The sequence below is a fragment of the Mixophyes fleayi genome, chromosome 3, assembly GCF_038048845.1.
Source record: "Mixophyes fleayi isolate aMixFle1 chromosome 3, aMixFle1.hap1, whole genome shotgun sequence".
NCBI lineage: Eukaryota > Metazoa > Chordata > Amphibia > Anura > Limnodynastidae > Mixophyes > Mixophyes fleayi.
In genome coordinates, this window is record NC_134404.1 from 86,020,379 (window position 1) to 86,092,467 (window position 72,089).

Consider the following 72,089-nt stretch of genomic DNA (forward strand, 5'->3'; position numbering starts at 1 on the left):
GGGCTTGTATTGTGCAGAGGGAGGTGGCATGTATTATGCAGAGGGGGGCATGTATTGTGCAGAGGAGGGCATGTATTGTGCAGAGGGGGGCATGTATTGTGCAGAGGGAGGGTGGCATGTATTGTGCAGAGAGAGGAGGCATGTATTGTGTAGAGGGAGGTGGCATGTATTGTGCAGAGGGGGACATGTATTGGGCAGAGGGGGGCATGTATTGTGTAGAGGGAGGGGGCATGTACTGTGCAGAAGGAGGGCACATGTATTGTGCAGAGGGGGGTATGTATTGTGCAGAGAGAGGGTGGCATGTATTGTGCAGAGGGAGGGTGGCATGTATTGTGCAGAGAGAGGAGGCATGCAATGTGCAGAGGGGGGCATGTATTGTGCAGAGGGGGACATGTATTGTGCAGAGGGGGGCATGTATTGTGTAGAGGGAGGTGGCATGTATTGTGCAGAGGGGGGCATGTATTGTGCAGAGAGAGGGGGCATGTATTGTGCAGAGGGAGGGTGGCATGTAATGTGCAGAGGGAAGAGCCATGCCAGATTAATTTGTACCGGGCCCCATGGTTTCTGATGGCAGCCCTGATTTAATGTGACGCTCGCCACTTCTTTAGTCATAGCAGGAGGAAGCGCAGTGTGACGCACCAATTACTCGCGCCTCCTCCTGTATTCACTGTATAAAGAGCATGGTAACACATTGAGTGGAGTAGGACAGGACATAGAGAGGCTGTAAATATGGGGATGAGCATATCTCCTAGGCTTTTGCTGCCTGAGATTAAGCTAATAAGAGCCTCACTTTAATATCCAGTGTTGGGAAAGTTGTTGTACCACATGTATTCCAAAGAATAACATATTCTCTGCAGCCAGGATTAAAAGGAGATTAGAAAACACAATAGGTTTATTTACTAAAACTAGAGATGTTCAGTGACCCCCGAGTTCTGGTTTTGGTTTTGGTTTTTATTTTGGATCTGGATTAACTTCGTGTCTTGGTTTTGGTTTTGGCAAAACCGCCCTTGAATGATTTGATTTTGGTTTTGGATCCCGATTGTTTTCTAAAATCCCTATTTTTTTGCTACAATCACATATTTTTGCTTTTTTTTTACCCTACATTATTATTAACCTCAATAACACTAATTTTAGGTCATTTGCAGTAGAGATGAGCGCACTCGTTTTTATTAAATCCGAGCCCACCCGAACGGTGCCGATCCAAGTCGGATCCGGGACAGATCCGGGTATTGGCGCCAAATTCAAATCTGAAACTGAGGCTCTGACTCATAATCCCGTTGTCGGATCTCGCGATACTCGGATCCTATAAATTCCCCGCTAGTCGCCGCCATCTTCACTCGGGCATTGATCGGGGTAGAGGGAGGGTGTGTTAGGTGGTCCTCTGTCCTGCTATATCTCGTGCTGTTCACTTCAGTTCTGTGCTGTGCTGTGCTGTGCTCAGTCCAGTGGTGCTGTGTCCTGTGCTCTGTCCTTCTGAGGTCAGTGGTGCTGCTGGGTCCTGTGCTGTGTCCTGTTCAGTCCAGTGGTGCTGTGTCCTGTGCTCTGTGCTTCTAAGGGCATAGATATTTCCCCAATATTCCCAAGTGTTTAAAAAAATAAAAAAAAGTTATTTAAAAAAATACAAAAAACTAATTTAATTTTTTTTTAATTACAACAAAATTTGCACAACCAATCCTGCAGTATAAGCCCATTGGTACTGCAATATTACCAAATTCACACATTCAGCAGTAAAAGTCCAGTGGTACTGCAATATTACAAAGTTCACACATTCTGCAGTATCAGTCCAGTGTTGCTGTGTCCTGTGCTCTGTCCTGCTGAGTTCAGTAGTGCTGCTGGGTCCTGTGCTGTGTCCTGTTCAGTCCAGTGGTGCTGTGTCCTGTGCTCTGAGCTTCTAAGGGCATAGTTATTTCCCCATTATTCCCCAGTTTGTAAAAAATGAAAAAAAAGTTATAAAAAAAATAAAAATAAAAAATTAAAAATAATAATAATTATAACCAAATTTGAAAAAACAATCCAGCAGTATAAGTCCATTGGTATTGCAATATTACCAAGTTCACACATTCAGCAGTAAAAGTCCAGTGGTACTGCAATATTCCTAAGTACACACATTCTGCAGTATCAGTCCAGTGGTGTTGTGTGCTGTGCTCTGTCAATTTTGAGTTCAGTGGTGCTGCTGGGTCCTGTGCTGTGTCCTGTTCAGTCCAGTGGTGCTGTGTCCTGTGCTCTGTGCTTCTAAGGGCATAGATATTTCCCCAATATTCCCTAGTGTTTAAAAAAATAAAAAAAAGTTATTTAAAAAAATACAAAAAACTAATTTAATTTTTTTTTAATTACAACAAAATTTGCAAAACCAATCCTACAGTATAAGCCCATTGGTACTGCAATATTACCAAGTTCACTGATTCAGCAGTATAAGTCCAGTGGTACTGCTATTACAAAGTTCACTGATTCAGCAGTATAAATCCAGTGGTACTGCTATTACAAAGTTCACTGATTCAGCAGTGTATAAGTCCAGTGGTACTGCTATTACAAAGTTCACTGATTCAGCAGTATAAGTCCAGTGCTACTCTCCTGTGCAGCATATAATTTTTAAAGGCTTTGCCGAGTGTGTGTGGCTTAGGGGTACGCTCTCTTGTGCTACATATAATGGAAAACCAAAATTTGGAGGATAAAGTAGGGAAAGATCAAGACCCACTTCATCCTAATGCTGAAGCTGCTGCCACTAGTCATGACATAGACGATGAAATGCCATCAACGTCGTCTGGCAAGCCCGATGCCCAATCTCCTAGTACAGGGCATGTAAAATCCAAAAAGCCCAAGTTCTCAAAAAATAGCAAAAAGAGAAACTTAAAATCAGCTGAGGAGAAACGTAAAGTTGGCAATATGCCATTTACGACACATAGTGGCAAGGAACGGCTTAGGCCCTGGCCCGTGTTCATGACAAGTGGTCCAGCTTCACCCAAGGATCTAAGCCCTCCTCCTCCCCCCCTACAAAAAATTTAAGAGAGTTATGCTGTCAGCAACAACAACAAAACAGCAAAGAACTCTGCCTTCTAAACAGATGACATCACAAATCCCCAAGGCGAGTCCAAGGGTGTTGTTGGTTGTGAACCCTGACCTTCCCATCCCTGTACGGGAAGAGGTGACTCCATCCAGCATTTGCAGCATGCCCTCTGCATATGCTGGAAGGATCACCCACAGTCCAGTTACAGATTTGGCTAATGAAGGTGTGAATGTTGTACACCGGGAGGAAGATATTGATGTAGCTGGCGCTGAGGAGGATGTTGATGATTATGATGCAGACAGATACCAAATTGCCTTTCTCAATTTCTATTTATATTCTAGATTACATAACGGCTGAATAGTTTACTGTTTTACTCCTAGTGGAGAGGGGATCTGATGCAGACAGATACCAAACTGCCTTTGTCCATTTCTTTGTATATTTGAATTTCTAGTTCTACAGTCTATGCAGGCTGCTTTATTTATATTCAACTACAAGTCTAGGGCGGGGGGGGGGGAATAGATAGCCACCAAAGTAACGTGGTCCATTTAATTACACTTTCTAGCTCCAGTCTGTGCAGCCTGCTTTTTTTATCTTCAAAGTATTTATATTTACAAGCCTTGCAATTTAAATTAACTAGAGGTAGTGACGTGGTAGAACTCCAAAAGGCAGTTTGGAAGCCCCTGTACAAACTGGCTCTATTTTTTAACTGAGTTGTCCGCCCTCCAGTGTGTACTCGGAAAGAGTTTTTAGTGCAGCTGGGAACCTGGTCAGTGAGCGGCGAAGGAGATTGCTTTCCTCACAACGTTGAAAAAATGATGTTTATCAAAATGAAAAATCAATTCCTCAATGAAGTACAGCACTGCCCTCCAGACAGTACAGAGGGACCTGTGGTTGTGGAGTCCAGCGGGGACGAATTGATAATGTGTGAGGAGGAGGAAGTACACACTGTAGGAGGAGAGGAATCAGAGGTTGAGGATGAGGATGACATCTTTCCTCAGTAGAGCCTGTTTAGTTTGTACAGGGAGAGATGAATTGTTTTATTGGTGTGGGGGCCCAAACAAACCAATCATTTCAGCCAAAGTTGTTTGGTAGGCCCTGTCGCTGAAATGATTGGTTTGTTAAAGTTTGCATGTCCTATTTCAACAACATAAGGGTGGGTGTGAGGGCCCAAGGACAATTCCATCTTGGAACTTTTTTTTTTGACCAATCAACAGTCGTTTGCCATGTTCAAAAAGTAAAACCAAATTTAAACAAATTCAAGAAATCAAACCAAAAGTAAAATGCCCTGTCATAATTTAAAAACAAGAGGTATTGACGTGCTCTAACTACTGTATTGTTGTTTATATTTTATATTTACACTGTCTGTCTTTATAAACACTACACTTGGAAGTTGGAGGAGGTATTGTGGCCCCGGCACCAAATTTACTACCGGGGCCACTCCACTGTGCAGTCCATATTTAGGTGTATCAGATATTAAACAACGGTGACAGTTGATGCCCAATTTTTTAATTATATTGTTGGCGCTGTAAAAAATTGTGTTCCGGGCACACCACACTACGCAGTCCATACCCTTTTTTGGTGGAATTCTGACCCGTGGAGGGATTTTTAATTATATTGTGGCCTCGGTACCAAATTGTGTACCGGGGCCACCACACTACGCAGTCAAGAAAGATAGATGCGTATCATAGATAAAGTACATTCAGTGTTGTGGGGCAAATTGAAAAATATTCAAAATGCACTGACATTATCAAAAACAAGAGGCTTTCACACGCTGAAACTCCAACATGTATATGATGGAGAGGATGGAGGAGCAGCCGTATGTGCAGTGTAATGCAGACCTGTTGAAGGTTTTTTATATATTTTATTGTGGTGGCCAGTGCCCACTACTCTACGCAGTCCAGATACTACTTTTGGGTGTAATTCAGACCTGTTGAAGGTTTTCTATATATTTTTTATTGTGGTGCCCAGTGCCCACTACTCTACGCAGTCCAGATACTATTTTTGGGTGTAATTCAGACCTGTTGAAGGTTTTCTATATATTATATTGTGGTGGCCAGTGGCCAGTCCTCTACGCAGTCCAGATACTATTTTTGGGTGTAATTCAGACCTGTTGAAGGTTTTCTATATATTATATTGTGGTGGCCAGTGGCCAGTCCTCTACGCAGTCCAGATACTATTTTTGGGTGTAATGCAGACCCGTTGAAGGTTTTTTATATATTATATTGTGGTGGCCAGTGGCCAGTCCTCTACGCAGTCCAGATACTATTTTTGGGTGTAATGCAGACCTGTTGAAGGTTTTCTATATATTTTTTAATGTGATGCCCAGTGCCCACTACTCTACGCAGTCCAGATACTATTTTTGGGTGTAATTCAGACCTGTTGAAAGTTTTCTATATATTATATTGTGGTGGCCAGTGGCCAGTCCTCTACGCAGTCCAGATACTATTTTTGGGTGTAATGCAGACCTGTTGAAGGTTTTCTATATATTTTTTATTGTGGTGGCCAGTGGCCAGTCCTCTACGCAGTCCAGATACTATTTTTGGGTGTAATTCAGACCTGTTGAAGGTTTTCTATATATTATATTGTGGTGGCCAGTGGCCAGTCCTCTACGCAGTCCAGATTCTATTTTTGGGTGTAATTCAGACCAGTTGATGGGTTTTTAATTATATTGTGGGGAACACTCCTCTACGCAGTCCAGAAAGATACCTCGTTGCAACGTTTTGTACTAAAAAAAAATAAAAATTGTGAGGTGTTAGGTGTTCAGAATAGCCTTTAAATTAGTGGAAATTATTGTTATTGAATGTTATTGAGGTTAATAATAGCGTAGGAGTGAAAATAAGCCCAAAAACTTGATTTTTACACTTTTTAGTTTTTTTTCAACAAAAATCCGAATCCAAAACCTTAAATCCGAACCAAAACATTTCGGCAGGTGTTTTGCGAAACAAATCCGAACCCAAAACATCGAGAAAATCCGGATCCAAAACACAAAACACGAGACCTCAAAAGTCGCCGGTGCACATCCCTAATTTGCAGTCAATTTTGACCACACTCAGGTCACAATATTAGTTTCATACACTTTCAAACAAAGACTGCATATTTAGAAGACCAAGCCTGCCAGACCTATTATTTGTATTTCAGCACTGACAATTAGCAATGGAGCTCTCCTCTTTGTATGTTGCCTATATAACACAGTACAATGTGACTGCAGAAATAGAAGACCAAGGCTGCCAGCCCTATTATTTCTAATTCAGCAATGACAATTAGCAATGGAACAATGGAGCTCTCCTGAATGTCACTGGAGACTTTGAAGAACACTGCTACCCCTCCTCTTTCTTTTCTACCTATGATGCTGCCCAACTGCACTAGAGACTGCCAAGAAATGTGCTACCCCTTCTGTGTCCTTCTGTGAAATGGCGCTGGATCGCCATGGAGGGCGGTACTTACACAATACAAAGCTCATGAGATCCAAGATTTGACAACGTGACAATGATGTTTTTCCTCATTTTCAATTCCGAGGGCGCGGGAAAGTACTGAGCCGGCTCGGTACTCGGATCTGCTAAATTTGGGTGTGTTCGGTTCTAGGGGAACCGGACCTGAGCATCTCTAACTAAAACAATGAATGTGCATTATGTGTTGCAACTTATAACAATCAGATATTTAACTTTTATTTTTAAAATGGTGTTAGAAAAATGACGACTGTAATCTGAATAAGGTCTGTGCACATTACACCGTGTTATAAAATAATCCCCATTTTTGTGATACCAGGCTTTCCATAGAACGCAGAACGTTTAATATCCTTATTATCATCTACATATTTTTTAGGTATGAAATTGATTTACTGGAAAAGAACAGACACTGGGCCGGGGATTTTAGTTACAGAATATGTTGCTGTGACCCTGCTTGTAAAGAGCAAGGTGATAATGTTATGCAAGTCTGCAAAATGGAACTGTGAAGTGTCACATTTCTCTTTTCCATATTACCAACCAGGGAGAAGTACCTTCCACCTAATTATAGAAGGAAATGTGTTTTACAGGGTGCGTGATATAGAAAGAGGACATCAGCATTGATCACCCCTTGCGCTTTGCCAGAAAATGCAAATGTTCCTCCTTGTGATTTAGATTGTACCCAGTGGCATTATTATTCATGTGTTTTATATCTGCAGATGTCCTAAGTAAGACCTTGGCAGATGGCTATCATTCCATGAAAAGCATTACCAAAACGTAACATTTACCCCAGTCCACAGCTGCTGCACTGACCACATTCATAACAAGGACCTCTACAAGCTAAGCAGACCATTGCTAATCCTATAGAAAGCCCTGTTAAGACTTTATTTATACAAATTTGCCACAGTATCTCCATCACTTACAGCATAGAAAAACCATGTGGGATCCCAATCCCACACTCCTTGGGAGTTTTGAGACAATGTGCAAATTCAAATTTGGACATACACCAAAAGCAAATAGTTCTTTGTTCATTTTGCAATAGGCACACCTGATACCCTGAGCATTGTCATAAAAGGACTATTTAAAAAAAAATGTTTTGCAATTAGCCAATTAAATATATAGTTTATATAGATATGTGCATTGTGACCCATTTTAAAGGCCTCATTTAGCGACGTAAAACTCAGGCCACAAAATTGCACAGTTTCTTGTTTTTTTGTTTAGTTACAAATATCTCATATCTTAAGGTTCATCAACTTGATGTATCGTTAACAGGGGGTTAAGCAACCGCAAGATATACACCTTGAGACAGGTGTATCTGAGATATGGCCTTCTCAGACTGGGTGTCTTCTCTAGGCAGCATACAAAGGCCATAACTAGGGCTGTGCGATGGGGGCGGAAGCCCAAGGCACCACCATGAAGGGGAGCGCAGCAAATTAATATTTTATATTAATTTGGTTAAAATTGAGAGTTTGGGGGATCACATTTCCTTCTTGCCCCAGGTGCAAACATTTTTAGTTTCTGTGCTTGAGTTGCATGTGCACGTCCCTGATCCGCCTCTCTAGGCGTAGTAGGACTGATTCCCTTTCTTTGTAGCTGTTTTATGCAACATTTATAAGGATGTCTCAAATGAATGGCTAGCTGCATAAACACAGGGCAGGCCCTTATTTTATATCTATGTAGAGCTGACATTTTTTTAAAGATATGAAAGAAAGCATTAACATATTTCTATTTTTTGGAACTATATCGACATACCTAGCATAATCAGTGTTGAATTAAAGCGAAAACCTGATTAAAAATGAAAGGTCACATATACATTTGTTAATAACATTAAAGAAGTACAGTACATCAGTGTCTCAGAAATGTGGCAGTGTGTTGTGAGTAACTGAAATAGTTTTTTTGTTTTTGTTTGACAGTATAGTATAATTGTATTCTTTAGTCCACCCTTGTAGACAACATAGTAAATTACTTCTTAAGGTAGTACCATACTCAGGGACCTACGGGACTGGTATCACATTATCAACATTATGTTATGTTTGCCTTCTTGAAGAGCTGATATATTCATGTCTCAAAACAAAACTTAATTTTCCATGTTAGAAATAGACCTTGATTTTGTGCAACCTATGCTCACATATTTTTTCGTGGTAATCCAGCTTTTAGCACATTACTGATCGCCTGCAAAAAATCATTACCATCAGTCAATTTTTGATGCATTGTCTAGAGTTCTGGCAACAAAATCACAGAGGAGAGAACAGGCGTGCCCCTTGAAGTGTGCTGGGGGGCGATCCAATAGCAAGGTGTTGTGAGGCACTGCTGTCATGAAACAACGCAGGACTATGTCAGAGTGGCCCTGACATATAGTTGTCACAGTTCCTGTTGCCAGGGCCGGATTAAGGGAATGGAGGCTCCTGGGCTAAGGGGGCCCCCATTCCCCCGTGAGACCCCCCCCCCTGTTACCCGCGTGATGTCCAACCTGGCAGCCGCCCGACCCCCAAGCGCTTACCTCTTTCTCCTGTCACTGTAGTCCTTCCGCGGCACGCTGTGAGCTCCTTACTGAGGAGATCTCGTGACACTCTCACGAGATCTCCTGTATGGAGATTACTGAGCGCCGCGGAAGGACTACAGTGACAGGCTCAGCAGCATTGATCGGACCGGGTCGCCCCCGCCTCCGCACCGATCAATAATGCTGCTGTGCACTTTCAAGGGCCCCCTGGATGCCCGAGGCCCTTGGGCTGTAGCCCAGTTAGACCTCAGGTTAATCCGGCACTGCCTGCTGCCCACTTCTGGTCTAAAGACTGACTTCTCACTTAAGCATTTTGCAACCCAAAGAGAGAAGCCAGAGGCATATTTATTGTGACAGTGGGGTTGAAAAAAAAAATTGGAAGCTTAGTGGTTCTTTAATAAAATGATGTAGTATATATTAACAAATGCAAATATGCAAATGAATAAGGTTCTCTGCAGACTGACGTCCTAAAAATTCATTTAAAAAAATCTATATTAAAAACATTATTTTTGCTGATAGAAACTATTGGCATGTTCGTTATCATAGATAGCAACTAAAATAATTATTTTGCTGAAGATAATTTTCACAATACAGAAAATGTACGTAAATAAAAAACAAAATGAAGCAGCATGCACGCATTCCTGATACTACAAGCATGTATAGAGTTTTTCAGTACTAATGTATCTGAGTTAAACAAAAATGAGATAAAAAGTCAACCTAATCTTTATTTAATCAATTTAACAGTCACTGGGAGAAATAACTTGGAAAACAAAGTCACAACCTGCAGTTATTTCTCTCTTGAGAAGAGGTAATCAAGGTTTCATCGTTAGCCATATAGTTGAAGATGGAAAACACAAGGTCTGATAAGATTGTAAATGATTGTGTTACTATGGAAAAGAACGCATTCATTTTTAACAGACCACAAAAGAAGTGAACTGTGATTACATTTATGTAGAAAAAACAATTACACTGGCATTGTGTTAAAGATTTGTTAGGCAGGAGGACAGTCCCTTGGTAATAGTCTCTCTACTCAGCGTAAAAACACACTTCTTTACATTTTTGCCTCTAAGGGCAGTAATGTAAAAGCATTCATCACATGGATTGCAAGTGACATTTATGGTATATTCACAGTTTTATTTTATACATATGGTATATAGTGAGTAGAGATGCTCACTGACCCCTGTGTTTTAGTTTTGGTTTTGGTTTTGGATATGGATTACCTTCGGGTTTTGGTTTTGCCAAAATCGCCCTTGCGTGTTTTGGTTTTGGTTTTGGTTTTGGATCTGGATTACCTTCGGGTTTTGGTTTTGCCAAAACCACCCTTGTGTGTTTTGGTTTTGGATCTGTATTTTTTTTTTAAGTAAAATTGCTAAAATATACTGAAATCACATAATTTTGCTGTTTTTTTTTATCCTACATTATTATTAACCTCACTAACACTAATTTCAAGTCATTTGCAGTCAGTTTTGACCACCTCACGGGTCACATTATTATTTACATACACTTTTGGACCAATACTGCAGCGACCTGGCTGGATGGTAAGCGACAGAGCAATGAACAAACACACTGCAGTTCCTAGCATATCTAGGACGCATTGGCACACAGCAGTGGCAGAAAAGAAAAGTGGTGCAAGATGGAACTGTCCTTGGATCATGAAACCAGTTATGGTTCATTTGATCGCTCCACCTGTTTCTTGGATAAGTGAGGTAATTCTACAGCTAATACATGGCAACGGTTGTTCCACCTGTTTCTTGGATAAGTGAGGTAATTCTACAGCTAATACATGGCAGCGATCGCTCCACCTGTTTCTTGGATAAGTGAGGTAATTCTACAGCTAATACATGGCAATGATTGCTTCACCTGTTTCTTGGATAAGTGAGATAATTCTACAGCTAACACATGGCAACGAGCGCTGAATATTCAGGAGACAATCCCTGCACCCGGTACATAATGTTACCTGGGCTGAATGTATAGATAATAATAATAACAATAATGATGATGATAACCAGGAATTGTTTTTCACTTCAGCAGGGGAGGAGGAGTTTCTACTGCGGCTGTCTTCCTGTTATCACTAGCCGCGGCCGCCCAGAGGAGCAGGATGCCGGAGCTTTTCACAGTCACAGGTAAGTGACTCAGTGCGCTCCCAAGCCAGCCAGCCTGTTATTTTTTTAAACAGAAAAGAGCATGGCAGAGTGAGAAGGGGCCGAGGCAGCATGGCAGAGTGAGAAGGGGGGCCAGGTCAGCATGGCAGAGTGTGAAGGAGGGCCAGGTCAGCATGGCAGAGTGTGAAGGAGGGCCAGGTCAGCATGGCAGAGTGTGAAGGGGGGTCAAAGCAGCATGGCACAGCATGAAGGGGGGTCAAAGCAGCATGGCACTGTGTGATGAAAGGGGTGCAATCAGCATGGCACAGTGTGATGAAAGGGGGGCAATCAGCATGGCACAGTGTGATGAAAGGGGGCCAGGAGAAGGGGGGAGCAAAAGCAGCATGGTGGGTGCAGTGTGATCATAAGTAGGCACAGCATGGTGATTAAGGGGCAAAGTAGTGTGTGTGATGGCACAGCGGGCTTGTGGCAATGTAATGTGTGTGTGGTAGGTGGTGGCTAAGTATTAATTGTGGGTCCTATTGATTTAACGCCGGGACTGGTTGGAATTTTCTAAATGCACCCATTATTTTTTTCAAATAGGGCCCCCAACATTCCAGGATCCAGACAAGCCGCAACTAAAGACACCAGCAGCCACAGGTGGCAAAAGTGACAAGAACAGGTAGGATAGTCTGTCAAATGTTCTGAGTCTGGTGCAGGCTTGACTAACCTGTGGCACTCCAGGTGTTGTGAAACTACAAGTCCCAGCATACCCTTCCAGCAATAAGCTGCTATATATTGTCAAAGCATGCTGGAGCTTGTAGTTTCAGAACACCTGGAGTGCCACAGGTTAGCAAAGCCTGGTCTAGTGGGACAATCCTGATTTTTGGTGATTGTTCTGCCCAATCTAAGGGGCAGGTCAAGACTGTGTACTCTTTATACACACACTGCATTCTTTATATACTACACTATAGTGCTAGCTGTCCTTCGTGGGCTGACCACTCCCCCTCTAGTGTCTGGTCATGCCTCTAAGATGGCTGGCCACACCCCCTCTAGTTGGCCCCTAGTGTTGCAGTCCCCCGGTGGGCCCTTCGCGCCCCAGTCCGACACTGGTTTTCATGATATCTGCACAATTGTTATTTTCTTAACCACTTTATTAAATGACAATAATCTTTTCTGTACACACAAATGGAGATAAACGTGGGGATACATTCCCTGAATGGGGGTGCTTCTGGGCACTAGTTATCCAAAAGACTTCTATTTATTGTGAATAAATGTGGGTGAACTGAAAATAAAATTATTTGTAAGTATACCTTATTTTTAGTATTGCATATTAGGTATGAAAGATACTATGCATCTAGCAGAGAAAACAATGGAGATTTGTTCCGTAACTCTTACCATTAAAGAAGTTTAAAGAAAAGAAGTTGTAGGTATGAACTTTGTTTCATATAGAGGCATGTCCGGGAGACTCCCGCATTTTGCGAGAGTCTCCCGGACTCCCGGGCGAGTGTGACAATCTCCCGAATTCTGCCCACTTCACTAGGAAGTGCCCCACTTCCTAGTGAAGTGGGCAGAATTAGATCCCAAACGCCGCGATTCACCAGGAAACGCTGTCAAATGTTTGCGTCATAACATCACAGGGGGCGGGGCCAAAGTGAAGCGATTTTGGTCGTCCCGCCCTCCTCACGCCCCCCTCCACTGGCTGGCTCCCGGAAGGGAGCTGAAGAAAGTCGGCAGGTATGTATAGAGGTGTTTGACATCAGAATAGTAAATGAGGAGCCTCACATCACTACTATGTGCTATTGGGGAACCTGCTCCTCCCATTGTATAGCTGACAGTCCATGACATCTTGCTCCATTCACCTCCCCACATCATGACACTGTTCCTGCCCTCAGGAGTGAACTGGTCACTGCCTCCCACATGATCATTACTCTCATTTCCTGTCACTATAAACATCCTGATGACCTATTTGGCTAATAAACTGGTGAGCAGGAGATTAAGTTTTAATACAGTAAGGTAGCAAGACAAATACATCTTAAACATTAAAAACACCTGTAGACATAATGCATGTATATGAGATGCATCCAGTTTTCAATGGCTTTATATCGTTCAATTAATGTCTAAGAGACAAGTAACAAATAAGATATATGAACCATTCAGATTATTTGTTTTAGGGACCCATTTAGAGTTGGATACAAGTCCATCTGTGGGGCATAAAATTTCCATACTGAACATGTATATCAAAAAGCCATTTATATTGGGGGTATCTGAGACATGTGACCTCTTACGTCTGAAGAGGTGGAATATGCTAGTATAAGTTGAATACAGTAAATGTGTGGACACCTAATTAAACTTACCCTTAAGCAGAAAGACTACCATGTTTTATGTTGCACATAGTTTGAGATACGCATAACATAAAACACACATGTAAGACTGACATTTTGCAATTTTTTATGCGTACAATCAGAACGTAAAAATGCGTCAAACTCTAAATAGGCTCTTTAGTTGATTTTGCCTGTGTCATTTAACAGACAGTGTACTATGTTAATGTGTGTCCTAATGTGCGGAGGGTGTTGTGTGTGTCTATGGATGTACCCAGTACATAGCTCAGTTTACTGTGGTTTTACTTTTTAATTCAAATGACATTTCCACCTTCTGATTTCATTGATTTATTGGCATACCTTAATTATGTGTGTCTGGGGTGTTAATGATGTGTCTGGAGGGACTTATGATGTGTCTGGGGGTGGAGTGATATTGCTGGTGTTTGGTATGATGTGTCTGGGGGTGGAGTGATATTGCTGGTGTTTGGTATGATGTGGCTGGTGCTTGGCGTGATCTGGCTGAGGGGTGGCGCGATGTGGCTGGAGACGGCGTGATAAATCTAATGTTTTATTATAATGTATGTATTATATACTGCGTGATCTGTGCTATGTACTGTGTTCACTTATTGCTCAGTTTTCAATACTTCATGTACCTATACATTTTCCAAACAGGTCCCAACATTCCAGGATGCATGCAAGAATCCAGTGCCTGGTTGTGAAAGCTGCAATAACGGGTAGATGAGAGCAACACTGTTTTAATACATAATGGGGGAGACTCAATTGGCCGGATGTTCTCAGGAACATTGCGGCTGCGCATTTTTACAGGTATTACGGTAAAAGTATCCGCTGATTTTTGCTTGCACCTCTATGGAGCGCAAGCAAAAATCAGCAGATATTTCACTAAAACAATAAGCGTGAATTGTCACCATGTCCGTGCCGGAGACACATTGCACATATTTTTTTCTAATTGAATCTCTCCCAATATGTTATGTTTAAAATAATGCAGCCATGCCCCACGTTGACCATGTCCCAAAGCTATGACCACGCCCCCTTCTCATCTATGGAGAGGGGCCCAAAATAGTTGGTGTACCGATGCCCCAAATTTCTCTTGGCGGCCCTGTGTGTTGTATCCAAGAGCAACCCAGAAAATAACTCTACGTGAAAACTATAAAGATGTGGCTGAAAAACACAAGGAAGTCAGAAAATGTTGCAGGCTGACATTTACACGGGAATATATTAAAGTATTAGGAAAGTAGAATAACTAAATGAATCATGTTGTTTTATTATCCAAACCTGCAGCATGCATGTGAACCAATTGCAGTGCAGCCTTGACACCAGTGCTGTTCCTTCCACGAGGTGCGGTGTAAATCTTATCTCTAAGGGTGTTATGAGCCGTGCTGGCTCACTCTTCTCTGCTGGCCCCGTTCCAGCAATCGTCATGACGACTGGGGCACCACCAGGACAATGGCCATGATGTCTCCTCATTCAGCGCCGCGGTCCAGTATCTGTGGCAGCGAGTTAATATATAATTAATTATGCACCTCCTGTAGGCTAATTATTTTCTGTTGGGAGTCTGACTTCTGATTGGCCACCTTTGTATTTAAGGTAGGGAAGGTTTAGCCTCCCTGCTGTATATAGCGTCTGTGTACTGCACTAGTGCTGACCTGTTATCCTGTGGATACACTGCTTATGACCTGATTCCTGTTGTGACCTTTGGCTTTGACCTTGCCCTGCTTGTATGATGATTGCCTCTGACCTTGCCTGTTTATTGGATTAGCCCTGTCTGCAAGCTGCCATGACCTTTGGTCTGTCTTCTGGTTACCCCGCTTGCTGCTGACCCACGAGTTTTGGTTGTATCTGGTAATTGCTTTCTGTATTATGGTTATTCTGATAAGCTTTTACTACCTTAGAGTTAAGTTTTGGGGGCATCCATTTAACTCTGAACAAGTCCAGTTGTACAGAAAAGGCGGCTGCTAAAGGTGAAGACTTCTAATAGCCTGGTTCTAAAGGCTTACCAAATAGCCGTGGTCCTAACAAAGGGCAAGAAAATTAAGTTTCTCCATTAGCTCCCAGGTTCCAGCCTGCTCTAATGCCCCCTCTACTACTCACTAGTAACAGTACTGCAGAATCATTGTGGAAATAAGAGCAGAGTGACACATGCACCAATCACCTACACTTCTTCCTGAAGTATGTATTAAGCAACACTGTGTGACTGGTACTGGGGAGGTACTAGACATACTCAGATTCCTCATGAATTCATATTGCACCAAGAAAATGTTGTGTTGTGGGACAAGTTCTTTCAATCAGCTTCAAGTGGTGGAGAATGCACATTTAAGTGAGCTATTCCAGGTTAGCAGGTGGCCTTAGACGACTTCATCTTTGCACGTCCTCAGCAGCAGCAGAATTCAGATGTCAGCATATACTCTCAGGGGGATGCCTTTTGCACCTTCCATTTGCACTTTATATGGGAAAGCACATATTTATGTGCACAAATCCCATTGTAATAAAACATTGAAATTTACAAATGTCCCCATGGTAATTTCATGGTAAACATATGTCTTATTAAGCACAAAATAATAAATAAAAGCCCAAATGTCAATCAAAATATTTTTTTGGGCTACTCTTGTGACTTATTTAACAAATAAATCAGGCTTGAAAAACTGCATTATAGGAATAAAAAATGGAAGTTTTAATTAATTAATTAATTAATTAAGCTATTGGAATTAAGCTTAATGAATCTATTTTGAAATGACATATTTTGCTTTTTCCACCATGCAAATTTCCACTTGGGCTTGCAATTCTGCAAATTGTCAGACAGTTTTCATTGAGGCTCTTTCCAACCAATTTGTGAGGGTGTAAACTGTTACGTGTGTGAAGAGTGCCCCTGGTGGCATAAGCTGCATACAAAGGAAGTCCTAGTTGCTTGTAGCTGGTGAGTATGATCAAAGAGTCAAAGAGTACCAGAGGACCCCCCCCCCCCCTCTCTGAATAGCACAGTCATAATGTTTTGTGGAAACTAGTGTGTGCGTGGTGCCGTGCGCATGAAATTTGGGCGCCAGGCCATCTCAGTTCAAACATGAAATACAAACTTTATTTCACAGCTTTTTCCCCTCCCCCCCACACAGAAAGCATAATAATTGCATAATGATACTAATTTTAAAACGCCTTCTCCAGGGCATTCTTAAGCAGATGGTAATGCTTTCTCCTTTCAACACATTCCTGCACAGTACTTAGACAGTAACAACTGTTACTTACCAGCTGCTGCTGGAGCAGTATTTCCGCAGGAACAGACCACAGGCTTCTCCCTGAATCTACCCGATCAAATATATACGACAATCACCTTACAGTTCCTCCAGGAGCTCCGTCCCAATTTTCAAGAACTCTCTCCTTTCATGAGGCACAACATTCCCTTATCCGGGGACTTCTCTGCCATACAGTCTCCTTCTCCCATACAGTCGCACTCATAATTAGCTGCGCTGCAACGTGACCCCCCCCCCCCCCCCCCTCACGGAATGGAGATGTTTCCAAGGGGCCTACCTACTTTTCTTACACCGTGCCTTTTACCCTGTAGTGCAAACACTGTGTCTGCTGTGGTTATGTTACTTCTGGGGTATCCTTGAAGATGGAGAATCCCCTGCTGGCATCTTTGGATGTGGCTCTTCAGTAGCTTCTTCCCATTCTTTAAACTGGCCCCTGTCACATACCCATTTCCAATATGTTGGGGGCACCCCCAACCCACCCCTATTGGGGCTACAATATGTGTCCTGTGGCACTGGCCACATTTCCCTCCTGGGGCTTAATGGGGGGACTAAACTCTATAGCAGAATCACAATTAAATGTTCCATCTAAACTTATTCCCCGCCAGGGGCTCTTCCAACATGTGGCCCTGCGGAATTGGCCGCACAACTGAGGACTTCCTCCTTACTCCCAGGTCCCAGCAACAATATGGCTCCTCTCCTCTGTGAAGGGTAACCAGAGTCTTAAACCGACTATGGTCCCCATGTGGTGTCCCTATCAGCGGTGTTAGAAGCTTCTGCGCCATACACCATGCCCCCCAATCTCACAATGATGTGTTTGTCCACGTCATCGTGTCCATTTCAGTGAGGCCTGCACATCACTCCTACATGCCTGGCATCAGCAGGAGTTACAATGTGCAGACAGACAAATAAGCATGCTTACAGAACTATATGTGCATATTTTGTGGTTAGTAAATGAGCCTTAGTGCCTGGACCGGCAAGGAGTCAGACAGAGGTGTATAGTGAGACAGAAGCAGACAGTAATGTGGGATGTATACATGGAAACCAATTTTAGAACACAGTCAATTAACTCTGCATAAGTCAGCAGATCAATACAGCTGAAATACACAAGCAGCAGCCACATAAACAGGAGGCTGATTCCCTGTAGGACACACACACAAATATATATATAGAGAGAGAGAGAGAGAGAGAGAGAGAGAGAGAGAGAGAGCTAAGAAGTGTAGTTTATTTTGGCATTTCAGAATATAGATATGGATAGATATATACATTACTAAAGTAAATAATGATACAAGAAGAGATAAAGCATGAGCAATTTTCAGATACATTTTCTGATTATCTGCAGATTTACAAGCCGTTACCACTATTTTGATCAAACTGTGTTCTGCAATTAAGCTGCTATCCATTTTCCCCCTAGGCAATACTATGAGCCACACTTCATTAGGAATGTGACCTGCATTCAGCTCCGAAACCTTTAGCACAACAAGACATTCTTCTTTCAGCTAAGAAAAAGGCTGTTGATAATTAATACAAGCTTCAACTGTTTTCCCATATACAGTAGGCAAAGATAAATCTGCTGGCACCCTGAGTAGGGATAATATAATCTATATTACACTACCTCCACACTGACGCTATTTGCGGGAGTGAAGGGAGCATTGGAGCATGAAGGACTGTGAAAATGATGTAAATATAATTTTCACACTCCTACCCTCTACAATTTGCTCCCCAACACTTAAAAAAAGCATCTGTCTGGAACTAGCTTTAGGCCTAAGCAAATTCTGACTCCCAGATTCTAATGAACTACAACTGTCAGCAAGCTATGTCTGCTTTTAGTAGTAGTTTAATAACATCTGGAGAGAAGTAAGATAATTCCCCCTAATATATCATTTTTTTAAAGCCTACATAATGACAATGTTTACTCAAATCTGTTAACAGCTTTATCTTAGTAGTAATACAATTTTTTGGCCTCTCTTGCGAAAAAGGAACCGTAAGTGCAAGATACATGCATCCCAAAATACAGTCACAAATTTGTTTAGTGCAACCAGGGGATGTCTGGCAACCTTTAGCCCAGGGGGAAAGATTTGACTCAGCAGTCTATAAGAAACATTTTAAAGGAACAAAAAAATGCATGTGGCCCAGTGACCCAGCCAAAGGTAGCCTACTATGATGTAGATGCCCCCCAGCTCACCAGCCCAGCCTGCACCTGAGTGCAACAAATACAACTGTGCAAGTCACATTTTTATGTGGCCCAAATGGACTTGCATCCTACTCAAAATAAGCCCCTCTTTTTTTATTAGAACACAACTGCAATCATCCTTATGAAGACACTAAATGATAAAACATGATACAAGTGACTAAGAAAAGGTCGTTAGCTATAAGAAATCTGATTTTACTGGGTGTTATTTCCATTACTGCAGCATATGTTATCATCACTATATAATTCTACATTTAATGGCTTTTACTTTAAAAGTTCCTTATTTATTATTCCCACGGTTGTTATAGCAGAAATTGAGGTCTGAGAAGCATATGGCAAGATAAAAATATTCAAAATTGCTATGCATATCCTATCCAATAAGTAATAACCAAGCTGATCACTCTGACGGCACTATTAAAAGTTTGCAGATCACACTAACACGTTTAATGATGTTCTCTTAAAAACTGATATTCAGCAGATGGTAGGAGGAAATATTCGGAGAATAAAAATTTGTAAATAGTGAAAGTACTTTAATGAAATATAAAGGCTTAGTAATGTATTATATCAATTTTTTGCTACTTTAAAGAGGGAGTTCATGTCTATAACTACTACAGAAATGCACAACTTTTTTTTGTGTAAGGACCACTTTGCTGTACTGTAATCAGAGTAGGACTGGCCCACCGGGATACCAGGGTAATCACTTGCTACCTCAGCGGATGAAGAAGTTGGTGAGGGAAGAGGTGGTGCATGGTGGCAGCAGCATGGAGAAGGAAGGTGGAAGAGTAGTGTATGGTGGCAGCAGCATAGGGAAGGAAAGTGGAGGAGCAGTGTATGGTGGCAGCAGCATGGAAAAGGTAAGTGGTAAACAGTGTATGGTGGGAGCAGCATGGAGAAGGAAGGTGGAGGAGCAGAGTATGGTGGGAGCAGCATGGAGAAGGAAGGTGGAAGAGTGGTGTATGGTGGGAGCAGCATAGGGAAGGAAAGTGGAGGAGCAGAGTATGGTGGGAGCAGCATGGAGAAGGAAGGTGGAAGAGTGGTGTATGGTGGGAGCAGCATAGGGAAGGAAAGTGGAGGAGCAGAGTATGGTGGGAGCAGCATGGAGAAGGAAGGTGGAAGAGTAGTGTATGGTGGGAGCAGCATAGGGAAGGAAAGTGGAGGAGCAGAGTATGGTGGGAGCAGCATGGAAAAGGTTAGTGGTAAACAGTGTATGGTGGGAGCAGCATGGAGAAGGAAAGTGGAGGAGCAGAGTATTGTGGCAACATCATGAAGAAGAAAAGTGGAGGAGCATTGCATTGTGAGAGCAGCATGGAAAAGGTAAGTGAAGGAGCAATGTATAATGGCAGCAGCATGGAAAAGGAAAGTGGAGTGTCACGACCTGAATCCTGCAGCTCCTGTCTGCAGGTACTTTGTTGGACCTTTTGTATATATTGTATCCTGCCTGTAGTACCACTGTCCACCAAAGGGGCCACTGTGGTACTTATACTGCTCTTACCTGCCTCGTTATTGCTGGAAGCTTAAACACCTGCTTCTGGCCTATATAAGCTGCCTGTCCCAAGCAACCTTCGCCAGATCATCTGTTGCATTTACCTGTGTTGCTGTTCATGTTCCCTGGCTGCTGTTCTCTGAGTTCCCAGCGCATCTATCTGCAGATCATCTCAGCCACTGTGTCTACTCCAGTATCCTGTGGTAACGCTCTGAAGATTATTGCTACCTGTTGTCTGATGTTCCCAGCACATCTATCCGCAGATTATCTCACCCACTGTGTCTACTCCACTATCCTGTGGTAACACTTTGCATATTATTGCTACCTGTTCTACTCGTCTCACCACCTTTCCAGAGGTATCCAACCCTGCAACCCGCAGGCTACTCATCTCTCCACCTCCTCCAGAGGTATCCACTCTGCAACCCTCTGACTACTGCATCTCTCCATCGCTTTACAGCATTGCCTATTCCACTGTTAAGAACTGTAGTTATATTACTGCCTTACCAGTTTTGCATCCCGAACCTGTATTACCTGTGTTTCTAATAAACCACTTCATTCACCTACCTTCTCTCAGTGGTCTTACCTTGGGAAGCCTGACATGGAGGACCAGTGTATGGTGGCAGCAGCATGGAGAAGGAAAGTGGAGGAGTAGTGTATGGTGGGAGTAAGATGTAGAATAAAAGAAGAGGAACAGTGCATGGTGGGAACAGGATAGGTATTCAGAGTAAGAATGCATGTTGGAAGTAGGATATGGAAGTGAGGCAGAAAAGTAATGGGGTGGGGGAACCACTTACAACCCCCATCCTTTATTACTATTTAATTTATGACTATATTTATCTTTTGCCAATATAACCCCATTCCCTGCTGTTCTAATCGTCTTATTTTATGTTATCTTGTACCATGTACAGGTGTTAAGAAATCACAGCGGTATGTTGAGGTACAAACTAAATGTGGTTTATTGAAGAGCGCAAATGCAGATAAAAAGACAGAAGACAACAGAAGCAATGCCAGGAAGAAACAAACTGAATAAAGCAACCAGGTTTCAGGTGTCCAGAATGAGCAAAGCCAGAACCAGCAAAACTGAATGGTGCAGTCCAGAAATTGGGATACAATAAATTTTGAAACAGAAACTGGTGCAGGGACCGGAACAGGAACATATAGGTCAGGATACAGGAGCCAAGAGCATGCATGTAAAACGCTATTACTGGCAATGAATGTATGATCAGGAAAGGTTTTTATAGTAAAGTGTATCATGCAAATCACAGGGGAAAGTACACAGACACTGCAGCTCAGAAGTAATTGAAGCAGCAAACAGTTCTTCAGAGAGAAACAGACTGTGTATTTGAAGTGCATGGTAGATCTGAGTGTTCAGAATGTAGGGCAGATTTAACCCTAACAGTAGGACTTATTTTTCCATCTATGACCGTTAATCCACTCATTTTATCTTAAATATAGTTTGCACATTTTTGCAGCCCCATCGTGTATTCTGTATTATCTTGTACCTTGTACAGGTGTTAAGAAATCACAGTGGCATAATTTTCCTACCCTGACATAATTAGCAGATGTTTTGTTTCTGGTTCATCTCATACACAGGTATAGGTGGTTTGTGGAAGTATATTATGCATTGCGTTGTACTGTATGCAAAAATATTTCTAGGCAACGTTCAGATACTGTTAGGATAGTTTTTAATACTGCCATCCAGTGATGCCATCTGTCCCTTTATATACTATATGTATAATATATGTGCTGTTAAGTATCAGTGTCTTATACAATGTGAGAACTGCTGTGTATCTTTGAAGATGTCAGTGAAAGTGTGAAGATAATATATCATTAAGTTTTCAACACAGTGGTTAGTATTGCTGCCTCAGAGTGCTGGGGTCATTGGTTGAATCCCAAGTAGGGCCCTATCTGTGTGGCATTTGTATGTTCTCCCTGTGTTAAGCGCTACGGAATTTGCTGGCGCTATATAAATAAATGTTGATGATGATGATGTGTTTCTTTGGGTTCCCTCTGATTGCCAATGGGGCAGGGGGTGGAGATGAGTGTCTTAGAGATAACCATGTAGGTGTGGAAAATTGTGGGAGGAGCAGGATGGGGAGTGGTGAGGCTGGAGGCTTGGAAAGTAATTTGGATTGAATGAACTTTCAGCCAATGAAGCAAATCAATAATAAAAATACATACTTTAATCTCTTTCCCCATACCTCTGGGGAATAAAAGTGCGTGCGTCACTAGAGGGAGTGTAAGCTTGTCACATAGGAAACATGCTAGGCCCCTCTCCTAAAGTATATTTGCCCCCCTCACCGTTGTAACTCATGTCTTATTTCCACCCCTCCCCTGTAACAGATTTGTCTCCTCACTTTTCCACCCCGTATCTGTAGCAAATATCTGCTGGCAGCCCTCCCCTGCAGGCCTGCTGCCTGCATTATTATCATCACTTTACGTGTAACGAGGGCAATTGGTCCCAGTCAACAACAGCAAATCTTAGTCTGAGACTTTGATCATTTCTTTTTCACTACATTCCTTAGTACAGCGACAGTCTGGCAGTGAATCAGAGTGTAGCTGATTCTTTCTGCTTCCCTGCCAGTCAGAGCCCACTGTCGCAATCCCATCCCCTGCAGCCTCTATGAGACCTGGTGCAATTGTGGTAAAAGATAAATCATACTGTAATATCTGATCTGCTTCCTTTGGACCACAAAAATTACTTTGCATGCCCCATGCTGTTCGCAGGCAGCTGGTTGTACATGTACCATCTACTGTATATACCCTTTTTTTTTTGCAGTATAAGAAAATAAAACTTTATCGTTTACAGACCAAAGAGCCAACAAGTTAACAGTGCAGTACTGTGCAAAATTTGTACTGATTAGGAAATAGGAATTTCTTGAATATTTGATCGAGTAAAAAAACAAGTTACAGTTGTGGCCAAATATATTGGAAGCCTTATTGTATGTCTAAAAATGCACCATTCCTTCCAGAAAATTGTTGAAATTAAATCATATTTTGGTATCTACATATGTATTTCTTTGGTTTGCAAGATTTAATTGGGTCATAGCAATACTGAAATGGGCTGCACAAAAATATTGGCACCTTTTAGAAGTAGTTAGAAATAGTTAAATCGCAAAGAACACTTGTGGAAAGATCAGAAAATAGACATCATCACATCATGCCCGACATTCAGTGAGGAGCGATGCAGAGAGGAGCCTGCAAGCAAGAAGACAGAAGAGAAGAAGAGAAGAAAAGAGATGAAAGAATCCAATAGAAAGGTAAGTAAAGGAACGGAGGCAAGGGGGGAAAGCAGAGTGATGAAGGGGGGGATGAGCAGCATGGCACAGAGTGATGAGGGGGGAGGGTGAGCAGCATGGCACAGAGTGATGAAGGGGGCAGGAAAGCAGCATGGCACAGAGTGATGAAGGGGGCAGGAAAGCAGCATGGCACAGAGTGATGAAGAGGGGGGGGAGCAGCATGGCACAATGTGATGTAGGGAGAGCCAGGTAAAGGGGGGGAAGCAACAAGGAGGGCGCAGTGTGATCATAAGGGAGCACAGCGTGGTGATTATAAGAGGGCACAGTGTGGTGATGATGAAGGGCACAGTAATGTGTGTGTGTGTGTGATGACACAGGGGGCATGTGGAAATGTAATGTGGGTGATGGCATAGGGGGCTTATGGCAATGTAGCGTGAATGTGTGATGACACAGGGCGCTTGTGGCAATGTAGTGTGTGTGATGGCACAGGGGGTTTGTGGCAATGTGATGTGTGGTGTGTGTGTGTGTGTGTGTGTGTGTGTGTGTGTGTGATGGCACAGGGGGCTTGTGGCAATATAATGTGTGGTGTGTGTGTGTATGATGGCACAGAGGGCTTGTGGAAATGTAGTGTGTGATGGCACAGGGGGCTTGTGGCAATGTAGTGTTTGATGGCAAAGGGGCTTGTGGCAATGTAATGTGTGGTGTGTGTGTGATGGCACAGGGGGTTTGTGGCAATGTAATGTGTGGTGTGTGTGTGTGTGATGGCACAGGGTGCTTGTGGCAATGTAGTGTGTGATGGCACAGTGGGCTTATGGCAATGTAATTTGTGTGTGTGTGTGATGACGCAGGAGGTTTGTGACAATGTAATGTGTGGTGTGTCTGAGTGATGGCAGGGGACTTGTGGTAATGTAATGTGGGGTGTATGTGATGTCACAGGGGGCTTGTGGAAATGTAGTGTGTGATGGCACAGGGGGCTTGTGGCAATGTACTGTGTGATGGCACAGGGGGCTTGTGGCAATGTACTGTGTGATCGCACAGGGGGCTTGTGGCAATGTAATGTGTGTGTGTGCGATGACGCAGGGGGCTTGTCTGTGAGAGGGCAGGGGGCTTGTGGCAAAGTAATGTGTGCTTGTGATGATGCAGGGGGCTTGTGGCAATGTAGTGTGTGTGTGAGAGGTAGGTGGTGGCTAATTAATGGGTGCTCTTTTGTTTGTGGGGTGATGGTGGGGCAATTTAATTTAATAATGGGGACTACTAATTTAAGATGGAGTGGTTTGGTGGCTATTAATTGAATGTAGGGATGAATTTGAGGAGAATGAGGTCTATTTATTAAATGTGAATATGAATTAATCAATGGCAGCGATGGTTGCGGGAAATAAGAATATTTATTAAATGGAAATACTATTAATTTATTGCTGGAGCTGTTTGGAGGGAGGGAAATAGGTTTATTTATTAAATGAGAATACTATTATTTTAATGTTGGTGCTGGAGGAAGGCCTAATTATTAACCATGGGTGCTATTGATTTAATGCCAAGGCTGGTTGGCATTTTTTAAATGTACCCATATTTTTTTCCAAATAGAGCTCCCAACATTCCAGGATCCAGACAAGCCGGAACTAAAGAAATCAGCAGCCACAGGTGGTGAAAGTGACAAGATCGGGTAGGAGAGAGCAGGACAGTCTGTCAAATGTTCTGATTCTAATGGGACAATCCTGATTTTTGGTGACTGTTCTGCCCAATCTAAAGGGTAGGCCAAGACGGTGTACTCTTTATATACACACTGCATTCTTTATATATTACACTATGGTGCTAGCTGTCCTTCGTGGGCTTGCCACACCCCCTCTAGTAGTTTGGTTATGCCTTTCTAGTGGTTGGTCACTCCCCCTCTGGTGGGCCTCTTCCATTGTATTCCCTCCTGTGGGCCCTTCATGCCCCAGTCAGACACTGCCTGTCTCTATTTACCATTGTCTCTTCTCATTCCAACCGTACAACACCACTGGTAGCTGCACAAAAATGCAAGTCGCCAATGGCTGCTTTATTATTGGTGTGTGATAATGCTTAAAATGCATAGCGTTGATTCTTCTTTTCATGCACCTAAACCATTTCTTTACATCTTCAAGGCTTATACTTTACCGAATACAAACACGGACACCAAATTATGATTTGGAAGAAGCACACAGTTTATTATAAATTGTTGCTCAAAAGCAGTGGCGGCTAGAGCAGGGCAGTTAGCCAAATATTTGCAAAACCAATAACGGTGGAAAGGTCAGACCATTGTACCATCACCCCAGGATAAACCTTACCTATTGACTGGTGTTAACTTCCGTCAATGGAGTGAATACGCCCCCTCTGGACTCGACATTGGCGCGCCCCTTATCAGCAGTCAATGGGTCCTCCTCTCAAGAGGACGAGGAGTCTGGTGACTTCGAAGGGGGCAGTGACTCGTGAACAATCTTTACCAGCACCATATGCCATCTGACTGCTGACTGCGATTCTCTTCTACCAAAAACTGTGCCTCGACTGCGTGGGAAAAATAAGGTTAGTGCAAAACATAAATTACAATTGCCGGGTGGGAGGGAGGTATCTGGATGTACAAACAGAAGAATAAACTGACAGTGCTGGTGACTTATATAGTGAAAAAACCTTTTGGATGTTATTGGATGTTACACTCTGGAGATTTAACCCCGAATGGTAAGTGCTATGACAGACACACACAGATCATTTTAAATGCGTTTGGTTTATGGCCTCTCGTTATTATCCTTACAGTAGCCACACAAACATTCTCCACCACAAATGGCAATTGTTATTTTTCTATCTTATGTATCAAGTGTTCCCCACATCTTTTACAATGTATGCTCATTTGGACAGGGCTATCTTTACCTTTTGTTTCATGTTAATATGTTATTTATTTGTATAACAATCCCCCTAAATGTACATCGCTCTATAATATGTTGGGGCTTTATTAATAAAGGATAATAATAACATGTCTAGGCAGCACTGGTCTGAATGAACATCAGTTCAGCCGGGCAGAATCTCAGGTTCATGCCTGGTTTTAAATGGATAACGAGGAAGCCACATATAAAAATCACACATGTATATTGTGCAATGAATAGGAGAAATCTAGATCAAAAGTGATTTTTAATCTACAAGCATATTTTAATGAACCATCTTGCAATAGCTAAAGGTCTTCCAGAATAAGGGTTTTACTTAAGTATTGTTACATATTTATATAAACTCCGATTTATGCTTACAACACAAAATGCGTATAATTATAATTAGTAGGGATCTTACACCAGGGGGCAGAAGAGGGATGTCGCCTTTATGTGGGGGCAAGTTTAAGTGAAGAAAAACCCAGCAGAATCATACTGTGGCATGAAGGGCACACTGGGGAAATGCCCTTGTATGTGACAATGAAACACTTTGGGCTAGATTTACTAAGCTGCCGGTTTGAAAAAGTGGGGATGTTGCCTATAGCAACCAATCAGATTCTAGCTTTCATTTATTTAGTACTTTCTACAAAATGACAGCTAGAATCTGATTGTTGCTATAGGCAACATCCCCACTTTATCAAACCCGCAGCTTAGTAAATCTAGCCCTTTGTGTATTTTGTGGTTGGCTGTTTACCAGTGTAACCTTTGACTCTCCAGCTGTTTTGGAACAAGTTCCAGCTAGCCTTCTGGCAGGACATGCTGTGCTTTCTAGTTCCACAACACTGACAAGCCGAAGGTACTGAAAAAGTATCATTGACTTAAGGCCCACTTACCTTGCAGCTTATATTCTGACCTGCCTGCTTCACCACTATAGCTTCCCCAGCGCAGTGCAGGGGAGCGGAGATTATTCATGCAAGAAGCTTGCATTGCAATACAAAGGAACAATGCTATGTAATCACAAGTCTGATATGTTAAGCTCTCATACATTACTAAAAATAAAAGGCACTGTACAAAAATACATTTTAAAAAAAGGATTTATTGATTTCTTTCTGTTGTTATAACAAATTAATTTTGATGCTGTTTTGTCTAAACTAGTGCTATCAAGATAGCCATGGTGCTTGATTACATTTTTTTTATGTTAAAAGCAAGAGTTCCAGTTCAAAGATGTAGAAGCCTTTTTTTTTTATAAATAGACCCTTTTCAAGAAAAAAAAAAATAGATGTATTTTTAAAAAATTTAAAAATATTTCAAAACCTTTATACATTAAAAATGCCTTCTTATTCAAGAAATAAAGCATTTTCTTAGATGATTTTAATCTGTTATCTTTTAACAGAATAGGTATTGTAGTGGTACATAGACCAGCATAATACTAGTGCAGTTCACATGAGGGGGTCTTCCAATGGTGAAAGTTGTCAAATCTTACCACTGACAAGAACAGAGTTATAGGGTAAAAAATATTAAAATCAGAAGACTGAGCTTACCTTCCATCCCTGGGTTGGTCCATGTCACTTCTGATCGGAAGCCAGCAGGGCTCCAACTATGTCAGCAGACGAGGAGGAAGAAATTAAGGGGTGAGAGAGGGTGGGGGTATATGGAAGAAGGTGTAGGGCAAGAGGTAAAGTAAGTTGTGAGGGGCACAAGGGAAAAGTGGGTGGTGGGCGGCATGGTAGAATAAGGTGGGATTGATACAGTAAGAGTGATAAAGGGAGACAGACACAAAATGGGGGAAAGAAAAGGACCAGACACCCACAATACAGAGGCACACAAACAAAAAGAGGGAACAGCAAAGAGAGACAGGTGGGCGAGCAGAGGTGCAGATACAAAATTATAGACAGACACACAAAGAGGAGACAGATGCACATACACACAAAGGGGAAACAGAGGCACACATAGGGGAGATTGGCGCACACACAGAGAGGCAGACACACAGGGGATGAATGAAATAGGGGTAACAAAGATAAACACACTGGGAGGAAACAATGCAGATAGATGAACAATGAGGGAAGCGGGGGTAACAGAAATCCTCAGGAAGTAGATGGAGGAGGAGCAGAGGTCCTCAGGAAGTAGGTGCAGGAGGAGCAGAGGTCCTCATGAAGTAGGTGGAGGAGAAGCAGAGATCCTCAGGAAGTAGATGGAGGAGGAGCAGAGGTCCTCAGGAAGTAGGTGCAGGAGGAGCAGAGGTCCTCATGAAGTAGGTGGAGGAGAAGCAGAGATCCTCAGGAAGTAGGTGCCGGAGGAGCAGAGGTCCTCATGAAGTAGGTGGAGGAGGAGCAGAGGTCCTCAGGAAGTAGGTGGAGGAGGAACAGAGGTCCTCAGTAAGTAGATGCAGGAGGAGCAGAGGTCCTCAGGAAGTAGGTGGAGGAGGTGCAGAGGTCCTCAGGAAGTAGGTGGAGGAGGATCAGAGGTCCTCAGGAAGTAGATGGAGGAGCAGCAGAGGTCCTCAGGATGGTTTTATCATTTGTGGGGTCAATAAATGACCCAGTTTTGTTTGTGCTAAAGGTTCCCCTCACATAAGGTGATTATGTCTCCCCATTCGTGTGATAGGATTTTGCAATTAATATGGGGAAACAAGTAAATACTTCCCCCATTCGCCACCAAAGCTGCAGCATCTTCAACAAGGTGTAAATTAATATACCAATAACATGATGTAGTTATGTGTAGTGTTTATCTTGAAAATCGTTATAGAGTGTATGAGAAATCTAGCCACTAGTAATTTAGTAGCATGTGAGTGTTGTAGTTGGATATGTATATGTAGTAAAACATTAATTGTATAGTTAAAGGGACATTATCTGTTGCATAGCAATAGACGTAGAAGCAGAAGCAATTGCTACTGGGCGCAAGAGACTGGAGGCCTAGATGTCTCCCTGTGACGACAGAAGCACCAGCATTACCTGTATATCAGTTATAACAAACATTGAGGTCTCCCAGAAATGTAGACATTGCTGGTAAAATGACTGCGTTTGGTTATTAGGGGTAGATAAATTAGAGAGGACCAGCTAAAATGTAGCTCTGGGAACCAGGGACTTTTAGCAACACCACTGGGCACTATCATCAAAAGTGTATTATTAAAACTTTTGCATAAATGTAAAGTTTAGAAGCTAATAGCTATTTTGTGTGTTATAAAAAAACAGATCATTAAAAGTAATTACAAAAAATAGCTTTCTTGTCAAAACTTGTGTTTCTTAGGAGTTTCTACCTTGTTGATTGGTCTAATAATGATTAAAGTGATAATATGTGTCTTTTACGGGATACACCAGTGGATGTTAATGTAAGAAATACAAAGGACACTATTTCAGTTTCAGTTGTGCCTTAGGCAGCAGTGTGGTGGAACCCAACAAAGACGACAGCTACACTGTTGTAATAACAACACGAGTCTACAGCATAAACTACGTAAAATCCATTAATCTCAGATTGCATCCCAGGCAGAAGGATCTTGCATGTGTCAGCCTATTGAAAAGTCATATTTGCTTGCAGGGGAAAGATATCTTAATTATTCAAATCAAGATAAAAGATAAGTGATAATGTGAAGTCTCAGCTGACATATCAAAAATCTTACAATGACAAGATGACACCTCCTTAGTGTGCCTGTAGGAGACACTTCATTTGCAAGAATTTCAAAATAACAAAAAAGCATGACAGTGTATAGTAATCTGAAATGTTAGCAGTTTTCTTCAGTACAGTACAAAGTAACGTACTGTCCCATTTACTGTTGTTGCCACTTATTTTTAGAAATTCCATTTTTCTCTGTCAGAATCTGTGACATATTTATTATTGCACCTCAGCAGTATATTCTGAGTATAGACAATTAAACAGAATGCTGAGCAAATGGATTTTGTGTTGGTCTCTTTTCCAGTTTAGAATTATTCTGGCGTTAATGTATTTCTGATAGGGTTTGGACACATATATGTTCATGTTTCCCAAGCAGTATTTCTACATCATCCTTATGCACATTTGTACTTCTAACATATACATAATGCAGAAATACTGCTTTTTTGAGTTGGACATATCTAGAGATAGATTTGGCCCCAATGTTTTATTGGCAAAAACAATACACAATGCTCTCGTAAACAAAAGACTTATTACTATTTAATTCCTGACTTTAGCAGTAATTCAAGACATAGAAATCAAACACTTGGGGGTGCTGGGGCCTCCTTAACAGCCTAACTGTCTTTTTTAATTATTACTACTCATTAAGTCGTGAATCTTTATTTGTATTGAGCCAGAAAGACAGATGCAGAAATCAAAGACACAACAGTCAGTGTTAACTAATGAAACCCTAAAAGTACAAAGAACATTAAAAAAAACTTCCAACTTGCCACAAAGTCTGAAGTAGTTTAGTTAATTGTAACTTAAATGTGAAACATCTCTGGTACTGGTGTTGTGCAGTCACTTCCTTGGGAACCATGTTGTGATGTGGTACCCGATCGCTGTTGCCCTTCTCTTCTGCTCCGGCTGTGGGTGCGGCATCTGCGACTAGAGGGTCCCCTGAATACTCAGGCATTTAAACACAATGAACATAGACTGGACATTAGTTATGTGCTGTGCAAAGTCAAATAAATGCCGTGCGCCAGAACACTTCATATCAAAAATAAACAATTTTTATTTTCCAACACCTTCTCCTCCTGCACATATCATAACTGTTGCAGTGGAAATTAATTCAAATGCCAAACTCCTCCAGCACAGATCATAACGGCTGCAATCACAAATTCTCCAAACACCTCCAGCACATTATTTCAGCAGATATTAGGCTCTCTAATACTCCTTCACTCCACAGGCACATTTCTTGTTTAAAGTTTATTAACTATAATTACACAGCTGTATACACGGTGTTGATGGGTGCAGTAGTTCCACACTTTCTCATAATGCTGGGCTCAGTCTCACAGGTATCAGCACACAATGGACATACTTTGGAGGTTCATGCTTATGCTCCAATAACGATTGACTAAAATCCCACTATACAGGAATTCTCCTTGCCACGGTGCACCCTTATCGCTCACAGGGACCCTCTTACTCCAGCCCTGTTGCTGCTGCTGGCCCACATTGCACTTGCAATTTTTATCTCAATATCCAGTGACCCTTCCATTCTTAGGAACTACACTGCAGGACTGTGCAATTCAGAGAAATTAAATACTCTGGCAGACATTTTAAACATCCCAATCGCCAGGGACTCTGCCTCACTGAATGATACAGTTACTGAACCACAGGACTCAATTTACTTCTCACTGTCCACACTCATCCTGCATCTCGTCACACATGCACTGGTGCCTCCTCTGGGGTACCCCTGAAAGTGCGGATTCCCCTCTGCCACTTCATTGTGGGGCTTTCAATACTGTGGGGTCTGCAAACCCCTCTGTATCAACCCGTCATAGGGTTCTTACTTAAGTGGGGCTATTTACTCTCCGTGAGTCATTAAATTGAGCATCGCCGCATCTGCATACGACCTCCCCTCACCTGGGACCAGAAACCACCCACCTTCTTCCTGTCTCCTGGCCTCTAAAAATGGCTGCCGACCCCTAAACACGGGGTCTTTATAGACTCTGGTCCCCTACGTGATGCTCCTATATCCAGCGCTGGCTCTTTTGTGCTGCACTGATAGCGCCACCTCTTTCTCACAATGACACTGCTTTCCATGTCATCGCATGTATAGACAGGGAGGCCCACCCCTCATCCTCCTACAGCTATTAAAATAAAATAGAAATTCCATGTATAGTGTTGTTCAAGAAGAATTATGAGCATTCTTCAAAATTCAATGCTAAACTATATAATTTTCAGTTGTCCAGAACAGGGATTGACACCCTTTGGTGCTTCTCTTTTTGTTGAACTTCAATACAATAGTGCCCACTCAGTTCTAGTTTAACTGAAAATAATTAGAGGTGTGTCATAGGAACGGCTAGAATGCCAAAGGTTGTCCATCATTGTTTTCATTGACTGATTCATTACTGCTTCAAGTTCTGACCGTGAGTAAAGAAAAGTTTCATTGCCTGCAATATTATTGTATTAGTATGTGAATGGTGCAGGTGCATAGGAATCGAGGTCAATGATCCTGATGATTGACTTAATTTTGTGCACTGGTGCCTCTTCCTGATCATTCAAAAACAGATGTGGTCATCCATTAGTCAGGCCACACAGACGGATCCCATGGGGCTGCATTAGTCCAGTTGGCTTACGTCTGCACACACATAGGAATCACTGACCAGCTGTTGACAAGCACAGCCCTTAAGAGGTGGATGAAGTCCACATGCAACATTTTTGGGCAACATTTTTGGGTTTAAATAGGTCAAATTGGCAGAAGAAACTTGTTTGCACTCTGATTCTAATTTGTATCTGGCCTACTATACCTCTATGCTACCAGAGGTGTACTTGTTTTAGGCTAGGATTCTGATGCTAATTTGTATCTGGCCTGCAGTACCTTTATGCTACCAGAGGTGTTGTTGTTTTGCCATTGGACATTTCCACCTCTCCTGCAGGAGTTAACCTCCATCCCTGATCATCACCAGCACCTGTTCCACTGCCTTATATACCCACCCCAAACATTGCTCCATTCATCAATTGCTTTCTGCTTCTGAGGCCTGTCAGTACTCCTGTGCAGCAGTGTCTGTTGTTCTCCTGATTATCTGGCTTCTGCCTGTTTCATCGTTTTGCACCTTTTTCTATGACCAAAGACCCGGCTTCGTTTAACCTTGCTCCTGCTTACTCCCTGGTATCATTGTGGATCTTACGGATTCTGACCCCGGCCTTGCCTGACCCTCCTTTGCCTGATTCTCCTATGGTTCATCTGGTGCCTCATGACTATGCTGGTAATCAGTCTCTTTTTGCCTGTACCTCATCTGTATAACTGGACACCAGTTTCTGCTAAACCTGGTAACCTCCATCTGCACTTCCCCATTTGTTCCTGACATCCATTGCCTTTGTACCATGACCTAATTCTGGTTGCTCTCTACCTGCTACTGTCAGCTGCCCTCTGCATTCGACTAGTGCCAGACTATTCTACATTAACCCTTGTTTAATTCTGAGTTATGCAATACATCTCACCAGCATTACCTTTTGTGCCTATGGACTTAAGATACCTATATTAACATTGACTGCATTTTGATATTACTTGTTTGACCTGTGTTCAAAATAAAGACACTCCATTTGCAGTAACTACTAATACTTTCCATTGTATTCATACTGGGAGCCTTAACACACAACTATGGTCAACTTTATAATTAATCCTCAAGAAGAGGTCTATGCAAATTCAGATGTAGATTGGCACCCAAAATGCACTTATTCCAAGAAATCAATACAGGAATAATATATTTTCCTGATGTAGTACTTTCGCCTACATGTGGAATAGGAATCTACCATAAAATCTTACTAACACATTGGCCACAAAGGTCAGGTAACACTTCAACATGACAGTTTTTATGACCAGCAATAGAAAGAACTTCTAAAATTAACTGGTGCCTAATACATTTCGATTTTTAACCCTTTGAGACCTTTATCTCAGTGCTTATCTCTGATTTCCATTGCAAGACACAGCAATGATGAATAATTAATCTGTGGCAAGAAAACTGGATAATATACAGCTTTGCTTAAGCATTAACACTCCTCAGATAGAGCTGAACAGCTATGAACTGAATTCATACAGGATGGGATTTGCTCATCATCCCCAGTGCTCATTAAAATTGGGACATTAACAGACTGTGTGGTATAACTGCGCTGAAAACTGTTGCTTCCCACTGCTTGTGTGTTTGTATACAGCAGGTATGAAATTTATTTTCTATATAAATTTTTCTGATTACCAACAATCTCCATTATGGTTTAGCAGACCATGAAATAGACTTTGCAAGATCAAGAAATGTTCAATGCTAAAAGGCTCAGAAAACAGTGTTTGGGTTTCCAGCTTTTAAAATTATGGACAAAACAAAGCCGTCCATCACAGTCTGAAGAATATACTCCATAAACTGTTCAGTACTGAGCATTGCTCACTGCAGCTATTAAGCGCAATGTGCTATATGTTTGCCTAATGCATTATTATGATTGTATTGTATTGTGCTTATCACACTGTAGAAAACTGTCCAGCTATGTTTTAGAAGTAAAATACAGACCATCAGGTTTCCATTTAGTCCAATTAACAATCACCTTTTTATCTGCTTGTTTTACAGAAATGCTGCATAAAGTTTAGATTTAGCTGTTTTTGTGTCAAGTGATACAACTGACCTAATTTTTCCAGTCCAGAGTCCTTCCCCTTCATCAGCCATTTTGAAATAGTCCCTTAGGGAGGCCCGTTAATGGATTCAAACAAGACATTGTTGAGTATGTTCATTGCTGACAATAGCATAATAGCTGTTAAGGAGCGTTTCAATTCATGTGAAGTGCAGCTCGGCTGTCAATCTAAACATCAAGTTCTGACTTTCCCATTGCAAATTGTGTCAGCGGGGCTGTTTGTCTCAGCATTATTTAAATGAAAGGCACTGATAACAAATCACAGGAATCAGCTATAGCAAAAAAAGAAGGTGTACACTGAATGATTTATTTTGTTCTTCATTTGAATGGGTTCATCTTTTTTTTTTTTTGCTATACTATTAAATTAAAATGTTATTTAGTGACCAGTGCTGATTGATGACATGACACACCTACTTTTTTGTTGTGTGGATTGGGGGCATTATTTAGTGAGAAGGAATTAGAGTATAGATGGGCTCAGGGGCTGGCTGGGCTGGGGGGCAGGGGGGCATCACCCCGGGCCGATCCCATAGTGGGCTACCTTGGGCTGGGTCACTAGGCCATCTGGATTTTTTTTTTAAAAAAAAATGTTCCTAATAGGCTGCTGAGTCGATACTTGTACCACTAGGCTAAAACTTGCCAGCCCCCCCCTGGCTGGGCTCCAATCATGGAGCGTGGAAATTACAAAAATGTTCAACATTTGTGACATTTGAGAGCAGTGCAACCTCATTTTGCTATTTGTAACATATGACAGAACACAGATGTGAAAGCTGCAGTTTATGACTGCAGATCTCTGCTAGTATGAGTTCTAAATAAATGTTAAAGAAGAGTGTTAACATACTTTTAAGTAGGTTATTTTTTTTTTAACTTGTTAAGTAACACATATGAGTGTATATCTACATTTACTTGCAGCGCAAAAAGGGGCATAAATTGTTCACATATGGAGATGAAACTGTGATGTACCCTCAGGGCCTAAGTATTATGCATCGTACCAGCCAAGATACAAAGAAATAACCACACATTTCGGTGCTAAATTTCACAGCTAGAAACCATGGCAATTGGTTCCTGACCTTATAGTGTACGTGTCTCCTGCTCACAGTGGAGACGGCCACAGCCACAGCCAGGGTAGCAGACACAGAGAGAGAGGTGGTGAACAACATATAATGATTTCCAAAGATATAAATAAAAAATTAAGACACTTATCCTCTTATAAATCACATGCCATTGCTCAAAATAACAGATGTTCTAGATCTCACACAAGCAGAATTAGACCATAGTTTTTTCTAAAGGTGAGGCCACATGTATTAGTATGTACAGGGTTGGACTAGGGTCAGTCTACTGTGAACCTTCCAATACTTGAGTCTCCTCTTGCGGGCTAGCTAAGGGAACGTTCTCTCCCTTAGACTTTATGTGGGATCCCACCTTATCTGTTTTGGTTCAGGCACAGATAAATACACATTTTCCCTCTGACCACCCTCCGAGTCAAATTGTACCCCTACTCAGACCATGAAACCTGTGAAAAAACATGGTTAGCTCCTAACACAACAAAATTAACAGCATTATCATGTGAAACATAATGAGTAAACATTAAACCTAAATCAGTACAGAGTGTTAGGAACCCCACTAGCCGGCACAACACAACCCGGAGTCTACTCTACCAGTCAGGTATTCACTGGAGCCCCTGATGGTGGGGACAGACTGGGCTGCAGACTGGCAGAGGGTCGTGAAGTGTGCACCGGCTAGGGAGAACCCAAGCCAGCGGAGTGGAGTCCAAGCAGAGGTCAGAGGCCGGCAGCAGACAACGGTATCAAGGAATAAGCTGAGGTCAGAGGTCACAAGCAGACAGGGAGGTAAGTATTCAAGCCAAAGGTCATGGTCACGAGATTCACAAGCGGGGTCCAAATTCAAGCCAAGGGTCATACACGGGTAAGCAGTAACAGGGTCCAATAGACAGGAACAAGCAGGGAGCAGGCTAGCAGACTGGATACAGAACTATAACCGGCAGTGAGGCTGCAGACCTCACTGCCTTAAATACTAGTGGCCACCAATCAGAGCCTAGCTCTGAATCACACACAGCGCCCTGCCTGATTAATGTATCAGGAGTTAATCAGCCTACAGGCTTGTTAAATCAAGCCCCAGGATGTCTAACTACAACATACTACCTTCTGCGCATGCGCGCCCGGCTTCCTCCGTTGCTGGGACGCAGCGCAGAGCACAGAGCTTTCGACCGTTGCCTTGGCAACGGTCGGCCAGGATCCGGAAGTGACGCCCCGGTCGTCATGGCGATGGCCGGGACGTCAGAGGAAGGTAATGAGTGTCACGGCGGTGCCCGCGGCCGCTGCGACTGTCTAACACAGAGTAAAACATTTGTAAGTATATTTCTTGAAGCCCCTACTTCTCACAGGCCCCTCCCTTCACCCCAATCTAAGTACACCCAGACCATGTTCACTGCAAGGTGGATTCCTCCCACTCCTTGCACAAAAATAGTCTTGCCAGATCTGAGTCCACAAGATCTGGATGGACAAGCATTACAGCAGCCCTTGTGTCTCTTATTTCCACAGTTACCTTGTCACCCACAGTGACCAATTTTAGGTTGTCATTCTAGCTCTCTTGGGGTCCAGCAGCACACAGCACAGCTGGGGGAGAACTTAAGGAAGGCAACTCTATAATGGGAATATAGGCTTCTTCACTGGACAAGCAATACTGATGTCACCAAAATAAACCTCCAGTAGGTTTCTCCCAAAACTGGCTTTGCACCCACTCTCCCAGAAAAGGAAGCATCAGGTGGATTTGCAGCTGATAACGGGGTTGCACATCCATTTTGTCCCCTTTTACTGGTTGACTGCCCTGGCATATGGGCTCTATTTTTAGCTGCTGATGCTCAATTAGTGGTTTATCTGTCAGCCAGTCGGAACGCCTCCTCAGATGATGCAGGTTCATAATCCATCATCTATTCACACAACATGAGCAACTGCTCCTGGATATATAGGTAATAATAAAATGGCATACAGGAATACAAATTGCAAACAAGTTTCTAAACTGGAAAGGAATAGAAACAAAAACCAGAAACTCAAGTATGTTTCATAGATTCTGAGGCAGGCTGAAAAATGGACAGAGGCTTAATAACAGATTGATCCTCAGGAGCTGTCAACCTTGAGCACAAACGCCATCAGTACTAAAACCACTTTTTTTTTATCCCCCTCAACTCCCCTTCCTTGTGATGTCACGGACAGAAAGCTTTGTGTGTATGCCAATTGATTTCCTACACATTTATATTCAGGCATTCTTATAAATGCAATATATTTCCTATAATGTAGCAGAGTTTTAATAATAATTCCATTAAACCTGAATATGAATTTTCACACATGTGTATATGAAATATGATTATGCTAGATAAATTATTTGGGGAGATACTTGATCTCTCCCTCTTCCTTATACAGCTAGTAATTATTAATGACACCTGACCTGGATCTAGGTTTACTGATTATAGATTGGCATAAATATATATTGAAATATGTATTATGAAAGGTAGAGCTTTGATTTTATTAGGTTCCCAAAATAAATATATAATAACCTTGGCATGACCCCACTGAAACAAATTCCTTAAATATTTCAGTTTTTTAGAGCTGGTGCAATAAAACCTGGTCTGGGACATTTAGGTATCTGTGCAGAGCACTCCCTGTTAGTGGCACAATACAGACCTACATCAATCTCAGTTATATTAACCCTCACTATATTTACACATAATGTCTTCAGAGGATACAAACAACTTACCGTATTTTTCGCTCCATAAGACGCAATTTTCCCCCCCAGAAAAGTGGGGGGAAAAGTGTGTGTCTTATGGAGCGAATACTGCAAAAAAGAGTGCACTTTGGGGACCTTAATGATGCCATGGGGAAGCCTGCAGCCAGATCAGAAAGCAAGGACTGCATGGAAGGAGAGCGGGTCCAGGCAGGAAACTTACAATTCCATGGTGGCAGCATGGAGAAGCGGATCCCGGCCAAGAAGGAGGAGATCGTACAGAGGAGGAGGGAAGGCTGCAAGCGAGGAGTGAGTGCTGTTGCTGGCTGTGTTATCGCCGCGCTGATTGGAGAAGAGTTTGTAGTAGGCAGCGTTTCCTAGTAGACAGCGGGAACAGCAGTGTGCAAACTAGAGTATTCAAATCTTTAAGTCTCTCCATTTGTTAATGCCACTGTTGACTGCTGTTCACTTTACATGGTTCAAATGTTATTCTGTTATAGTTTATTAAATATTTTATTACACTATTTGGTTCAGAATATTTTTTTTCCTGTTTTCCTCCTCTAAAAACTAGGTGCATCTTATGGTTAGGTTCGTCTTATGGAGCGAAAAGTACGGTATTTCTTTGGTAGTAACAAATATAGTAATTAGAGATGGTCACTGACCCCCGTGTTTTGGTTTTGGATTCGGTTTTGGATCTGGATTACCGTCGTGTTTTGGTTTTGGTTTTGGTTTTGCAAAACCGCCATTGCGTGTTTTGGTTTTGGTTTTGGTTTTGTTTGGTTTTGTTTTGCTATTTTTTGGGAAAATCCATGTTTTTGGGCCTAAATTAACCCAATTTAGTGCTCCAACTGTTTTAGAGACAAGTAATCTAATTGTTGAGGTAATAAATCATCCAAAAAAACAGTTTAATTCTTCGTTGGTAGGCCTATTCTACACACAAAACAGTTTGTCTTCCTCTCCATCTATGCATATTGGCAATGCAGCCATCGTCTTTGAATGTATATTACACCCTACACTTATAGTTAAATATGTAAAGAAATGGAAAAAGCCAGTTTGGTTTCTGTCTCTCAAGGCCCCCCTCCACTTGTATAAAATACCAAAAAATTCAGCCATTATAGACTGTACAATATTAATTGACATGGAGAAAGCCAGTTTGGTTTCTGTCTCTCTAGGCCCCCCTCCACTTGTATAAAATACTAAAAAATTCAGCCATTATAGACTGTACAATATTAATTGACATGGAGAAAGACAGTTTGGGGTCACTCTGTCTCTCTAGGCCCCCCTCCACTTGTATAAAATACCAAAAAATTCAGCCATTATAGACTGTACAATATTAATTGACATGGAAAAAGCCAGTTTGGTTTCTGTCTCTCTAGGCCCCCCTCCACTTGTATAAAATACCCAAAAATTCAGCCATTATAGACTGTACAATATTATGAAAAATGGACAAAGCCAGTTTAGGGTCACTCTGTCTATGACACCTTACCCTTAAGGATAAATTGCCCTAACAGCAGCCTTTCAAGATGGTATGTGATATGGAAATGCCACAAGTCCCTTTCCTCTTTGGGGAAAGATTGCACCCTACACTTACATAGAAAGTTTTAAAAAGATGTTATCGGCATCATCTTCAGCTTAATCCTCACCCTCATCAGTGTGTACGTCATCATCACAGACTATCAATTCATCGCCGCTTGAATCCGCCATTAGAGAACAGTCAGTGCTTGGATGTCTTGGATGGTGAAGGCCTTCCTCGTGGAAGATGTAGTTCATTTTTATAAACATCATTTTCTCCACATTTTTGGGAAGTAACCTTCTACGGCGATCACTGACTAAGTTCCCTGCTGTGCTGAACACTCGTTCAGAGTACACACTGGAGGGTGGGCAGCTTAGGTATTGCAAAGCAAGTTTGTACATGGGTTTCCAAATGGCCTGCTTTTCTTCCCAGTAAGGAAAGGGACTGTCTGACATTTCCATATCAACTACCTCTTGAAAGTAATCCTCCACCATCCTTTGCATGTTTATACTCATATTGGATGGAGTTATGGGCAAAGTGACACATTTTTTTGAAAAATCCTTCAAACCAGCCCAGATGTTAAATTGTTCTGGTCTGCCCCCTGTGTCTTCCCTGCTTCTTTTTTGGAAATTTAATTTTTTACGAGCAACAGCTTGAGAAAGTGAAGGAGGACACGTCGTCAAGCCGAGGCCCAGTTCAGCGGCCAACTTGCTGAGCAATAGCTCCTTGCAAAAGTTCACATCTCGCTCATTTACAAGTAAAGACTCAATGTAGGTTTTAAACCTTGGATCAAGCACAGTGGCCAAAACATACTGATCCGAGTTCAAGATCTTAATAACTCGAGGATCATTGTGAAGCGAATTAAGTACTTGATCGACAAGGCCAACATACTTTGCTGAATTGCTTGCTTTCAGCTCCTCCTTCATTTTCTCAAGCTGCTTTTCCAATAGTCTAATTAAAGGAATGACTTGGCTCAAACTAGCAGAGTCTGCACTGACCTCACATGTCACAACTTCAAATGGTTTCAGCACCTTGCACAGCACTGAAAGGATTCCCCACTGTGCAAGAGTGAAATACATCCCCCCTCCTTTCCCAATGTCATGACTTGTGCAATATGCTTGGATGGCTTTGCGCTGTTCCTCCATCCTCTGAAGCATGTACAGGGTGGAATTCCACCGAGTTACCACCTCTTGCTTAAGTTGGTGGCAGGGCAAGTTAAACTGCTCTTGGAGCTGCTGTAATCTCCTACATGCTGTGGCTGAATGCCTGAAATGGCCTGAAATTTTACGGGCCACCGAAAGCATCTCCTGCACCTCACGGTTATTTCGTAGGAAGCTCTGCACCACCAAGTTGATGGTGTGAGCAAAACAGGGAATATGTTGGAAATCACCCAGCTGTAATGCTCGCACTATATTGTTGGCGTTATCTGAAATGACATACCCTGGGGAGAGTCCGAGTGGTATAAGCCATGCATCAATCACATCTCTCAGTTTGCGTAACAAATTGTCAGCCGTATGCCTGTTAGTGAAGCCGGTGATACAAAGAGTGGCCTGCCTGTGACAAATGTTACGTAGTGGTGTACATGCTGCTGCTGTTCCTGCTGGTGAAGGTGAATGACCAACCCAGTGGGCTGTCACAGTCATATAGTCTTTGGTTTGGCCACTTCCACTTGTCCACATATCTGTGGTTAAGTGAACAGTGGGCAGAATGGCATTTTTCAGCGCAATCTCTACATTTTTACACACTTTTTGGTATAGTTGTGGAATAGCTTTACGGGAGAAATGGTGTCGCGATGGAATTCTGTAACGCGGACACAAAACCTCAATTAACTGTGAAAAACCAGCTGCGTTTATTGTGGAGATTGGACGCAGATCTAACACTAACATTGCAGCCATGGCGTCTGTGATTCGCTTGGCGACTGGGTGACTGCTGTCATATTTGCTTCCCCTCGCAAATGATTGTTTCACAGTTAATTGCTGAAATGTAGGACTGCTCATTTTATTAACCTGCCTCTGGGATGACGATTCACCCCCAGCAGCAGCAACAGCAGCAGCAGGACTAACGCTTTCTTCAGAGGAATCAATAATAGTGCCGGAGTCAACCAGCCTTAAGTGGGATGCCGGGCTAACTCCGAGCGCTACTGAGGATATTGATGAGGATGGTGTGGTGGGTGTATTTTGTAGCCGTCGGTATGTCGGTGAGCGGAGGGTCTTAGCTGATGAGGGAGTGCTTGTATTCTTTTGGGAAGAACTTTCAGCTTTTCCCAACACTTTGCCATGAACTCTCGTTAAATGGCGTAACATAGACGAGGTTCCAAGATGGTAAAGGTCCCTCCCTCGACTGACTGTGGCTTCACATACACTACAAATGGCTATACAATTGTTGTCTGGATTTGGGTAGAAATAATTCCACACATAAGAAGTGGATTTTTTTGTTTTATGCCCAGGCATGACAATGGCCTTTTTCTTGTCACGTGCCAGAACTGCTGCCACTGGTGCAGGACTTACACAAACAACCTCATCCTCATCAACATCCTCATTAGCGCCCTCGTCGCCTACACAAATCTCCCCCTCATCCTCTTCTAATTCCAAAGTGGCATCCTCAATTTGGGTATCACCGGCTACACTCGGGCTATTAAGGCACACATCAGCAGAATGCTCACGATTAGACATCCCACTGTTGAATGGACTCTCCACAGGGATTGTTGTCATTTGTGAATCAGAGCAAATATTCTCCTGTAATGCCTCACTGTTATCTTGCAGCTCGGCTTTGACGCGTAACAGTAGTTGTGCACCAATTGTAGGCTGGGTAACTTTTTGGGATCTGCCACTAATAGCCAAAGGTGAAGGCCTCATTCTCTCTTTGCCACTGCGTGTGTAGAATGGCATGCTTGCAATTTTTTTTTTTATCGTCACTTAACTTTTGCTCAGTTACACTTCTTTTTCGCTTCAATACAGTAAATTTTTTTTTGGTTTTTGTTTTTTGCACTAATTTGAAAACACTCTGTTGTTTGACATCGCCTTGGCCAGATGACGTACTGGGAACACTAACATCAGGACTGGTGACAGAACCTGGTTGCTCATTCAGATCATATGTGGACTGCTTTGAATCCATTCTGAGCGCAAACCACTGGGGAGTGCTAAAAATTATTTAGTAGATACTGCTGACAGTTATGACTTTTGACAGCCAGAAATATTAATGCACAATTAGGGAGGACACCCCAAAAGCACTGAGGAGTGCTAAAAATTATTTAGTAGATACTGCTGACAGATATGACTTTTGACAGCCAGAAATATTAATGCACAATTAGGGAGGACACCCCAAAAGCACTGAGGAGTGCTAAAAATTATTTAGTAGATACTGCTGACAGATATGACTTTTGACAGCCAGAAATATTAATGCACAATTAGGGAGGACACCCCAAAAGCACTGAGGAGTGCTAAAAATTATTTAGTAGATACTGCTGACAGATATGACTTTTGACAGCCAGAAATATTAATGCACAATTAGGGAGGACACCCCAAAAGCACTGAGGAGTGCTAAAAATTATTTAGTAGATACTGCTGACAGATATGACTTTTGACAGCCAGAAATATTAATGCACAATTAGGGAGGACACCCCAAAAGCACTGAGGAGTGCTAAAAATTATTTAGTAGATACTGCTGACAGATATGACTTTTGACAGCCAGAAATATTAATGCACAATTAGGGAGGACACCCCAAAAGCACTGAGGAGTGCTAAAAATTATTTAGTAGATACTGCTGACAGATATGACTTTTGACAGCCAGAAATATTAATGCACAATTAGGGAGGACACCCCAAAAGCACTGAGGAGTGCTAAAAATTATTTAGTAGATACTGCTGACAGATATGACTTTTGACAGCCAGAAATATTAATGCACAATTAGGGAGGACACCCCAAAAGCACTGAGGAGTGCTAAAAATTATTTAGTAGATACTGCTGACAGATATGACTTTTGACAGCCAGAAATATTAATGCACAATTAGGGAGGACACCCCAAAAGCACTGAGGAGTGCTAAAAATTATTTAGTAGATACTGCTGACAGATATGACTTTTGACAGCCAGAAATATTAATGCACAATTAGGGAGGACACCCCAAAAGCACTGAGGAGTGCTAAAAATTATTTAGTAGATACTGCTGACAGATATGACTTTTGACAGCCAGAAATATTTATGCACAATTATGGGGGACACCCCAAAAGCGCTGGGGAGTGCCAAATATGAAGAAAAAATAATAAACCTCTATCCTCCTCTCTGCACTAGCGATTTTGGTTAGAGCAATTGCAAGAACAATATTGTATTCTCTGTCCCTGCTCTAATTAGCCTATGACTACACCCTGCTCTCTCCCTCTGTCAAATGGCGATGGATTGCTGTGGAGGCGTGTATTTATAAAGTTGAAGTATCGCGAGAACCGAGTCCCGAGATCCGACGACGTCACAATGACGTTCGGCCTCGATTTGGATTCGGAATGGGCGGGAGAGTACCGAGCTGCTCAGCTCGGTACTCGGATACCCAAAGTTCGGGTGGGTTCAGTTCTCGGAGAACCGGACCCGCCCATCTCTAATAGTAATTCATCTGTTACACCAAATTAAGAACACATTTTACCATTGCTGTACTAATATATTGCACTATGCTATGCACCCATAGGCATGTGCAGTACATTTCATTAGGGTGTGAAACTAAGGATTTATGGAGGTGGAGATTTGTTTAAAGGCAAATCATTAACCCCTCAACCTCCATCATTTATCAGTTTCCTATCCTCATCATCCGTCATTAATCATCCAACATTTATTACTCAGCACCAGAGCAGTTAACCTTGGAGAGAGTTTAAATGTGGTGTTCCAGAAAGCTGGGTCATATCAACAGCATTCTGGGTCATCAATAAGATGCTGATGTCAACGGTTAGTGCAGAGAAATCTCTGCTCAGTTTATTTACAAAAAGACAGGAAAAGGGTGCAGGACCCAACATTGGGGTGTGTCAGGGCACCATTGGCTTAATCTGTGTCCATATCTGTGTGTGCACACATAGGACCTCATTTAGAGTCGGGCGCAAAGTCTATTTTAGGCGCATCAAACAAAAACAGACTATCATGCATGTACAGCAAGCACCATATCCGCCTGCATCTTGGACGCAATTAACACTTGCAACAGCTTGTGGCTCACTACGAGAGAATGGGCGGAATGCAGAATTGTGGAGGCATGACCTTGTAAGTAAATCTTAATCGCAGTGAGGCGCAGACACAACACACGTCAAAAAAGGGCTAAAACTATGCGGCAGGAATTAGGTGGCGCAAGCAGTTAGCTAGCTGTAGGAACTGCTTGCAGCTCTGTAGGATATTACAAGTGGGACGCGACTGGGGTAATACCCTTCCAAGCTGCGGCACACTCCCACTCCTACACTTCTTAGACAGACTTTGCGTCCGACTGTAAATGAGGTCCATAATCTCAAAGTGAGACAGTGATAACGTCTGTGTGACTGATCAGAGACATGCATTGATGCCTTGTGAATGAAAATTACAAAATACAACAGAACAGAGCAATATTCACCATGATCAATAGCCACTACTAACCAATAGGTCCAAACTAAATTATCAGTACTGTGGCTGGATCACTTATAAATAACTTATTGTATAAATGTATTTAAATTAATTGTGCAGTGCGCCAATTTATATAATTACAAATGTACCGATTTTTCTATTGGCATGTATTTTATATGGAAATGTATTGGTTTCTGAGACAGTATGTCATGATTTGGTTTTGTAACTTTTCTAGAGGAAATCCCAATTAAGCATATGCGTGGAAGAAGTGTGTTTTTGCAGCTTTCTGAAGGCAGGTAATCTCATGTTAATTAGACCTTTTCATCTCAGTGACCAACATGTCTTTTTAACGTGAAAACACAGGAGGGGTCATTAGACTTGCTGTTTAGACTTCCTATCTCTGTAAAACATAGGAAATCACAGATTGATGTGAATTTTGTTAAAGCATAAAATTGTGTTAACTCCAAGCCTGGAGAATATATCATGTCCCCATGTTAAATTATCTGATGTAACCTCAGACAATTTTGGTGCCAGGGAGGAACAGGGGGCAGTGGGCCTGATTTATCAATGAACGTAAATGCAAAAGGTATGTCGTATTTTGCGTAAAATTGCTTTGTGCATGCCCAAAAATGAACCATAAGCCTGAGAACGCAGGAACGTCCAATTCAGTCTTGCAGCCGACAATGCAGTAAGCGCGTGCACACAACAGCGGCCAATTCACGTTTTGTGTATCTCAAAGATAAGTGCCTTTCAGTCATATCACTTGCACCAGACACAGGTCTGGTGTAAGTGTAAAATACTAGTGATTATGGTCACGAATGCAAACTAGAATGCAAACTAGGACATGTATTTGCAATCAGGAGCAACTCTAAAAAATTATTTTATGTACAGTAGGCATTCATACCATCCTAATAAGTGTAATTTATTTAAAAAAATACTTTTTCTTACTTTGTTGTTTTGTCATTAATGACTGTATTATTAACAAGTGACATTAATTGATTTTTTTTCTTTTGTGTGCTCTTTTGTGAATTGATAGTCTGTTATGATCTGCCTTGTTTTTTGTGTGCATTTTTGTTATGATCTGCCCTGTTTCTTTGTGTGCATTTTACCCTGTGTTATAATTTGCCTTGTTACCCTGTGTGCATATTACCCTGCAGTATCTGATTCTCCAGAGGAGCTGCTGTCTGGCCATTCCTCTATCAGGGGTTAACTAGCACTGCTAATTAATTATCCTCACCTGTCTGTGGCCTATATATGCCTGCTTATTCCTGAATCCTTTGCTGGTCATTGATGTTCCTAGCCTGCTCATGTGTCTGTTCCTAGATTACCTGCATGTTTCTGGCTACTACTACAAACTGGTTTCAGTTAAGTCATCTGCTGCATTTCTTTATTATTTACTGCTTGTTTGCCAAGATCTGGAAATCCATTGTTCCATTCAGCCTGAACTGTTACTGTTTATTTTGCCTTACCTGGATTATACTTTTCTGCAATAAATAGTTTAAAACGTTTATATCACGTGTCTGGCTCCATGGCTGTAATTAAGGAAGTGGTTTTGAACAGAACCCTAACATAATCCACATATGTATTGGACATATCCTGCAGTATATTGTCTGTTAGAGCAGAGTGGACCTAGCTCTGTATTCATCAACAGACATATCTTTACATCCATAAGAAGCAAAGATCAACCCTCCGCACAAGAGAAGAATACCGAGTCTGTGTTAGGAGCCACGGCGGCCACGGGCACCACAGCGACTCATCTCTTACTCTGCTGAGCGTCCCGGCCGACTCCTTAGTGACTGGGACATCACTTCTGCCAGCTGGTCCGGCCGTTGTCTTGGCAACGCCGATTCCCTGCACAGCGCGCCGACAAACAGGACAGCGGGGCGCAGGCACTGAAATCTCTCCAGCCTGTGGGCTGATTAATGTGGCTATTGATTAATTAATCCAGGCATGTGTATTGTTACAGGGCTTAGCCCTGATTGGTTGCTCTATGTATTTAAGGCAGTGAGGACTGAGCCTCACTGCTGGTTATAGCATTTCCAACCCAGTCTTGCTAACTTGCTCCTGCTTGCTGTACCTTGTCCTGTGGACACTCTGTTGGATTCTCTGTGTATGACCCCTGCTTGGACTTTGGACTCTGCCTGTTTGCTCGTGACCCTGACCCTTTTGGCATGTACCTTGGATTCTGCTACCTTGCTTGTGACCCTGACCTTTGGCGTGTTTATTGACTACCCTGCTTGCCTGTGACCCTTGATCTCGGCTACCGTTTGACTATCCGCTGCTTTCTACCAGTCTCCTGGCCTGCCGCTTTGGTCTGCATTACCAACTCACACTACGTCTGGAGCTAAGTCCTGGGGGCATCTGAGTACCGGTGAGCACAACTAGCTCTAAGGGAAAGGAGGCTGCTATAGGTGAAAACCTCCATCATCTAGTTCTGTGGGTTGTTGATCAGATCAGCAGCCTAACAGTCTGTACCCATACGCTCACTAATAGTAATAATTTGATCTCCTTACATCCTACTAAGTAATTGAGGTAATAATAGCTAATTGCTGTATAGATTCTGATGGGGGTGCTCTCTCTGAAGTATATAATATAAATTAGCAAAACAGAAAAGAAAAAAGAGAGAAAGAGGCACACCGTGTGTCTCTTGAAGTGAGTATTTCTCTCTTTCTCTCTTTTTTTCTTTTCTGTTTTGCTAATGTATCTTTACATCCGCTCATTGTTGAATATAGTTGTGTGTATGTCTGATTTATATGCGTTTTGGTAGACCCACCCATTGATCTTTAGCAGTTCCTCTGTTGGTCAGCAAAAGAGTAATCACTACAGCTCAATTCACATTTCATTGTGAATACTAGATTGAGGATTTTGCCTTAATTTTTTTTTTGCTTAAGCAGAAAATATAGGCTGTCAAGGTAAAAATCTGTGTCCGATGATTTGAGGAGAGGATATGCCCCTTTTATTGTGCCTATAAATGCCTATTTCTCTCCCTTTGTCAAATCTTAATTTCATTTGAGGAGGATGTCAACTCTATACTATTTCTGAGCAGAGCTACTTAGGCCAAGTACAATAAGGGCGTGTTCATGTATGTGCAAACAGATGCAAACCCGCATGGAGATGCATAAATAAGTCAGTAGCTGTATCACTTGCAATGATGATATTGACAAGCTCCAGGACTAGGCACCCGCTTCTGATTGGCTGTCTGCAAGTTCCCCTCTGAAACTGAGAAGTGCTTTCGTTATTGATCGTGCATATATTACAGTATTTTATTTTAACATAAATTTGTTTGTTCGTTTCATTTGTACACGATAAGGAATAGTATGTCTGCTGCATTTTAGAGGGATTTTATTCAAATCCAACCGAATAGCGAATGTGTTTTCACTGTCAAAACAAATAGTAAATAAGTTTTCTTGTGCTTATGACGTGGTTGGGTGTAAGTATATCTGGATATAAGTATGCCTGACATAAACTTGGCAGATATGCTACTGATGCAGATCTAGATGAATTGTGTGATGAATACGCCTCAGCATATTAGCATAAATATGCTGTTTTTATGTGCAACTTTTTAAAGTTTAATGTTTGGATGTATATGTGTCCCTTTAGGTGATAACATTGCTGTCGTTGTTGTCATTGATGCACTTAGAGCAATGTGATATCCAATATGTGCTAATGTTGTATCCAAGATGTGCCCATGTCCCGACACTTAGAGGTCTGTAATCACAATTATCAACAATATTACAGCCTGTCACTCAGCCTTCTAACCTGGTTAATATGATGAATAGTCTGTCACTTTAATAGGTCTAACATAGTCTCTGCTAAGATGTAAAGTAGCATTCAGCTGTATAGACAGTAAATGGATTTAATGGCACTCACTATCCCGTCGCACTGAAGTATGGAGGTACCCAGTCCCCATTCATATCACGTGCCTGGTTGTTGTCTCAAGAGGAACCCAAAAGCAGAGGGACTACAGATGCTGGACACAATATATTGCTGTGGATAGTCTAGTGATTTTCCCTTGCAGAGCAGGTTCTCTCTGTGGTCTTCTCTGGAGCAGTACGGTGGCTCAGTGGTTAGAACTTCTACCTTAAAGGGGTCATGAGTTTAATTCCCGACCATGGCCTTATCTGTGTGGAGTTTGTATGGTTTCCCCGTGTATGCGTTGGTTTCCTCCGGCTTTCTGCAGAAGGCACATAGAGGGAAGTGGTTGCATATATCCAATCCCAGCCTTCATCTCTTGAAGCAGCGTGGGAAATCAAATGACCATGTTGAAAAAAATGATTAGCTGTCAGCACACTGCACTCTATATAGCACCAGCCATGTTGAAATACTATTTCCCTGTTCTCCTGGAACACATATTATAAGGAATAAAATATCCTTTTTTGTTTTGCTGTACATTGTATTGGAAAGTATCTATTAAAAATATGTTTTACTAAAAGCACACGTGTTTATTGCCTAATTACACCTAAAGATTACATAAGCCCACCAATGCTGCTGTACTGAACTTGTGAGATCCCAACTGCATCCAAGTCCATAACCATTTAAACAGCTTTGTCCTCTTGCCCAGGATCTCCCCCCCCCCCCCCCCCCTCCCTCACTTCATGCTCAGATCATGGTCCTCTTCTACTGTGTAAATGCACAGCTGGCTGCCATTCAGGCGAGTCAGCTTAGTGCAGATGGGACTCTGCGCGGACGCATGTAGCCACTCATCCCTTTGACCCCTGGACAGACAGCGCATAAAGCTGGGTCAGCAATAGAGATGCTCAGGCTGAGTTCCTCGAAAACCAAACACACCCGAATTTAGGGGATCCGAGTACCGAGCCCTTTCGCGCTTTTTCGGAATAGAAATCGAGGCAAAACGTCATTGTTACGTCTCTGGATCTCAGGAGTTTTGAAATTTAAAAATACCGCCCTCCAGAGACACAGAGAGACACAGAAGGGGTAGCACACTGTGTAGAGCAGTTGGTTAGCCAAATAGATAGAATTAAAAGAGGAGGTGGTAGCAGTGTTCAAAAAAGTCTACAGTGACATTCAGGAGAGCTCCATTGCTAATTCTCATTGCAGAAAAATTCAAATACTAGTGCTGTCAGGGTTGGTGTAATTCTGCAATCAAATTCTACTGTGTTATATAGGTAACACACAAAGAGAAGAGCTCCATTGCGCCATTGCTAATTGTCATTGCTGAAATACAAATACTAGGCCTTGGTTTTGGTCACCTGCCAGTTCACTAACCCAGCATTTCTGCAAATGTGTGCATGTACAGCCTAAGTGTAGCCGGTGATACACAAATTGAGGATGACACTTTGGAATTGCAACAGGATGAGGGGGATATTTGTGTAGCCGACGAGGGCACTAATGAGGATGTTGAGGCTGAGGATGATGACAACAACATCTTGCCACGGTAGAGTTCATTAACAGCACGGTTACCTTAGGTGCCTTGTTAGCTTGTTTTGTGGGGGCCCAAACAAACCGAGCACTTCAGCCACAAGGAGTTGCACTTTTGTGGCTGAAGTGCTTGGTTTGTTAAAGTGTACATGTCCTTTTTAAGATCCAACATAATGGTGGGTGGGAGGGCCCAAGGACAATTTCATCTTGCACCACTTTTCTTTTCTGCCACTGCTGTGTGCCAATGTGTCCTAGATGTGGTAGGAACTGCTGTGTGTTTGAGCCATTGCTCTGTCGCTTAGCATCCAGCCAAATCGCTGCAGTATTTGTCCGAAAGTGTATGAAAATAATAATGTGACCTGTGAGGTGGTCGAAATTGACTGCAAATGACTTGAAATTAGTGTTATTAAGGTCAATAATAATGTAGGATAAAAAAAAGAGCAAAATTATGTGATTTTAGCATATTTTAGCAATTTTTCTAAAAAAAATACAGATCCAAAACAAAAACAAAAACACACGAGGTCGGTTTTGCCAAACCCAAGACATGAAGCTACTCCAGATCCAAAACCAAAACCACTTCACGGGGGTCAGTGAGCATCTCTAGTCAGCAAGCGCACAGTATAGAAGGGGGAGGGGCAGACCGGGAAGTGTGGAGAAGAAGCAGTAACCCCAGGTTGCCCCTGGAGGTAGCTGTGAGCAGAAAGAAGTCAGTGACAGCTTGGCTGGAGGAGGCAATCATACACTTTACACAGGGGGGTTTTCTGAAGTTTTAAAATCCTGATCTGTTAATTGGCATATTAATTACCATATTATCAATAACAATGTTACAGCCTCTAAACTGATCAAGCTAGTGTCTGTAGTTAAGGATTTACCAGATTTTAATATAATAAACATTACTCATGTACTTGCTTCACATATACTACAGAACAGATAATAACATGTTATTTGAGTTAGGCAAAGGTTTCCTTTTAATCTTGGCACTAGTGATTTTGTTCAGTTATGTAGAAGTTTACAGAGAAAACTTAAAACTGTGTTGCAGTAAACGGGATATAGTGAAATCAGCTCCTGATTATATGGTTATGGCACCCGTCCAATCAGATGAGACCTTCACACCATAAGTCACACTGATACACAGGTGCACAGTTGAAGGGTGTTTCCCATTGCCAAGAACACCACCCCTCCCCACACCATTTGCTTTGTTTGAATATCAAGCATTTGGAAACCCCCCTCTGGATATATTGTGTTTGCCCCTGGTTATCTTGCTTTCCAGGTCAGAATCAACTCTGCTACACATCATTCATGTTTGACTTCTGTGTTCCACTTTGTGAATGGCTTGTCTTTGTTTTATGGTGTGCCAAGCTGAAGAAAGAAAAGCATAATGCTTCCAACAGCCGAATCGCCTTTATTGTTCTTTTTAACATTATAATAAACCCACTTTTATCACCTACTTTTGTTTCTGGTGTTTTCTATCAATGGGAATTACAATTCTCCTTGGCTGAACTATACACATTAGCTGGAAAAGTGTGTGTTTATGTTCTCATCTGAATTCAAACAGTGCCCCAGTTTCATTTATCCGAGCTGGCAATATTTGAGATTAGACTTCAAAGCTCTCTCTCTGTTTTGTCAAGCAGTAAAAGAAAATCACACCAACACTCCTCTGAATTCACTCTGCTTCAGATCCCCTTTTTCATTTTGTTTTGCCAATCAAACCTAACTAGTTTATACAGGGGGAAACGTTCTTGTGTTTTGGTTTTGGTCACCTGCCAGTTCACTAACCCAGCAATGAAAATGTTCTGTCTTTGCAAAATTTGTACTATTGCTTTCCCACTGAGCCAAAGCCTTCTATCAAGGCGTGAGCTGTTTAATTTTACATTCAGCTCCTCTTTAATATTCTGTTTCAGCACCAATTAACATCCTGTGACATTACATTTTTTGATAAACAGGTTTTGGCATTAGCTATATTTACCAATCTGCCACATTCTTTTAAGAAATTGATAAATTAATGGGTAATGCACATTTAGACAATAACATCATCTGGCAAAATACATCATAGAAGCATCTGTGAACAATGTAACACAATAAATGTGAATGTGTTTGGCTAAATATCAATAAAACTGTACATGAAATCTGACTGTGATCCTGAAATAGTTCCCGGAATGCCAGAAATATTGTGCCTGTGTGTTTGGGAGGAACTGTCTTACTAAAGCCTGTATTCACAGCAGTCCCTCTCCCATTGGAGTTTGCAATCGAAATTCCCTAAATCCCAGAATATCAGACAAGCAGTTGTTGTTTTTATGACTCTATGACGTGAATTTTCTAGCTGGCAACCTATTCAGCAGTAGAAATATTCAGACATAAGCATACAGTTATTTTTACTTGTGATGTAACAGTGTTATCACACTATTAGTATTTTTTATTATTATATTATTATTATGATCAGATGGGCTTACTTTGCCACCCGTTCTGTTGGGGAAGAAGGATGAACGGATGTAACTCCTGACCGGTTACTATGGATTAAGACTGCTGGGTAGTGGGCAGAGCATTGACACAGAGATGCCTGGTTCAACACAGGACAGTCGGAGGATGAATTACAGTGTAAGCTCGTATCTGGTGGTCACAGGATGCAGCAGGCAATTGGTGTCAGGCAGAATCTTCAAACAGTGATGTTTTATTGCTCAATGGTCCCGACAAGGACTTGTATGCACTCGTTAGAGGTACTAGTGATTTCCAGAAGTTTAGATGGTATACTATATTACATGGTCAAACAGAGCCTTTTATATACTGTTTCTGACACACATGTTGGCAGGGGTTAAACCAGTCCCCTTTCCTACCTGGCACCACAAAGTCTGAGATATTACATTCAGTGATTAACCTCAGGGTGTAATATGTTCTCTAAACTTAGATTTAACACAATTTAAATTAACAAAATTTACATCAATCTGTGATGTCCTAAATTACTTGCTGTAACATTAGATAGAGGATGAGAGTAGTAGCAGCTGATGTACATACCTGGGGATGAAAGAGAAGAATGATGGCTAGTTGTGTTTTTTAACTGTGCATTAACTAACACTTTGTGTAGAAAGCTTCAGTACGCCCACACCCTAACACATCCACCCTGGGATTGTGGAACCAAGACAACACATCCTAACTTGATCATCAAAGATGGTTCACAAAGATTCACAGATAAGCATATTGATGTTTATTTTCATTCTGTTTGTTCTTTACATGAAACTGGGATTGTTGTAACAAGAGTCATAAAATCCAGGAACATATAGATAAGCTGTTCACCTTTTACTTTTTAGTCCGCAGAATTATTTAGCACATAAATCCAAGAAAGTTTTATAACTTACTATACTATCAGGCACCATCCTTGTTTCCTTCCCCTTTACATACAATTGTGTGATATAAATAGAGAGTAGTAATAAAATGCATAAAATCATGTAAAATGTGTTTTTTCATGTTTAACTTTAAATAGAACACTTACTAATTAATCTTTGACAACACAAGGAAACAGAGTATGAAAACAGATATACTAAATGTATCTTCTACTAATTTGTATAAATAGAATATGGTGGTTATAAATGGTTTATTACATAATCATCTTAATTATTTCAAACTGTGACCTTATTTATATGCTAACATCTCCTGATTTTATTAAATACTTACTTAATAAGTCCTATCTCTGTTTCTTATTGAACTAGCTACCCTGAAGTCATTTTCTAATGTTTCTAGGAAATTCTGTGCTAGGTTGAGGTTTGTTAATTAGTTTTAGGTATTGACTTAAAGAGACCCCTAGGTATACAGTCTTTACAGATAATCATGGTGGCAAGCTAGCCTTGCGGGTTTGAGACACGATTTTATATGAAGCTTTGTGCTAATTTCTATGCCTTGCAGGAAAGTTAAACTAGTCAGGTGGATAGTAATAAACAACTTTCACATCAAACCATTCTCTACACCAAAGGCAGTATAATAATGCAATGGAAGAGTGAATTTATTCTTTCAGGGAATATACACCTGATAATAAGCTAGGCTTATGGGGAAATATACACTATATCCCTATAGTTTTTCTGAATTTTACTTTAATTTTCTATAAATGTTCATTAAAACAAGTAAGTATAAATGGTACAGCTCATTGAACCATATTTCCATCTCCTATTCAAGTGGCAGGTTTGCTAGTAATAAAAAAAAAAAAGAAAATTAAAGAGAATGAAAACCTCTTGCTGCATCACAATATATATAGCAATTATCCAGGGTACTCTCTAATAGAATGTGAGATGATTGTGCGATACTTACTGGTACTCACCACTGCTGCCGAGAACCATTGCCCCATCTTCATAAATATTGTTAGGCAGCCGGAAGTTACAATGACTTTTGATTATTCTCCATAGGCATTGATAAAGGATGACACCTAGTCGCAAAATTATCATGGAAGACCATAAAAGACAACTAGGGCTGTCCAACTGGTAGTTCCATATACATATTTTACTTATCAAGAACACATTCTTTTCCACTAAGAAAATTACTTTAATTTTTCACCAGCTCTCAGCTGGCAGAGAACAATACTTATCCTATACTGTTAATGGGAAGTATCTTGCACCTTCAAATTGCAGAAAATTGCAGTACTAAGCCCACTTTGTAAAAAAGAGCTCGCCATACCCAGTAACTGTGTGGCTGCACACTAAATATGCATATGAATATGGTTAGTGGCAGGAAGCTAATGCTGCCCGGCTGCTCTGGTGTGGTTAGGGAGCATAGTATGCCTGTCTCCCAGCCACCAGCCATGTCCATGCAATGTGTGGCAGCTGGCAGCCACAAAATGCTCCAATTATATCAGCGTCTGCCCCTGGCCCACCCCTTCCCTGCTTTGCACAACCATTTTACAAGGTGTAGGTAAACTCACTAAGGAACCTGTTCAAGACACCAAATATAAGAAAATGTATATGCAATTCTTTACTGAGAAGCTTTTCACAAGATGTTGGAGTGTTTGGAATTTGTGCCCATTCATTCTGTAGAGCATTTATGAGATAAAGCACTGATGTTCAGTGAGAAGGCCTGGCTCACAATCTCCGTTCCAGTTCATCCCAAAGGTGTTCGATGGCGTTGCAGTCAAGGCTCTGTGTGGGTCAGTCAAGTTCTTCCACACAAAACTCATCAAACCATGTCTTTGTAGTCCTTGCTTTGTACACTGGGGCACAGTCATGTTAGAATAGAAAAGGGCCTTCCCCAAACTGTTGCCACAAAGTTGAAAGCATAGCACTGTCCAAAATTACTTGGTATGCTGAAGCATTAAAATTTTCCTTTACTGGAAATAAGGGGCCTAGCCCAAACCCTGAACAACAGGCACCTTACCATTATCCTTCCTCCACCAAATTTCACAGTTGGCATAATGCAGCCAGGCAGGTAATGTTATAGTCGGCTCGGTTGTTTCGCGATATTTCGGATTTCAAAATGAGGCAAAACGTCATTGTGACGTCGTCGGATCTCAGATCTCGCGATTTTTTAAATCTATAAATACCGCCCTCCACGGCGATCTAGCGCCATTTGAGAGAGGGATACAGAAGGCGTAGGATAGAGTGGCAAAGAGAAGAGCTCCATAGCAGAAATACTAATATGGAAGTCCTTGCAGGCTTTTTTTTCTGAATTTGCACTAATAAGTGTAGGGTATAATATACACCCAAAGAGAAGAGCTGTGTTGGTAATTTTGTCATTGCTAAAATACTAATATACAAGTACTTGCAGTTTTTTTTCTTCTGAATTTGTAGGCAAATTCAGAAGTGTTATATAGGTAGCAGACAAAGAGCAGTGCTAAATTGCTAAGAGTCATTGCTAAAATCCAAATATATAAGTCCTTGCAGGCTTTTTTTCTTAATTTGCAGACAAATTCTACTGCGTTATATAGGTAACAGACAAAGAGGAGTGCTCCATTGCTAAGAGTCATTGCTGAAATAGAAATTATAGGGCTTGCTGGCTTGGTCTAAATCTGCAGTTACATTTTACTTTACCATAGCTCACTCAGAGGTGGCAGGGGTCAGTGCTGAAACAAAAATTGTAATAATAGGGCTATCAGTGTTCTTCAAAGTCTCCAGTGACATTGTATTGTGCTTTAGCTCATACAGAAACAGGAGGGGTGACATTGTTGTTGTCACTCTCCAGTCTCAGTCATGATGATACTAATCTCTCTACCTCATGTGCTAAAGCCTATGTTCAAGTGCATAGTGGTTTTAAGTCAGGGAAACAAAAATGTAAATTAAAAGCTTGTACCTTTTGAAAGAAAAAAAACCCTCTCTAAAATAGCTGAAAGTTTACTGTAGAAAAACATAAAATTACCAAGATACCAAAATATTACCAGGCGTACCAGCATCAGGTAGCTCCCTTCTCTTAGCTAGATTTCAGCACCTGCAATCTACACTGTCATCATATTTACCCTCATCATTGTGTATATCATCCTCAAACAATAAGAATTCATTACTGCTGCAATCCACCATCACAGAAGTCTGTGTATTTTGATGTAATTGCCAATAATTTCCTTCTTCATGGAATTTGTAGTTCATTTTATGGCACAGCTGTAACAATTTTTGGGCAATTCTTTTACAGCAGGGCAAATGTCAAAATGTTGTGCTGACTCATCTGCATCTCCACTGGGTGTCTTGGGAAAGCTAAGTTTTTTCCGAGAAGCAGTTGCCAGAGAAACTGAAGGAGGAGACGTCATTATAAAAGATGTTGATAGCTCTTCGATCCTGGCGAAGCGAATTAAGTCCTAGATCTAGAATAACAATATAGTTAGCGGATTTGCTTAGTTTTATTTCATCCTTCAATTTCTCTAGCTGCTTCTCAAAAAGTATAATTAAGGCAATCACTTGACTCAAGCTAACCGTGTTTGCAATCTCTTCACAGGTGACTACTTCCCTGGACTAAAGTACATTCCCCTCAAATTCTAGTCTTCTTGCAGCTGCTGCATTCTCCTACATGCTGTTGCAGAATCCCAAAAATGACCCTAAATTTTTCGGGACACAAATAGCATCTCCTGCATGTCATTGTCATTTTTTAAAAGTTCTGTAGCACCAAGTTGATTGTGTGCACGGGCCCCAAAGGGATACTCTATATCACCTAATTCAGTCTACCTGTTGCACTATGTTTTTGTTTTTTTGTTTTTTCCTCTATATATCTATGAAAAAAGTATGAAGTGATTGGAACTCTACAGAAGATCCATTTACATCTCAGGATTTTGGGACATTGATGAACTTTATGAACTTTATTATTTTCCTTATTCCATATAATTTTTCTTTTAGATAGAACATTGTCTTTGTTTTAGTACTTATACTGATTTGATTGATCTGTTCCGTTTGATTGGCGCCTGTCAGCAAATTGTTGTTTCATAATTCTTTACCTTGTATTCTGTGTCGTGCAGTGCCTCCACCTTGGTCTGAGTACCATAGAGTCCTTCATTGAGTAGTGTCTCAGCTGTAGCAACACCAGAGGGAGACCAAAGAATCCACCACCCACCTATTCAGGACTGTAGGAACACACAAATAATATATAACTACACCAGATTGGTCTTTAGAAACCACACCGACACATTTATTGATGATGCACAAGCGTCTAAAGGAGTTTTTCTGAATTTTGTATCAAAATTAGACTTTTGCAGTTCAAACAAACCCCTTGCATAAAACTGGTGAACAGTATTATTTAGTATCTACTCTATTATATATAACAAGTCTCTCTGTTATATAATGACTAAGAGTTACCTCTTTACCCTCTAACACAGTTCTACAATATCTATTTAGTAAAGATAACTAACCACAAAAATATGTATTCGGTTCCATCACAGTTACTTTAACGTTAGCAAACACAAGGCATTGAAAACATTTGGAATCAAACCGACATAAGTAAATATGCATTTTCTGCCAAGAGGTAGTATCAACTTAATCCGCTCCTTCTTTTCCTCAATTGGATTAAACGTTTATCAGTTAGTAGTACAAAGCAATGTCCCAGCTCCTCAGGCTCCTCATTATGGGTTTAAGCCAGATGTCACAATCAAAAACACTTTGCTAGTTTCTTCCCCTTAAATAACATGGGATTCAGACGATTGTCTTGCTCCACAATAAGGATGGCATGCACTGTACTTTTGTTACATCCTCTCTCCCTTTGACATAACCATGTAGCTCTTTCAATAACATAGACTCCTCCCCGAGTAGGTACATAAACTTCTCTTATATGTGGACAAGAATAGTAAAATGACCTTTCTATCAACGTTCTCAACTCCTCTATCTTCCCTGTTCCTCAACTTCACTGCCTCTGTGTCATCCTTGACTCCTCTCTCTCCTTTGCCCCTCACATTCTCTCTCTCGCTAAATCCTGCCGCTTCCAGCTGTGCAACATCGCACGCATTCGGCCCTTCCTCTCCCAAGATGCCACTAAAGCTCTTGTCCACTCTCCTATTATCTCCCGCTTGGACTACTGCAACCTCCTCCTTACTGGCCTTCCCCACTCTCGTCTTGCTCCCCTTCACTCCATACTCAATGCAGCCGCTCGGCTCATTTTCCTTTCTCGACGCTCCTCTTCTGTCTCCCCCCTTTACCAATCCCTTCACTGGCTCCCCATCCCCTACAGAAACGTGTTCAAGCTTCTTACACTTACTTTCAAGGCCCTGTCCAACTCCACTGCTCTCTACATCTCCAACCTCATCTCCACTCACGTTCCATCCCGCCACCTGCGTTCGGCCAATGACCGTCACCTCTCTTCCCCCCTGGTTACCTCCTCCCACGCTCGCATCCAAGACTTCTCCCGCGCTGCCCCCCTCCAGTGGAACCAGCTCCCCCGCTCCATCAGAACTTCCCCCAACTTGCCCAGCTTCAAACGGGCCTTAAATACCCACCTCTTCCTCAAAGCCTTCCAGTTCCCCACTTAACTGTCCTCCTTCCTGTCTCCCACCCCCCCTCCCTCTCCTGCCCCCCCTTCTGTACCCCCCTACCTCCCTCCTCATTATTTTCTCTCCCCCCCTCTGTCCCTGCCTCCCCTCTCCCCCTTTCCTCCTCCTTCCCTTGCGTCTCTGTCCGTCCCACCCTCCCCTTAGATTGTACGCTCCTTCAAACAGGGCCTCCTCTCCTCCTGTTCTCCACCACCTTAACTCTGCTCTCCAGCTCCATGTCTCTTCCGTGAGGTCCTTCTGCCCCTCTTCCCCTCTCGCTACCCGATGGGCCCTCACCTTTCATTTAGCTGTACCTTGAACTGTGCTTCTTGTTAACTGTACCGTGCTGTCTCACCCTGTACCGTATTTCTGTCTGTCCCTGTACGGCGCTACGGATACCTAGTGACGCCTTATCAATAAAAATTAATAAAAATAATAATAAAGCAATTGGTGCAGTTCTCACAAATTAAACTCAGTGGACCTGAATCATTAAGGAAAGAAAAGCAAACAAAATGAGTAACTTTACACTTAGGCAAAACCATGTTGCATTAAAAGGGGAGCTACATTTAAAATGTGGGAACAGCTTTATAGCTGGGGAAGGGCATGCCCCACATCAACTTTAAATTTAAGTGTAAAAATAAAGCTATCAAGTATTTATGTCCTAGATGAAAAAACAGCCAGTATTTAACTTATGTACAAAATAATAAACTAATATGCATCCCTTGCATTGTAACATGTTTTTTTCCAGGAAAGAACATAGTCATTGTTTTGTCTTACTTCCCTTAATGAATCAGGCCCAGTGTCTGTCCACTAACTAACTTTTCCTACACTTCACCGTAGTTCTCATATCTTAGTCCAGCAAAAGAAAATGGTATAATACAATATTCTTCAGACCCCCCTCCCCACCAGTTCCCTACCTGACTAATAACACAATGAACAGTCCAAGTAAATCAACTGTAAATAAACATCGGTTACTTATTCCCCACTGATCAATCAGCAGCTGTATCCAAGATGGCTCCTTACAGTTCAGGTTTCTGGTAAAACCGTCAATCTCAGTCTGAGCATTGTAAGTAACGAGAGTCCCACTCACCGCGTTTTGTATAGTCGCAATTTATAGCAGGCGTTTATCAGGAGTGTCGGACTTAGCGTCGGTCTGAATTATAGTAAGTCTCTATTTCCTCAATATCACCCTTACAGTAATCGCCATTTTTAGGTCGGTATAACTATTGTCAGCAGTATTCAATTTGGAAAAATGCACTCCACCCTCTGGTACGGTATCTCACTCTCCACTGTGAAGTCTTATCCAATCACCCAGGGTGTCTCTCAAGTTGCTAATTCCTCTCTTTTCCTCTCGCTGACAGTCTGTAGGGGTCTCTCAGGATGCCTGTCTCTCTTAGTGCCTGTCAGAACCCAAGCTGCCGTTTGAAATTGCTCCTTAACAAGCTCCTCCTCCCCACTGCATTCTGGGAGATGTAGTTCTCTGCCTGCAGTGGAGGCATCCAAAGCGCATGTGTGGCCTGCTTGGCTCTCCGGTGTCACACTTAAATTAATATTTTACTTAAAAATGCCTAAACCATGCAGAAAAAGTAGTTTCCACATGGTTTAGAGCTTCATAAATAGGCCATTAAGGCAGATCTTCACCATTTAACAGGACTCTGCACCTCTCTGGAATTATAAATACAAGTGTGGAGTTAATGGGCTAGAGCACCAGAGAGAGAAAGCTGTCAGGAGATTGCCTACGAACTCTCCCACTACTCTCCTCTTCCCTTGCAGTGAACTGATCAAATAAGGAAAACCCCCTGACTGGTGCCATCTCCGATACCCCGGAGAGTCAGGAGTGCATATCCCCAGGGGAGCCAAGGAGAGGACACCAGTGATAGTAAGTGCCTTATCTTTTCTTCATATTTAAAACTTGCCTTCACATTGACAGGCCCGGCGCTCCCATTAGGCAACCTTAGGCAGTTGCCTAGGGAGCCGGGACCTGCAGGGCACCGCTGACTAGATTTTCTAATCCAGTCAGCGGCTCGGGAGAGAAGAGGGTGCCGGCGCTGTTTTTCAGTGTCCGCATCTCACACATGATCACTGACGTCAGTAAGTGATCATGTGACAGTCTGTCCGGCGGTGCCTCGGTGAAGTATCGCACTGCATGCATCGCTCCGCCTCCTGTGTGAAGGAGGTGAGGAGCAGCCATAGAAAAGAAAGAAAGGGTAAATAAAATTATTTATTTATTTAGTGTGTTCGGGGGGGAGTGGCAAAATTTTGCCTAGGGCGCTGAGAACCCTAGCACCGGCCCTGCACATTGATTGAAAATTAAGCACTATGGGGTCTATTTACAAAGGTGTGATGAGATAATAAAACTGAGAAAACAGACGTTTTCTCTGTAAAATTGCCATTGAATTTTTTACAATGGCAATCATAGATTTATCATTTCCTAACGCAGACCCCATATGGGAACTGCAGACTTTCCAAATTTACATAGCTGTGAAAAGCTTAGCTCTGCCTTCTATTATAGCAGAGGAAGGGGACATTTGCATTGCATCACAAACAAGATAATTGTTGGTAAATACCTGCGATGCAACATTATGTATCACAGTGTTATGCTGCAATAGATATTGTTGCCTATCACAGTAAAAAATAGTATAATTAGTAAATAGACCAGTATTTTCGATACATCAGTCTGCCTCTTTACAAACTGACTGATTTTAAACACATACAAACTTGGATTGGAGTCTCCAATTTCAGGATACAAAGAACAGTTTCTGCTCCATAACAAACAAAACGGGACACTATAAGTATTTTGGGGACAGTATAAGTGTTTTTTATATATATTTAAGTTTGATTAATTCAGTTTAACATTTCCACTATATTGTCCCTCGAAACTAATATACCACTCTTTTACTTAGCATTTTCTGGAACATCTCAGTCTATTCTATGATTGTACATGGCAAACACATCCCATATCTAGTTTGGATAAAATACAGCATGGTTTTGTAGTACCCACTGTTATGATTTGTGTGTGCATCTGCATAATTATATTAAAGGGATTCACTTGAAATGTATTAAAATATTAAAGTTGATGTCATAACTATAACCACCTTACTCTTATCCTTAACATAATAATATAGAAAAAAAGACATCCTACGGAACTTGTTGGCAAATAAAGAGTTGTTAATTTATCCCAATAAACACACTGTATGGTGGAGGGATAACACTGTAAACATAGGCAAAGACCCAATCCCAATACAGATGTCTGATCGCGGGTCACTTACCCTCTGGACATCAGTAACTTATACACCCCTTTCACCTGAGCGCACCCTTGTCATTTGTCTTTAAATGGGGACAATAATCCGAGGCATTCCAGAACCAGAACCTTTCTGGTCTAAGCGTAACGCAACCACAAGCTCACCATCAGGGGCGGTACTTGCATTAAATCATAGCCGACTATTTGAAGGGAAACATGTCCCAAATGCCTCAATACAAGTAATGTGTGCCCCACCAACCTCGCCCGCCAACTGTACAGTGTTCTCCTGCAAAACCAAAGGCTATACCAGCCCAGCTGTATGATCATGTCTCTATTCATGGAGTTCACGCACCACGGAGCTTCACACACCAGAACCCGGCTTAGAGAGGGGGGGGCACCTCCCCCAACCAGAGGCAAAAAACAAAGGAAGGCAAACTTCAGAGCCAGCAAATGGGAATGAGAGGGAGGGCAACTTTTCCTGGGTCCAAGAGTCCAAGTTCACTCCTCCACAGAACTTTATAGCCTTTCCCTTAAGCCTTCCTCTAATGACACCCACATTGAGCGTACCCAAACCTTTCATTTTTTTGCTAACCCTTAGTGAGGTCCAAACTAGTTATATACACAAACTTCAGCTTTTAATTTCCTCGGGCTTATTCTATCCCTCAATTATAATATTCCTTCTAAATATAATTGTTCTTTTGAAAGATTTTACTTTAACAGGATGCCTCGGTTTTAACATTCTACCTGACACTTGTTTATCTTACCATAACACAATTTGTTCAATTAATTTAACATCCGTTCAACAGCAAGAGCATTTCTCTAATTTGCCTGTTGCGGCTGGCAAATTACTTTTGTATCTATTGTGGTCACCTGAGGGCAGGTGCAAACACACGCTGATGATAAAGATGACAGTCACCAAGCATTTGCTAACCAATTCTAATTTGCCGATTGCAGATTCACCTCAGAAGCCACAAATGCTTTCTTCATGGATCATGTATATATTAAATGATTTTGTGAGCATAATTTTTCAAGATTTTCATATATTTTTATATTTTTTTTTTTAATTGTGCACAAGAATCTGTTGTATTCAAGAAGTGCATATTTCACCAATAAAACAATTTTTTTAAAAAAATGGGTGCATCTGATGTAAACCTGGTGCACATGGTATTGTTGCCTAGCAACACACGTCTTGTGATTCGTCCAACTATGGATATTAGTGCTATTAATATTGCGTTGAAACACAGCATCAGCATCCAAGTGGGCATCATAAATAGGGCTCAATATGTTGGACAGAGCAAAATACTACTCAAAAGCTGATGTTAACAACAGAGTTTATGGAATTATCAAGAAAGAAGGGGCTACAAAAAAGCATTGATAGCCACATCCAGACTGCAGGACACTATGTGGCCTGACCTTTACTATTTTTAGTGTGCTACTACAGTGGGAGAAATGAATATAGTAATGACTACAACAAAACAAGACCATTCATAAAAAAAAATGCCCAATGCGTCTTGTGGTCTAAAAATTTTAAAAAAATAAGTTGTCATTGGTTGATGCTACTGTTTAACAGAAGTATAGAACCAGGAATATTTCCTTTATCAAATATGACAATATTTAACAGTCCAGAAAGAGGGCCCATATTTTACTAGCATAGACTTATTTGATCTTCACTACCCTGTGATGACAAATGTCCATGGAAACTGATAGGCTCAAGATGCGACTGGGTCTATGAACAGAACACTGCAATCAATAACATCAAGCCCACACAAAACATTCTTTTATTTATTATTAATCTAACTATAAATGCCAATTCCATCAATTTCTGCTTAACGTGACATCTAATAAATTGTCATTTTCTAAGCAGTGTTTCCTCAGGCATCATTTACTGACACTGTCATGTTATAGGTTTTAGCATTTGAGAAAAAAAAATCTTAACACTATATAAATCAGCTATTATATAATTTTCAAGAAATTGTTATGAATATGATATGAATTATTAAGATGGTTGAAAATACCAGTCATGTTCATCTACTTTTTATGACGCTGAAGTTGACTGTGCATAGATGTCTCACATATTCATTTACAGCTTGGAACTTGCTGAAAGTGATTCATCCTTTACATGTATGTTCTTAAAAGCCTCAAAATAGATCCTGTCTATAAAAAGGCATCAAACTACAAAGACAAGCTTAAGTTTAAATTTGCAATACCATAGTTATTACCTTTATACTTGCCTTGTTTATAAGTCTATGATGTACATCGTCCTATAATCTAAATATAAAATGGGTCATGGTCATAGGCACTGGAGCCCATCAGTTAATATATAACTGTCTATATGGAGTTATGTAGCCCAACACTTGTTATACTTTTTAAATTGTTTATCAATAATATTTTTTATTATGTCATATAATACTTAAAATGTTCCTGCAATGAAGTATAACCTTAGCTACATAATAAATGTGATTCGGCTCAGGATATTATGATGTATATGTATACCTCCTTTTTAAATCACCATAGCACCATGTTCTTTAAAGAATATTGGCTAGAGCATGTCTTAAACATCTATGTTTAGGTTATTGTATTTTAACACATTGCACTTGCAATTAACAATTAAATCATATATCTCTCTTAATGGTGAGTACAATGGCTGGAAAACATAAAGTAAAATAAATATTTCCATACAGACATTATTTTGATCCAAATAAGAACATTAAGGGCCTCAGTGGTTAAGAGTAAATCCAGCAAGAAGAAGCAATTGTTAACCTTGGCGATACCATGTAGTGCTGCAGGGGAGGAGCTAAATTTAAAATATGTGGACAGATTTAGAGATGTAAGGCGTAAACATCCTCAAATCTAAATTGCAGTGTAGATTTAAAGCTACCCAGTATTTGTGAAGATAGTATCTTACCTGCATGCAAAAAAAATGCATTTGCATCACTTGCCTGCAACATGTTTTGCAAAGTGCAAAAACTATTCAGACCAAAACTCTCTCTCAAATTTCCATTTAATCTCTCAGCTCCAATCCCCCTCCAAACTTCTGGAGATAATTGCCTCACTTCACACACTTTTTTCTCCACACACAACCTATTGAACCCCCTTCAGTCAGAACACTCCACAGAGACTACACTGAGTAAGGAAGTCAATGATTTGATTACTGCTAAATCTGAAGGCCATTACTCTCTTCTTATTCTCCTGGACCTCTCTGCTGCTTTTGACACTGTTGACTAAACTCTTCTCATATAATTGTGCTCCAATCCCTAGAACTTCAAGAGACTGTCACATCCTGGTTCTCGGGTTGGGTACGCTTGAAAATAATTTTGTCTTTTCTTTGTAGGGCTTCTCCATGTCGGAATAGTGGTAATCGTAATAACTATTACCACCGCTGGTTCTCATCCTACTTATCTAATTGCATTTCAGGGCCTGATTCATTTTACCTACCAGTATGTTTTTTGGAGTGTGGGAAGAAACCGGAGCAACTGGAGGAGACCTGCACAACAATTCAAGCTTTGGGCATCTCTAAGGTACATGTATTTCAGACATATTTCATTGGAAATATATATATACTTTCTTAAAATTATTTTTTTCATTAATAACTATATTATTAACAGGTGAGAATAATTGTCACAAACACGCTCCCAGCTACCGTGACTTTGGGGTGATTGCTATATGAGATCACACACGATTCCAGCCCGCAGTCTCTCTCTACCTATCACACACATTATAGACCTACTGAATCGGCCCCCAACAGTGCTCACACCCTCACACACTTCAGGTTTGCCACCTATTGAATACCGGCAATCTGCCCCAATATACTGCCCCACACTGGCACACAAGGCTTCTAGCTATCCACAGATAAGCAAGACCCCCACCAGCAAGCAAAGGGTTACCTTTTCACCTCCAGACTGTTACACAAATGTAAATGCAATCACACACTAAGCTTGTTAATCAAATGTATCAACAAATCACACACTGGCATTCAAAGGGTTAATTTGGTCGAGCTATATTCTTATTAACAGGCTAATGGATTCGTTAGAGTATCAAGGAAGCCATATATTAAATTATAGATTTAATATACAAAAGTACAGGGCATTTAGATATAAAGAAAAATAATGAATAAACAATTACCAGATTGACAAACACAAACAAAACAGTTTAAAATAAAAAGAATTAGATTCAGAGTACAACTTACATCAAAGTGGTATATTCTGGCTAAGGGAAATTGGCTTGGAAGATGGACAGCTTATCAATGTGAATTGATTTCCTAAAGTCTGACAATTTGTTGTACAAATAGGAATCCTAATCCGCGCTCCCTAGGAAAATGGTAAAATAAAATAAAAAGCTGCCAACCAGGAGAAAAAGGAAACCCCAAATCTGTTTTGCGCACCCTTAGAACTGACTGTTTTTTTATGCAGCACACAAATATCAACTTTAAATTTCAATGTACAAATAAGCTATCAAGTATTTGTGTGCTACATGAAAAAAGTCAGTATTTAACTTATGTGCAAAACATAATACTAATTTGCACCCCTTGCATTGTAACATGGTTTTGTCCAGGATACTGAAATGAGAAGTTTCATAAGTTAAAATCCTTAATGAATCAGACCCATACCTCTTAACCCTAGGATCAAGCACAGTAGCCAAAATATAATGGTTCGATTTCAAGATGTTGATAACTCTTGGATCCTGGCGAAGCTAATAAAGTACTTAATCTACAAGTCCAAGATAATTAACAGAATTGCTTTGTTTCATTTCCTCCTTCAATTTCTCTGTCTGCTTTTCATAAAGTCTAATTAGGAGAATCACTTAACTGTGTCTGCACTCTCTTCACAGGTGACTACTTCAAGTGGTTGCAGCACCTTGCACAACACAAAAAGTATTCTCCACTGCGCTGGACTAAAGTACATTCTCCCTAAATTCTATTTTTCTTGCAGCTGCTGCATTCTCCTACATGCTGTTGCAGAATCCCGAAAATACTTGCTTCCTCTTGCAAAGAATTGTTTAACAGTCAATTGTTGTAAACTACTAGTAGTCTTCTTCTTGGTCTGCTTCTGGGTTGAAGATCCACCCCCAAAAGCAGGAGCAGCAGCAGTGGGCCTAAGATCAAGGATTGTTCTGAGGAGTCCTGGATATGGGGAGGAGTCATCTCACCTTAGAAAGTTGGATGCAGGACTAACTCTGATCACTTGTGAGGATATTGATGATGAAGGTGTTGAGGGTGTAAATTGTAGGTGCTGGGATTTAGCCGAGATAAGGGAGGTAGCTGATGCTGGACTGCTTGTTGCTAATTTTTAGCATAAGTTTCTGATTTTGACAAAAACTTTCCATGAACTCGCTTTAAATGGTGTAACATGGATGAAGTTCCTAGATGGTTAAGGTCCCTACCTCTACTGACTGTGGCTTTACAATGCTATAAATGGCTAGACAACTGTTAGGATTTGGGCAAAAATAATTCCACACATAAGAGGTGGATTTTTTGGTCTTAGGCCCAGGCATGATAATGGCCTTTTTCTTATCATTGGCAAGAACTGCTAAAATCTTTGTTTCAAAGTGTATGTAAATAATATTGTGATATGTGAGGTGGTCAAATTGACTGCAAATGACTTGAAATTAGTGTTATTGAGGTTAATAATAATGTAGGGGGGACAAAAAGCAAAAATATGTGATTTTAGCAAAAAAAAATAAGAATTTTAGAAAAAAAACCGGAATCAAAACCCATAACCAAAACACGATGTTAACCTAGATCCAAAACCAGAACACGAGGGTCAGTGAATATCTCTGCTATATACCTGTATAGGCCTTCAAAATGTTGCCTTGGGCTGCAAGGATGTCTAGCTGTGACCGTCCCCACAAAGTCTATTCAGGTGTCCAAAAACTAACCTGTGTCAGGATATATCTCACAGCATGAGCTTTTATGAAGCTGCCATAGGTGACACTCCTATCTTCTCACACTGGAATGTGCAAATATGCATACAACAGACTTTCTGTCTTCACGTTTTACACTTTAGTAGCTGAACTTATTAATGGATTCATTTGATATAACATATTTACACTACAGTTATTATTTATCCCTTATAAATAACTGTAAGTTCTCTATGTTCACAACAATAATTAAAAAATTTTTTTTGTTCTGCGCAGTTGGGATTTTATATTCCACAAATGTATTGTACTTATATACGGCAAGTAATTTCCATAGTTCACAGACTGTTATTACAGAGGAAGATCGGAATATTTTCATTTAGCTACTGGTAGATGGGTTCTATATTATACATTGTCCAGTGTACAACTAATCCTATATCGCTACTTCTCTTTTTGATTATGGAGTAAGGTGAGCTGGCCACTCACCGTATACCCTCCCCTGCGGTCTATAATATCCATCTGCTATTGTGCCTATAGCTTTTATCATCATAGGAGATCCATATTTTCATGAGACCTTTTGGCATATTTCATGACCAACAGATCCTTTTTTTAGTCCCCTACTTTGTGCTTATGTACTGTTTTTATGGTTTTGTTTATATGCATGTGATTATGCATACTATATACATTCTGTTTAATTAGGAGCCTATTGTAATTCTGCCATATTTATTGACTTATTTATTAGTTTAAGGTTAATATAGTGTTCATTTTAAATGTTATTGGACTGGCGCCCCTTACTGTTATTTATATATATTTTCATTGTACGTATCCTGCATTGTATTGTGTCTGTCTCAGTACAGCAAGTGCCATATATGCAGAGTGCACATAGACCCATATTCCACAAGAGACGTTTCTTCAGATCCACTTCTAGTTAAAATGTGGACTCACCCGATTTCCATTATTATAAAAACGCACAATACGTTCATTTTGTATGCCTTATGAAACAGGCCCTCAGTGTTCATTTCTCTGGATCCACCTCCTATCGTCTTCCTTTATCAGTTGGAGTACCCCAAGGCTCAGTCCTAGGCTCTCTGCTCTTCTCTATCTATACCACTTCTCTTGGAAAACTAATAAGACCCTTTTAGAATTCAGCATCATCTGTATGCGGATTATAATTAAATTTATCAATCCTCTCTGAATCTCTCACCATCTGTGGTGTCCCACATTACTGACAGTCTTTCTGCCATTTTATCTTTGATGATCTCTTGCCAATTGTAGATCAATCTTTCAAAAACAGAGCTAATAATATTCCTACCAGCCAACATATGTTACCTAACTGACATTTCTATTTCTGTTGACAACTTGACAATAAATCCTACCCCTCAAGCTCGCTGACTCGGAGTACTCCTTAACTCAGAACTATCCTATATTCCAAACACCCAATCTATATCTAAATCCTGTTACATGCATCTAAAAAAAGATTTCCAGAATACACATATATCTCATTCAAGCCACTGTAAAAACTTTAATTTATGCTCTCATTATCTCCCGCATTGACTATTACAATACTATCCTTACTGGTCTTTCCTGAATCAAACTCTCACCCCTACAATCTATTTTGCATGCAGAAGGCAGATTGATTTTCCTTGCAAATCGCTCTTTCACTGCCAATCCACTCTATCAGTATTTATATTAGTTGCCTGTTTTTTACCAATTTCAATATAAAATACTTCTAACATGCCATCAACAAAACTGCACCAACTTACATCTCTTCACTTGACTCAAAATATCTTCCAAATCAACACTTTCGTCCTGCACATGATCTGTGTCTCTCATCCACTCATTACATTACTTTTATCAGGCTGCACCCACTTTGTAGAAATCCCTCTCGCACAACAAGATTTTTTTCTAGTCTTGAAATCCTCAAGCATCCCATGAAAATCCACCTCTTCAAGCTAGCACATCAAATTTCTCAACCACCTTAACCCCCTAGGGTACTCTCTTACCACCATTTACACAGTTCACTTAAGACTTGCATGTGTTCTTTCTATACCTTATAAACCATTGACCCCACTAATCACTTTCTACCTTTGCAATCTGGAAGGACCAATATGCAAATTGCAGCACTTAACCTAATGTACCAAACCTGTATTGTTCTATAGAGTAAGCTTCGAGCAGGGCCCTCATACCTCTCTGTATGTATTACCCAGTCTTGTTTTATAACTGTTTTGTTCCCAATTGTGAATTGCATTGGAACATACTGGTGCTATATAAATAAATGTTAATGATAATAATAAAGCAAAAATTGTATACTCTTTATCTGGATTTGCTCAATCCCTAAAAAGGCCCTTAACCTTCAACTAAAGGAGAACTCCATTTTCATGGATATATATATATTTTTTAAAGCAATTGAGGGCCTGGTTCCTGTTACGTTTGTGTAGTGTGTCTTGTGTGAAATAGCTCTGAGCATGATCATAAACAGATGTTACGTCAATTAACGGAGCTACATGCAATTCATGTCTGCATTTACGCTTCCCTGATATTTGAGAGCAGAATGGGGAAGAAAAGTGGCAGACTAACGTAGGCCATGTACAGTAAGGCTGTTGGAATCATGGCTTTTTCCCAAGCACACTTGTTTTCAGACATAAGGTTTGCACCAGTTCCAGGGCAGGTATAACTGATAGCAAATGACACATAGTGATTTATATATTGTTTTTTGAGCGTTGGACATTTTTCTTTTGTTTGCACATGACACTGGTCTCAAATGATTTTATTCACTTGTACACATTTCATTAATTTAAAGAAACACGCCTTCCTTTTTTTCACAAACAAACAAAACCTAACTCAAATAAAATCGAACAGCAGTGTCCAATAAATTATTCAAAGAAAGTACCTAACAAGTCAGAATAAAGTTCTTCAAATAAAATAAATACATAATATGGATGTGCTTTGTTCTATTTTAGATTATTTTTTATAATTGTTATCAGTTTGTTATGGTCATTTCTAAGATCTGTAAGTACGGTTCAGTTTAATCATAGTCTGACATCGGTGGTGGTCGGTTTCCCGACTACCATTACACAGACATTACTTTCCTCTACACTGTGATGACAAAAGCGCCATTCCCGACATCTTCATCTCCCCGACTGTTGAAAAAGCTGACTTTGAAGAAATTACACAGATCGAGTGGCCAGCGCACAGGAATGACGTCAGTGGTAAAAGCGACTGACAGACTCCATAATT